Genomic DNA, 60,948 nt, shown 5'->3' with positions numbered 1-60,948 from the left:
TTTGGGTTCAAAATGACTTGTTTGCTATCATCAAAATCAGTTGGAAGTATTCGATTATTTTTCAACCATTTAAAACTGACTGCTGATCTACAGCATGCAGCAGTCCAATGAGCTTTCTATGATGATGGAAATGTTCTACATCTACACTGTCCAATATGGTAACCACTAGCCACATGTGGCTATTGAGCACTTGAAATGTGGTTACTGGCACTGAGTTGAATTTTAAATTTTATTTCATTGTAATTAATTTATATCAAGATGGCCACTCTAGAGTTTCCACGAATTAAAAAAACAGGTATAAGAGGAGGAGTTGAACAAGCAAACGGGAAGAATAAGAGAGACTGTGATGGGAGAGTAGGGTATATGAATCAGTGATTTAGGAAACAGAAAAACTTTGATGAAAAGGATTTTGGGTGTGAGTGAAATGGAATGCATAAAGATATGGAGATGCAGTTGAGAAAAATTGAGGTCAGGACTGGAAGGGTCACCCAGTAAAATCAGAATTTGTTGATCACGGACCTGGATATTCCACAATGAAAAGTTTGAAAGAAAGAAGGGTTAGGTTGAGAATGTGGACGGGAAGCTGAGAGTTTCATGGCACTGATTACAGAGAATACTGAGGAAAACAAAATAGAAATGTCCAAGGATGAGGACAGTGGCAACTAGAAAGTCAGACACCCAGAGAGACAAAAAAACATAAGCACAATCATATACAAAACTTTATTGGTCTTTAAAAATTTGAAGAAATAAAGTGAACTGAACTAATTCCCTTTTTTGGTTCATCAGAAACTTCATACAAAGGTAATACAAAAAGCCCTTTTAACATTTGAGGTTTTTTACTAAATAAGGGGCTATCCTGAAAGTACACGACATAGTATGTGATTTTGCTGAGGCATCACTCTGAATGCACCCTTAAGAGCTGGGGGTTCCAAGCTAGCCACGTACATAATTCCTGAGCCTAATCATAAATTCTCTAATCATAATCTCACACACATTTTCTCTGACAAATTAAATGCAACAGTGGCATAAGGGATCAAAAAACAACTTAGGGTATACCCTGCTGTCAATGTGAAGAATTTACTTTATTCAAATATTATAATAAGGACTTTCAAAAGATCCTCAACCTGTCTTAAAAAATCATTCACTCTAGCATCTCCTACTTAAGGGAAAAATAAGGATGCCGAAGCTTTTAATTTAAACACCTTAATTTAAATAACCCAGAATCATCATTAATTCTCAAGTAGGACACATTTTGGCTACAAATTAAAGGTTTTAGGCAGTGTAAGAAATCTAAACCATTATAGTGCTAAAGTCCAGTTATTTATATTTAAAAGAAAAAAAAAAAACCTAAATTTATTAAATTTTAAGTATAGTTTTGAAGAAATTTTCATGATCTAGAGTCCTGTCAAGAGAATATTCTATGGCAACAGTTCAATCCACTGGTGTACTACCTTATGTATTATCTCATAAGCAACAGAAGGGAGTGTAGGATAAATTTCAACGCCATCTAACAAAAATTTCATTTTATTTGCTTAATGCTTTTTTTTTTTTAGAACTGCATCTGGAGTCCCTTTTTTGCTTGAAAACAGGAGAATTCAAGAAACACAAATCTGTGAAACGGTCCCCTCTTCTTAGTTTCCTGTTAGGGTAAAAGCAGACCTTAAGTATCATAAGCATCCCGACATTAACTTACTCTTCAACATAAAGTTATTGTAAAATATGCCCATTTTAATATTTCCACTTTGATTTTTTATTCAACTTTTGTCTTTCAAATCAGACTCATTCCTGAACAGAGCTCTATAATCTTATTCTCCCCAAATGTATCATTAAAAATGAATTTCCACAAATCAAATACTTACGAAGATAGCGTGGGTTCCTTATAGTTCACGCTGACAGTGCACCTACGCTTAGGCAGAGATGCTACTGGGCTTCCTTTTTGCTTTTCTGGAGAAAGAGAAAGTTTTCTGATCCTTATTACAGGAGTCATGGAAACATTGGTGATATCCTTCAGGCTACAACGCGGCGACTGGTGATTTTTAAGTGGTGCGCCTACAAAAATAACTTTTACTGAATATGGTTCCAAAACAGTTACATGAGTTAAAATTGTACTTAATTATATACCCTAAGTGTATATAAAGTCCAGTAGTTAATCACACAAGGAGCCCTGGTGGCGCAATGGTTAAGCGTTACACTGCTAACCAAAAAGCTGGTGGTTCGCACTCACCCAGCAGCTCAGTGGGAGAAGGAACTGGCAATCTGCTCCTGTAAAGATTACAGCCAAAAAAAATCCTATGGGACAGTTCTACGGCCGCATGGGGTCACTATGAGTCAAAATTGACTCGATGGCTCCTAACAACAATTTTATAATACAGATTTTAAAAAATCTTTCAATTATTTTTTTCTTTTACTTTCATCCCTTATGATGTTGAAATACTGATTGCTGTATATGTGAAGAGCTGATACAACAGAACACTTTACTAGAACTTAAAAAACAAACAAACAAACCCTTTTATGATGCTTGGCATAATGAATTAGTTTAAACTAATTGTGGAATTTCATTTTAGTCATATCTTGCTATTTACAATCATCAAGGCCCTTCTCTCTTTCAATACCAAATTTAGCAATCCAAGAGCTTCTCAAAGTCTTATAAAGCCACTTGAACTCCTTCTATTAAATGAGCATTCTAAATCTTAGCCTCTTGGTAAGCTAAGAGGAGAGGAGTTCTCTTTAGTAAAGCTCGTATGTTAAGACGTTATCCAGTGTTTTCCTCCCATAAGGATTTGAGTTACCCTACAGCTTTGTAACTATGTCTACACTGGGAGGTAGGTACACAGCACATAGTAAGGATACTACAGAAAACGAGGTTTCCCATCTTAAAAATGATCTTTGCATGCTGCTGCTGTTAGTTGTAGTGAAGTCGATTTGGACTCATGGAAAGCCATTTAACTTTTTTAGGCTTTGTTGTCATTGTTAAGTGCTGTTTTCTTATCAACAAAACAGCCATGATGATACATATACTTCATATAGTTGTTCTGAGGATCAAATGAAATAACAATACCTTGAAAACGGTAGAATCTGCCTGTATATGTCAGTTTTACCATATCAAATAAAATTCCCAGATGAGAATCTTTGTAGGAGGTGCAGGCTGGAGCACCAACATTTGAACCACGCATATTTTCATCTAACCGTGGCAAGATTTTCTGAGCCACAGTTTTTAGATTAGAAATGCCTTACAAAAGAATACTAAGCTCACCAATTAAGGAAAAAGTTTCTTGGTCTCATTAGGCCACCTTCATTAACTAGAAAATTACATTAAATCATAAAAAAAAAAACCCAGTGCCGTAGAGTTGCTTCCGACTCATAGCGACCCTATAGGACAGAGTAGAACTGCCCCAAAGAGTTTCCAAGCAGCGCGTGGCGGATTTGAACTGCCAACCCTTTGGTTAGCAGCTGTAGCACTTAACCACTGCGCTACCAGGGTTTCCATGTTAACTCATGGTTCCTGTCAAATATAATGCAACGTCATTACAATGTCAGGTCACTGGATTCAAATTTGATTTCATTTTCATGGGGATGGTTTGGAAGAGTACATAAAAGATATTTTAATCCCACTTACCTCTTACAAAAAAAAAAAAAAATGAGGCCTTTGGGGGCCTCATTTACTAGAAATAAAAATGCTTTCCACTATAATATTTATTGTTAAGAGGACTTAAATTAGCTTGAAGTAGGTCAGAACAACACAACTGTGATTTCCACCCCCAGTCCCCCACTGTTTTATTAGTCTGTAACTTCCCCCTCAAAACAGACAGATGGTAAGTCACTAGCCTCCCCTAGGGAGACAGATGGCAAGTATGGTATACAGTATATAAGCACCACGCGCAATCAGTTATTATAAACATTAAAAATATAGACAAACAAGTTGGATCACTTACTGGTAGGAGTTTCAGTTGGCTTGGGATCCTCCATCTCTTTTTCACCCGTACATTTTGGTCCTGTTTTAGATCGACGCCTGGTAATTGGGCTCCTGTCTGATTTGATGTCAAGATTTTGAATGTTCTTGCAAACGTTTTTAGGAGGCAAATAGAAGTCATCGGAATCATCTCCTGAATCACTTGACTCACAGATGCTCACGTCAGACTCACTGTTGATTTCTTTTCTTGTAGAATCACTGCTTACTATATTTTGTCGGAAAGGAGTGAGGTGAACGCCCTCTTCCAAATTAAAATTATAAGCATCACTGGAACTGACAGACTTATCCAAATTTTTTTGGCAAACAGTTTTTTTATTTTCACTTTTGTCCCCTTTACATCTTTTTATAGACTTTGATTTCCTCCTTCTGTTAGCTTTTCTGTTCTCTTCTCTTTTTCTTCTTTGTGCATTTCTATTCTTAGTTTTAGTTTGTTCAGATTTAGACTCTAAAATGACTTCTTTTGTTATAGTAAGGCTTTCTGGGTGAGTCAGCTTTGGGGATAAGTTAATTTTGTCCTTGTTCCATTGACAAACATCTTTTTCTGCATTTTCAGGTATGTTTATACTTATTAGCGGGTCTGCAAATCTAATTCTTTCCCATTCAAAAGATTCTCCTGGCAAATGACTGGTTTCAAAGTCAGCAAAGGTATCGAACTGACATAGATTATTAAAATGTCTCTTTAAACCTCGACGGACAGATACAGTTCTAGGTAAGGCGTTATCAGGAGACTTATCTTCACCTGAATCAAAATCGAATCTCAGTCTTTCATGAGGAACAGCAGGTATCTGCTCTGAAAATTTAAAAAATAAATGAGAACAATGGTGTTACTTTATGGAGATTTTAATTTCAAGAATCTTAGAATTCAGTGTTAAAAATGGAGTGACTGAAAAGTCATCTGTAGTTTTCCTACATATACTGTAAGTAAATAAAAATTTGAGGAACTTAATATTACCATCTAGTTACTTGGCAATGATCAACTGATGAGTTCCATCTGACCTGTGAAAGAATCTTATATAACCTTTTAAAAATATTTTAACTTGGGGTTTTATATGCCTCTGGAAAAGAAATCAAACTATTCAACTGAAACCCCTAACAAATTTATCAATAAGATATCTACCACCTATTTTATTTAGGTATGCCATTACTAGGTTCTGTGAGTAATAAAAAAAGAGGACACTTAGAATCTCATTGGAGTTATAAACATTATCTACATGAAGAAAACCAAGTAACTTCCAAATGAGTAGTCTGTATATATCTGTGATTATAGGATTCAGAAAAAGAGAACTTTATATCCTAAAGTAGGACAGATAAAGTGGGAGCTAAGTTGTTCTTTGAAAAATGAGCAAGATGTGAAGAGTTGGAAGGCCTTTCAGGTGAGAAATATAATCCATATCTTTAGGAAAAGTGAGGATATTCATTTGGTTATGCTTATTCAAACACTATCCCTTCTTCAAAGCTTAGTTCAAGTCAGGGCTTCGAACCAGTTTATTCTGTTTCGAACCCTTAGCCAAGGATTTGGATTTCTATCAAGTTATCTGCTGAGAATTTGCATTTTTAACAAGTTCCCAGGAAGTTATACATAAGAATCAGCTGGGGGATCTTATTAAACTATGGATTCTGATTCAGTATATCTGGGGTGGAAATACAGATTCTCAGCAGGGAACTTGTTAGAAATGAAATCAGCAGTGGGTAAATTGGAATGAAGAGGTTCTAAGCCCTGGTTCAAGGGGAGGGGAGTGATGTATAAACTGATACATCAATATACAAGGAATAAGAAGAGCACGGCATTGGAGTTCATCTTTGGGTTTAAATCCTAGCTCTTATCAGTCGGGCTACTTCTTGTGAGATGCTTTACTTCTTTGAGTTTATACAAAATGGGACTGCCTGTACCTGTATTCCAAGTTGGCTGTATGTAAAATGCATAATGCAGAACCTGGCACATAAAAAACCTGGCACATAGCCAAACCAAAAAAAAAAAAAAAAAAAAAACCCAAACAACCAAACCCACTGCTGAGTCAATTCTGACTTATAGCAACCCCATAGGAGAGAGTAGAACTGCCCCATAGAGTTTCCAAGGCGAGCCTGGTGGATTCGAACTGCTGGCCTTTTGGTTAGCAGCTGTAGCCCTTAACCACTAGCAGGGCTGTGTAAACTGTAGCCAGAGTTATAGCCAAGGATTCTGAGGACAGTTTTGGTACAGCAGATGAATGTGTTTTAAAATTCTATCATTCTGTGTGAAATAAACTGACTTGTTTTGAGTGAATACCAGATTAAACCCACTGCTGTCGAGACTAGCAGATAAAAAACTTAAAAAAAAAAAAGAATAGAGTCATTTAAATTGTGTTACTTATTTGAAAAGATCTGTTGTCCTTAATATTTTTGATTCTCACTTGAATTACCTTCTACTTGGAATGATTCTCCCTGTCCTGGAAGGTCAGCTTCCTGCAGAGGAATTTGCCTTAGAAAATACCAATGAAAAAAAAAGTTTATTTGACAATCGTGTAATAAAAACAAATTTAATTATTTTCCTATTAAATTACATTAAAAAAAATTTTTTAAGTACTACTTCATAATTCCATTCCAAACCAGTACATCTGTTCTGTATCAAAGGAAACCAAAACATCAAATTGCACAGATGCTTGTTTGTTTTGATTGACATTCAACTTCCATGGTAATTTTAGGGACTAACATACTCAAGTTGGACAGTCCTCCTGAACACATGCCAGAACTTGGAAGTTCATTGAACTGCAGAAACGGCCAATCAGAAGTGACTTACCAAATATTTTAAGAAAAGCAGTTTGATTACTCAAGTCTTTAGGAGCCTGCTTAAATCATTAGCTGAGCTGTGATTTGTTGGCAGTGTGTGCTTTTACGGTGCTGCAGTATTGGCTCCTCTGAAGTTGTTAACATAGTGCATTTTCTTTAAAGCCCCCTCTGGTTTATCAAACAAGACATTTTCTTTATGCTCTATTACTATTACTGGTAGCTTCTTTCTAATTGTAAGTTCATTCTTTGTTCTCTGTAGAGACTGTCCCCTGCAGATATCAAAAATTAAGTACAGCTGTAGGTAACAGACAGTGCTGTGGTAGCCACCTAATAACTATTTTAAAAATGCTACAGTTTAACAGTTTAATAAAGCTATTCAGGATTAAAATTAATCTCTGAGGACAGAAATCATATTAGTGGTTACTTCTGCAAGGAGAGGTAATAGACTGGAAAGGGAGATGAGGGAAGTCTCTATGATAGTGGTTCTCACTGGGGCAATTAGGCTCCCCAGGAGATACCCGGCAATGTCTGGAGACATTTTTGGTTGTGACAACTTAGGGGGTGTCACTGGCATCCAGTGGGTAGAGGCCAGGGATGCTGCTAGACATCCCGTGACACACAGGACAGCCTCCACAACAAAGAATCATCTGGTCAAAAATGTCAACAGTGCCGAGACTGAGAAACCCTGGGCTAGAGAGATGTTAAAGCTATCTTAATTGAGATTTTGGTTTCAAAGGCGTATATGTCAGTCAGACTCGTCAAACTGTGCAGTTGAGATTTGTGCATTTTACCACATGTAATTATATCTCAATAAAACATAAACGAACCAATAAATACACTCCATTCAAGAGGAGATGCGGATGAGGGTATATGGGATCTGACCGTGTTTAAAAATAAACTGGTCCAGCAAAATAGTGTGACAGCTATGTTAAATAAGGTGTTTTATTATATTTATTTTATAACCAGACTATTTTAATACTGGCAAAACAGCACCATTTGAATAACCAAATCCTTCTTAGAATAAAAACATTCTGTATCACGAAAAATACTATGAAGGGACCAGTTTAAAAAGTTTAGAAAAGTTTTTTTTTTCCCCCTAGCCATTAAGAAAGTAACTAAATATAAGAGGGGGAAAAAAAAAAAAAAAAGGTTTGGTTTGGCTATTTGTAACAGAATTTTTAACATATCAAATTTTCTTAAATGTATTCCTAATAGAGCATTAGACTTCAAATGTAATTCAATATGATGCAAACTTTCTTTAATAAATATAGCACAGATTATGATTATTAATAAAGAACTTTGATACTAACAGTAAATTCTTCAAAGATAATTCCCCAGAGCTGTCATTGCCATTGGAGTCGATTCCAGAGGGACTTATTTCCTGGTTCTGTTAAAGTATTAAAACACAAGAAAACACTGTTACAACTGAAGTATTCATAACAGAGCATTTGTTTATTCAACAGTAAACACTTATTGACAGTTCACTATGGAGCCAGGCACTTTCTAGAAACTGGGACTATAGCTGCTAAAAAGCAGATCAGGTCCTGCCCTCTAATGCAATGAGAGAGAAAATAAAAAAAAGAGATATATAAATAATTTCGGGTAGTGTAAGTGCTATGAAGAAAATGCCTAGGGTGAAGTGACAGAGTTAATTGATGTTGGAGGGTTCCTTTAGATTAGGTGACTTTGATCTGAAATATGAAGAACATGAAGGAGTCGACCATTGAAAGATCAGGGGGAAGACCAGCAGTGGAAATAGCAAATAGAAAAGTCACAATGTAGGAAAAACCTCGCTGTGTTCAGGAATAAAAGGCTGTTGTGGCTGGACCATAAGAATGGTAGATGTCCATGGAGAGGTCAAATAATATAATACCTTGAGACTCATGAGTCTGGATTTTGGGTAATGGTAAGTCAATATAATAGTAGGGAAGCAAAACGATGTAAGCTCTAAAGAGATCAATTTGCCAACTGTGTGAAACATGGATTAAAAGGGGTCAAGGACAGAGGATTTAGGAGGCCATCACAGCAAATTAAGCAAGATAGGACATTAGCTAGGACTAGAATCTTTTGGAAAGGAGCCCTGGTAGTGCAGTAGTTAAGTGCCTGGCTGCTAACCAAAAGGCTTGAGGTTTGAAGCCACCAGCTGCTCCGTGGGGGAAAGATGTGGCAGTCTGCTTCCATAAAGATTATAGCCTTGGAAACCCTATAGGGGCAGTTCTACTCTGCCTTATATGGTAGTTATGAGCCGGAATCGACTTGACAGCACCTAACAACAGTCTTAAGGAGTTGAAGCTCAGAGGTGGCTTTGAGATAATAAAGCTTCCTCAAAGACTGAAGGAGGGTGGGGAGAGGGGGCAGGTAGGGACAAGGGAGAGGGATACCTCTTAGGGTTTTGGCCTGAGCAAATGGCTAGGTTACTCTATTGAAATGAGGAAGACTTATGGAGGGAGGTAGAAATATAGGTTATCTTTGGGAGGGAGAAAGTAGAGTTGTGCTTTGGACAAAGTAGGCTTGAGATACTTTATAAACATTTAAGTGAAGATATTAAGTAGTAACCATGTGTGTATATGTGTGTATGTGTAAACATGTATATTTGTGCTCATGTCTTGGGTTATATATTTGGAAGGCACCAGTAGATATGCAGTATTTAAAGCTATCAGAGAGGTAAGATAAGGCAGACAATTGGCATTTAAAAGTAAAGAAGCAGCCAGCAAAGGAGACTAACATGGAAAAGAAAGGCAGAAAGAAAACTAGGGGAGTATGTTAAAAAAAAGCCAAGAGCTTAAAGTATTTCAAGCAAAAAGTAATCTCTGTGTTGAATATTACTACAAGGCAAAAGCTGAGAAAAGTGAAGACAGCGAGTGCACTGTCTTCTTTGGAAAAGTTCTTGCTGTGAAGGGAAGCAGAGAAAAGAGTAGATAGAAGAGAGAGACCAGGAGAGGCTTCTTTTCCTCTTAAGGTGAGAGATACTAACCCACATTTGTATGATGGCTGGAATGATCCAGTAGAGAGGGAGACATGTGTTGCAGGAGTGGAACAAACTTTCAAGTGCAAAGTCCTAGAGGAGGTGAGAGGAAGGGAAGGAAATCTGGTGCATAAGTGCAGGGTCTGGGCTTTGATAGAAGGAGGGACACTTATGCCACTGAAGATTACAGCCTTGGAAACCCTATGGGGCAGCTCTACCCTGCCCAGTAGGGTAGCTATGAGTTGGAATCAACTTGATGGCACACAACAACGGGAGGAGAGAAGATGGACAATGCAAGCATAGACACAAAGATTTGGCGATTCATACTGAGATTTCTTAAAAGTCATCCTAATTTAGCTTTTTAAAAATTTTATGCACACAGAATATGCTATTCTTACGCTGAATGAGTTAAAATTGCTTATCAGATATAAAATAACCAAACAGTTAATGCTGTTAAGTTTTAAATTTTAATATCAATATAGCTAATGTTCTGAAACTAGTCATACTATTGAGGGCTATCAAAGAGAAAAGGATATTTTAACTCTACAGTGATATAATTCAAACCTAAATTATTAAAAAGATGCATTATAAAATTTAAGGTTGAGAAAAAGCTATCAGAAATTACTTTCTGATTAATCCTTATAAGCTAACTACTGGTAGGCAAGAAAAACATTCTCATTATTAAAGTACTTTAAGCTCCATTACTATTAAATCGACTTCATCAACACGGACGTGCGAGGTCAGAATCATGGTTGAGAATGAATAACACGCCAAACAAACATATGGAGCAAAACGAACTCTGAGGTTTTAGGTAGTAGGAGTATATTCATGCATCAGCTAACACTGACAAATGTGAAACGGCCTGCAATTATAGAATTTCCCCCCAATGTTTTTGTGATTATCTCACTGGATACTCAGTTTACACTATTTCTTCTGGGTGACTTCAGCAAAAGCTTTAGAAAGGGAGGAGGGAGATTGGAACGACTTTTTTTCTCACTAGTTACTAAACAAGGGGGAAAAAAGAAACTAGGAAAGATTACACTTTGAAGAGGAAAAATTTTAATATTTTAGCCTTTATATTAAAGTAAAGAAATCCTGTCTAATCTTTGTACAGGCAATCTCAAACTATACTGTATATGTGAGCTCTGGTGGCGTAGTGGTTAAGCGCTTGGCTGCTAACTGAAAGGTCAGCAGCTTGAACCCACAAGTTGCTCCTTGGGACAAAGATGTGGCAGTCTGCTTTCATAAAGATTACAGCCTCAGAAACCCTATGGGGCAGTTCTACTCTGCCCTACAGAGTTGCTATGAGTTGGAATCGACTCAAAGGCAATGGGTACATATAATACACATATTATACTGAATGAGCTAAACAACCAGAAATTTAATCATGCTAAAAGTTTTTTTTAAAAGTTTTATTTATTGATACTAAATTTCAGTATCAATTTAGCTAATGTTCTGGTATAGTACTATTAGTGAAGGTAAATAATATATATCCGTATGTGTATATCATATATGTGTATGTTATCTATACACATATACAAACACACTCTATACATCATACATTAAAAAAGATGGAATCACCTTTGTTGGAAGGAAGAAAGAACTCTTTTACCAACTTTAGGGTTGCTATGAGTCCGAATCGACTCAACGCAGTGGGTTTGATTCTTTTTTTTTTTGCTGTCAGTGGAGAAGCAGTTCTAACTACTTTCTCGTCTCCTCCTATACCCTGACCTTAATCACCAACTGTCTTCACGGGAACAGCAAATGAATGGCAGGAAGAAAGTAGATTTTGTTTTGTGAACACCTGACACTCACCACTGCTTTTCTCTTTCTCTGCTCCATGCAGTTTCCCTGGCAGTGGTTTCTGGGAAAAGGGAAGGAGTAACTAGCTCATTGTCACTCCTCTCAGGACTAGCGTGCAATGAGACACAAAGGATATTCTAAACTACACTTTCTCCATGTGTGCTACATTTTGGCTGGCAGGACCATACTTGAGCCCCTTCTATACAACCTTGGATATAAACAGAATCAGATTAAAAACTGTTTTTAATAAAAATGTTCAGGATATTTCTTGTTTGGGAGTTGATGTACAGTCTTCCATATTTAGCCAACTAGTAGGTAAATATGATTCCCCCAAAAGCACTTAAATACTCCCCACCCCCCAAATAAAGACAGTTCTTATAGAAATCCATTGGATAGCAAAGCTACATAGAAAACCAAGAGCTATGGCATTAATCAAACCTATTGGACTAATCCAATTGAACTACCACTTTTAGACTTTTAGCTTAGTGGCCTTACCTTTGACTCACTTAGTTCACCATTCAAAGGGATGCAATAGTAGCAAAGGGGCAAAGTGGGCAAAACCAAAACCAAACCCACTACCATCGGGTCGATTCCGACTCAGAGCAACCCTATAGGACAGGGTAGAATTGCCCCAGAGTTTTCAAGGAGCGCCTGGCAGATTCGAACTGCCGACCTCTTGGTTAGCAACCACAGTACTTAACCACTATGCCACCAGGGTTTCCAAAGAGGGCAAACTCCACTTTTATCATTGACTGCATGGCAAGGATCAGCATGAATCTAATTGCCAGCTGGAAATGGATTCAAGCCTCACCTTCCCACAACTCCATACCTAGTCGACAGCCACTTACTTCCATGGCAATTCTTCTCTCTGACCCTAACCACCCAGAATCTGATCTAGACCTCATCCCCGGCTACCTGGAGCTGGGTCAAAACATCCCTGGTCACCCAAGGCCAGGTCACAGGGGACGAGACCTAGGCTCAGGAGTCTGCACAACTCCCTGAACTTCAGATCAGCTGACTTCTCTCTCTCTCTCTAGTCTGGGACTAAGTCACAAGTTCAAAGGACTCTCCTTCAGCGACTGCCCATGCAGCCTTTCTTTGTCCACCAGCCACCCAAAGCCAGTTACTCATGAGTTAGGACTGTGCTTCAGACTGACTGTGTAGCCCTCCTCTGAATTAGCTATACCAAGCTAAGTCAGAGCCTCACTGCCCCTTGTGGGTTTGTTAATTCTCTATAATGGCTGACAAAGTTCACAGAGACTATTACCTATAGTTATTATAACCAGAAAGGATACAAGTGAAGAGACGCATCAGGCAAGGTCTGGAAGAGTTCCTGGCACGGGGACCCTCTCCTGTGCATGCATGTTCTCACCAATCCAGGAGGCCCCAGAGAGAGAGCTCCAAGATCCAGGGGCCCTTAGTCATTGAATACGCATGACTGGGGCTTTAATGAACAGTTATGATCCCACCAATCAATAAATATGCAAGATACGTCTTGCCCTATCCCTTCCTGAAGCTACCTCAGCAGGTGTGGGGCCTGTGTCACCCCTACTTGCCTGGCTATTTTGGAAAACAAAAGCATCTTAATTGTTCAGGCTGTTTTCAAAAACCAGACACAAAATGCCAAATCCAGTTCTGTCTCACAGGGACCAATGGTGGAAAAGTTTAAGCTATTTCCTCTGCACTTTGTCTTGCTACCTGCTTTCAGAACTAAGTTAGACGATCACAGGCCTCGATCACCTTTATGCGTGAGGCTTGTTTAATTGACCAGACACAACAGTTTGGCTGGAGCTCTATACAAGGATATGTTTGAATCAATTCACTAAAAACAGACTATCAATTGGTTTAAATAATATACTCGATCCAAACTTTTTTTCTAAGAAACCAGCCTTTGTAATGAATATACCTGAGCAGGTTCTTCCGTTTGATGTGAAGTAAATTTTTCTTTTAAGGCATATAGCTGACATGCGAGGTAGTAACATTCTTTTCTTAGCTGTAGGATGATATCTTGGGCTTCTCTCACTTTGGATTTTTCACTTTCCAAAGCCAAAACTAACATTCTATTGTTGTCCTGATAATTTTTCAGCAGTGTAGAAGTGTTGCCTAAAAGAGGATGAAAAAATTGTATTAGTCACTAAATCTAAATTTTAAAAGTGATGCAAAAGGACAAGATGAAAATCTCTTACTGGTTATCTGGCATGGCGCAGCTACAAAAGACTTGCGTTTGCCAATCTGTGACAAGTTTTTATTCCTTTTCTCTTTCATTCGTTTCTTTATGTCTTCAAGACTATCCTGAAAGGACTTTTTAAGACACCGTTCCTTGGCCATCTTCCGGCTAGGAATTAAAAAAAAAAAAAGAAAAAAATTTTTAAAATCTTTCCAAGAGGCAACGTTGTTATAAAATATAAGATTGAAAACACAGGTTGTCCATAAAGAAGTGACCACAGATAGCTAACCTCGTAACATCCGAGATTTTGATGCTTTTGAAAGTCTTCCCTATTACATTTAATCAAGTTAAAATCACAAAAGAAACATGTCTCATCGGAAGTTTTATTCCCAGCCTAGGCGGATGTTTTTAACAGGGGGTGTGGTAGAGAGCAAATGAAAACAGACAGGTGGGATGTCGGTCTCCATCTGCGTAGCGTTCTCATAAGGGGTCTTGATTAAAAAGAACGTGGGATGTTTGATCTCCGTCTGTAATTTTCTCATCAGCTTTGCCGCGGAGACAGCCAGGTAGGACTCTGGTCAGCGCCGGTATCTCCAGGGCAGCCGACGAAGCCAAAGGCCTGAAACACGGTGACGCGCTTCACATAGTTGCTGATTTGTGTGCCCTTACGGTGAAGAGGCCGGCTTTGAACTAACGTTAAGTGCTTCACTTACATAACTTAACCCATACAGCACCGCAAGGTAGGAGGTTCGGGTCTCCTCTAATTTAACAAAAGGAGCATCGGAAGATGCAGGTCGGGTGGCTCAGCAGATAGGCACCCCGTCCTCCCGACTCCACAGACCGAACTTTCGGCCACTTAGATCGACAAAAACCCCTGAGGGAGGCGGAATAGGGGTCACGACGCCCCCGTTTCCACACCTGCAACCCTGCGGCCTCCTTTTCCCCGGAGGGGCTCCTGGAAAGGTGGGGGGTGGGGAGGGAAGGAGTGCTGGAAGCGGGCACGGCGATCGGCCTCCCGCGGGCGCGTCCAGAACAGTACCTCGGCTGCCACCTCTGCCGCCGCCGTCGCCCTCTTCACATCCCAAGACTCCGCGAGACTGTCCCGCCGCGCGTGAGTCTCCGACCCGGGTTTCCCCGGGCTCTGGCACCGTCTCCTTTCTCCCGCGACTTCCGCGGCCACATTCGAAATTTTCCGCTGGGCTCGCCCATTGGCTGGCTGAGAGGAGACCACGTGATACGACAGCGCCTCCGTCAGTCACCAGCGCAGGGCGAGTCCCGCCCCGCCGTGAGGCGCCACGTGACAGACTTAGTCCCGCCCCCGAGCTTCCGGGCATCCAGCCCCAAGCCCGGAGGCGGAGCCGTTAGTCCAGCCGCTGGACCGAGGGGGAGTTTTCACCTCAGCGTCTCTGGGATTTTAGCCTCCGAGACCTTGAAAACTAAAACCCAAACCCGTTGCGGTCAAAGCCAATTCTGACTTATAGCGACCCTATAGGACAGAGTGGAACTTCCCCAGCGGGTTTCCAAGGCTGAAATCTTCTCCGAAGCCGACTGCCACATCTTCCTCCCGCGGAGCAGCTGGTGGGTTTCAGCCGCCGGCCTTTCGGTTAGCAGCAGAGCGCTTTAGCCACTGTGCCACCAGAGCTCCTCCGAGACCTTTAAGGAGGAGTAATTTAGGTCGTTGAAAAACTTCCTGGTTCTTTGCTGTTACAGCTTCTCATCTCCGCGGTGGTGCTCAAGGGCTCCCTCTTCTGAAGAGAATCTCCTTGGTTGGAGAGTAGTCAGTCCGCTACACAGAGGTAGCTTTTAGGGGAATTAAAACCAAAACAGGGAGCAAATTTGGGATTAACGGGATATTATTAGGGAAAATGAAGATACCGGAACTATTCAGGTCTTGTACCAGGTTCTTTCTTTTTGTTTTTCTCTCTGGCTCTTTATCCCTCAGGATATCGCACCAGTATCCATCCGGTTACCTACCCAGAAACCTAGGGAATCATCCCTGTTTATTCTTTATTTTCCCTCAGTCCTTCCCCGTCCGGCCGCCCAGTTCTGTCCATTTGACTTTCTAAGTATTTCTCACGCCCACCCACTTTATACCATCCCCCCAATGCAGCCCCTACCACCTCTGTCCTTGAACTGCGCCAGGCCCAGTGGCGCCTGGTCCGAATCCGCTCCCGTGGGTTCTTCCTAACCAGAGAGGTGTTTTCAGGAAGCAGATCTGATCAGGTCACTCCCCTGCTTGAAACCCTTCAATGGCTCCTCGTTGCATTTGAGATGAAGTTGGAACTCCTTAAGGTGTTTGGTCTTTAAGGAACCTCATTATCTTTGGTTCTGCCTCTTCTGAATTTCTTTTTTTCATTTCTTTGAAATTTCTCTTGCTCTCTGTCCCCATATTGCTCTGTCAAGAAAGTCTTTCCTCCGCTTTGGCCTGATGTATTTTTTTTTATTCATCTACAGGTCTCACTGTAAAGGTGAATTCTTCAGAAAGCCTTGGCTGTCCCCAAAGCTCTCTTAGTACCCTGCTTTGTATTCTCTGAGCGCCCTACACTTTCACCTTGGTACTCTTGGTGGCATTGACTTGTCATTGCCTGTTTTTTTTTAAGTTGCATAAGGGTAGGAACTATATCTGTTCTTGGTCATAGTTAAATCTTCAACATCTTGTTAGCAATTTGAAGCCAATAAATATTTACTGGGACAATAAAGGAATGGATAAATGAAACCTAAACAATTGCTTTGAATCTAGGCATTCATTCTGAAAAAATTTTTTAATGGTAACATCTATTTTTTTATATAGTGCTACATCTCCTCACCTTAGTCTAGAGGCTCTCTTAGCTTGAGTGGAAAAATTAGAACAGGCTTCCCTAGCCAACAACTCCCTTGTTCTAGTGTCATCCACCATATCACCTCTATTAGTCCTTAGTTTACTAACATTGGGCAGTGTGGCTCATTTGTTGCAGAATCATCAGGAAGAGCAGAGAGGCTTTTTGTTTACTGAGGCCAGAGGGTATGAAGTGGGAAGTGAGAGTGGGGCTGGTTTCATGGGCACGAGAGTCACAGAACTGCCAAGAAGCCGACTGATTCATGGGGACCTTATGTACAGTAGAATCTTAATGTGACCTGATACTATGTCATCCTCATGATCTCTGGCATGTTTGAGTCTATCATTTTGGCTATTTTGCCAATCCATCTGACTGTCTCCCTCATTCTTGAAGGTCCTCTACTTCACCACATGTCATCCTCCAGCCATTGATTCCTCCTAATGACTTGTCCAAACCAAGCAAACTGGAGAATGTTATGTTGTGATCTGTAAGGTTTTCATTGGCTGGTTTTTAGAAGTAGATCACCAGGCCTTTCTTCCTGCTCTCCTTAGTCTGGAAGCTGCACTGAAACCTGCTAACCATGGGTGACCCTGCTGATATGTGAAATACCAGTGGCATAGCTTCCAGTATCAGAGTAACACACAAACCACCACAGTATGACAAATCGACAGATGGGTAGTGGTCATGGGCACGAGATCTGTGCAATTGTGTAGGATGGCACACTTAGTTTACTGCTTTGCTGTTGAAAATTCTTAACAATTTTTATTTTTGAACATGGCATCCTCACTTTGAGTCTCTCTTGGTGCCCACACATTGTTGTTCCACTGGAATTACGTGTTCATGTTGTGTGTTAACACACCTACAACAAGAATATACAGGGGTGCTAACAGCCCTAAGAGGCCATGTTTTCCTTTTGAACCAGGACTTGCTTTGAATGCAGAAAGAAGGCAGTGGTCTATGAAACACAAATGGCTGAGATAATCTATCATATATTTAAACTTCTGTTGTTGTTAGGTGCCGTTGAGTCAACTCCAACTCATAATGACCTGAAGTATAACAGAAGAAAACATGCCCGGTCCTATGCCATCTGCATGATCATTGGTATATTTGAGTTCATTTTTTTGGGTGTTAAGTCTGTCTATCTCATTAAGCATTTCTCTTGTTGTCATAGACCCTCTATCATTTAGCAGTCAGAGCATTAAGAGCCTATAAAAGGAGAAATCTGTTAGTTAAAATTCCTTTTTTCATTTAATAGATATAATATTTATGGTATAATTCAAATTAATCTCTTAAAACTGTTTCCCTAGAATTATAGTGAATATTTGTAGCTGCATTACTTTCAAATTTTTTCAAAATGTGAATGCATATTGTCTTAGTTACCTAGTGCCACTGTAACACAAATACCACAAGTGAGTGGCTTTAAAAACAAGTTGATTTTCCCACAGTTTTGAAGGCTAAAAGTCTGAATCGGGGTCTTGGCTGTGTTGATTGCTTCCTTGTTGATAGCCCCAGGCATTCCTTGGTTCTTTGGCGTTCCTTGGCTTGTAGATGACCCTCTCATGATGTCCTTCCTTGTGTTTGTCTCTGTGTCTATTCTTTTTATAACTGAGAAGTGATTAGGATCCACGCTACACTGGTATGATCTCGTTAACGTAACAAAAGAAAACCCTGTTATCAAACACGATCAGATCCACAGGTACAAGGTCCAAGAATTAAATGAGTATTTTGGGGGGATACAATTCAGTCCATGGCACATATTATTTCTAATTTCATTAAATTCTTGATATATTTAAATACAATGAATGTTCACATTCTCCTCTACAAGTTTCTAAAAATCCCATCGAAACTGTTTATTATTATACATCTGCTTTGTTCCTAACATTTATCACCATGTACGTATTTTACTGACTTTGGTTTTTATTTACGGAGGTTGAAATTCCAGACAGACTTAATTTTTTCTTTTTCTGATTTCTCCTTAGTTTTTAAAGAGAGAAATTAAAAACTCCTCTCTTTTTTTTTTTTTGACAATTAAGAAATATATCTCTTCCCTGGATTTGATTTTTAAAAAATATTTCTTGTGAAAGATTCATATGGTAATTATATAGTATGATGTGGTTTAATTTAAAGAGCAGTACAAAAGTTAGCAGTTTGGTGACCAAAAGTTACAGGGTATTTATCAGGACTGAAATATAGCAAAGCATCAAAACCTTTGGTGACTATATTTTTTGGGGGGACCAAATTTTATTGGTTTAGTGCTTTCTTCTGCTCAATAGTAGCAGACTGTGGAGAACCGATTACATGTATAGAGTAGGTAGAAAGGCTAAAGGAATTGATAGCATTTAATGTTGTTCTTTGCGTATTTCAGAAATATGTGTTGTTTTCGTAAGATTATAATTTATAAGGCAGAATCCACGCCCTATAGCTTTTTTAGTGGTTCCCATTTCTTAGCACAGTACGGAGTCACATACAAGCTTTGACAGCCTGACTCCAGGGTCAGTGTCCTTAATCACAATGCTATATACTTAAATTTAAATGTATTAGTTGCTTTGCCATTTCGTCAATATGCTAAAGTGTCTGAAGGTGTACCACAAACCAAGCATTGATATTCTGTCCAATTATCTATATCTTTACTTGTTTCTAACTTTATTGTAAATATTAGATAACTTGTCCCTTCAAAATGGTTCATAGTAAGAGCGCAGTTGGAATAATTTGAGACATGTAATTATTAAATCATCACAATAGAAACAATCTGACTATTCTTCTCTTATGGATTGGATTATGTCCCCTAACAAGATGTGTCAGCTGGCCATGATTCCCAGTATTGTGTGGTTGTCCACCATTTTGTCATCTGATTTTCATATATGTTGTAAATCCTGCCTCTATGATGTTAATGAGGCAGGATTAGAAGCAGTCATGTTAATGGGGCAAGACTCAATCTACAAGATTAGGTTGTATGTTGAGTCAATCTCTTTGGAGATATAAAAGAGAGAGTCGAGCAGAGAGACAGGGCTGGGGGGGTGGTGTCTCATTACCACCAAGCAAGAAGAGTCAGGAGTGGACGTCCTTCAGACCTGGGGTCCCTGTGCTGAGAACCTCCTACACCAGGGGAGGATTGATGACAAAGACCTTTCTCTAGAGCCAACAGAGAGAGAAAGCCTTCCCCTGGAGCTGGCACCCTGAATTAGGACTTGTGGCCTTCTAGACTGTGAGAGAATAAGTTTCTATTTGTTAAAGCCATCCGCTCACTGTATTTCCGTTATAGCAGTACTAGGTAACTAAGACATCTCCTTATCTCTTTTCTGAAGTGTGTTATTCCTTCAAATATTTAGGATGGCTTTTTAAGTAAAATAAGCACCCTAGGTGGCATAGTTTGCACTTGGGTACTAACCAAAAGGCTGCATGTTTGAATCTACCCAACAGCATCACAGATCAAAAGCCTGGAGATCTACTTCTATAAGATTACAGTCATTGCAAACCCTTTGTGACTCCACACTTAGTGACCACTCTAAGCCTCAATTTCTTTATCTGTAAAAATAAGTTTAACAACAGTGCCAACTTCATAGGTATAACATGAGGGTAGAATGAGTTACTACATACAAATCACTAGCATAATCTGTCAATTTTAGGGCGTTTTCATCACTCCCAAAAGAAACTCATACCCATTAGGAGTCCCTCCTCACTTCTTCCCACCCAGCCCCCATCCACTACCCCCAAGCCCTAGCAACCACTAATCTACCTTCCGTCTTTGTAGATTTGCCTATTTTGGACATTTCATAGAAATGGAATCATAAAATAAGCAGTCTTTTGTGACTGACCTCTTTTTTTTAGCATAATGTTTTCAAGGTTCACTCATGGTGTAGCATATATCAGTAGTACTTCATTCCTTTTTATTGCTGAATTGCATTCCATTGTATGGGTATGCTACATTTTATTTATCTATTCTACTCTTGGCTATTATAAATAATGCTGTTAGGAACATTTGTGTACAAGTTTTTGTGTGGACATATACTTTCATTTCTCTTGGGTATATAATTAGGAGTAGAATTGCTGGTTTGTATTAGTAACTCTGTGTTTAACGTTTTGAAGAACTGCCAAACTGTTTTCCCAAGTGGCTGTGTCATTTTACATTCCCACCAGCAGTGTAATGAGGATTCCAATTTCTCTGCATTGTTGTCAAACTTGTTATCTGTCTTTTCAATTATAGTCATTTTTAGTGGGTGTGAAGTGGCATTTCATTGTGATTTTGATTTGCATTTCCTTGATGGCTAAGGATGTTGAGCATCTTTTCATGTGCTTATTGGCCATTTGTATATCTTCTTTGGAAAATGTCTACTCAGATTGTCCATTTCTAATTGGATTGTCTTTTTATTATTGTATATAGATACAAGTCCCTTATTAGCTGTAAGATTTCTAAAGTTTCTCTCCTATTCTGTGGGTTGCCTTTTCTTGTTCTTGATGGTGTTCTTTGAAATAAAAATTTTTTTAGTTTTGATGAAGCTCAACTTGTCTATTTTTTGTTGCTGTTGCTTGCACTTTTGGTGTCACATCTAAGAAGCCATTGGCTAATCCAAGGTCACGAAGATTTATGCCTGTGTTTTCTTCTAAGAGTTTTATAGTTTTAGCTCTTACACTTGTGGTTTGTCTTGACTGTGGTGGTAGATACATAAACCTACACAGGTGATAAAATAGAGCTTAACACACGTACACACCACATGACTACAAGTAAAACTGGAGTAACCTGAATACGATTGGTGGATTGTATCAGTGTTAATATTCTGGATGTGATATCATACTATGTTGTTGTTTTTGTGTGCTGCTGAGTCAATTCCAAATCATTGCAATGCTACACAGAGTAGAACTGCCCAGTAGGGCTTCCTGGGCTGTAATCTTTACAGGAGCAGATCACCAGGTCTTTTCTTTCACAGAGCTGGTGGTGGGTTTGAACTGCCAATCTTTGGGTTTGCAGCTGAGTACTTAACCATTGCACCATCAGTTTTGCAAAGTGTTACCATCAGGGGAAATTGGGCAAAGTGCGCAAGAGATTTCTCTATTGTTTCTTGTAACTCATTGTGAATTTATAATTATCTCAATAAAAATTTCAATTAAAAAATAACCTATGGAAGCTGCTACTTTTACTTTTCTTGCCTAATTCATGGTAAACCAGCCTGTTGCTGTCGAGTTGTCGAGTCGATTCTGACTCATAACAACCCTGTGAGACAGAGTAGAACTGCCCCATAGGGTTTCCAGGGCTATAAATCTTTATGGAAGGACTGCCATATCTTTCTCCCGTGGAGCAGGAGGTGGGTTCGAACTACTGACATTTTGGTTAGCAACTGGGCACTTAACCACTGTACCACCAGGGCTCACTTAACTCATGGTAAACCAAAACCAAACCCCTTGCTGGTGAGTAGATTCCAACTCATAGTGACCCATGAATGAATATATATTTGCATCAAAAAGAATAGGAAAATAATAGTAAAGAAACCAGGCAAGCTAAAAGCACTGTGCGGGGTGATAGGTAATTACGGTGTTTAAGAATAATCAAAAGGCACGTAAAACTTTTGGTTCTAGTTCTAAATACATCCATAACAGTGCTTCAACATTGTAATGGAGTCAATTGTGTCCCCCCAAAATATGTGTCAACTTGGTTAGGCCATGATTTCCAGTATTGTGTGGTTGTCCTCCATTTTGTGATTGTAATTTTATGCTAAAGAGGATTAGGGTGGGATTGTAACACTCTTACTAATGTCACATCCCTGATCCAATGTAAAGGGAGCTTCCCTGGGGTGTGACCTACACCGCCTCTACCTTACAAGAGATAAAAGGGAAGGGAAGCAGGCAGAGAGTGGGAAGCTCATACCACCAAGAATGCAGTGCTGGGAGCAGAACATGTCCTTTGGACCTGAGGTTCCTGCCCAGAGAAGGTCCTAGACCAAAGGAAGATTGATGACATGGATCTTCCTCCAGAGCCGACAGAGGAAGCCTTCCCCTGGAGCTGACGCTTTGGACTTGTAGACTATTCGAGTGTGAGAGAATAAATTTCTCTTTGTTACAGCCATCCACTTGTCGTATTTCTGTTATAGCAGCACTAGATGACTAACACAAAGATGTAGTACTGATACAGATATCCACTAAGTGCTTAATCGCAATGGCATATGTAAGTGAAAATTTAGTGGGTAGAAGTAATTTCAGGTGGGCCAATAACTTTTTAGACATATTTGCATGCTGGAATATGCTATACTTAATATATATATACTAAAATATACTTAATTTAGAATAGTAATAAGTAAATGAAATTACAGATTATCTAGTAACCTCTTGAAATTTTCCAATCAGATCTTGTCTGGATAGTGTATTTTTGCTAAGCTTTAATCTTGTTTTTTAAAAGGACAGTTGCTAATATGCAATTAGCTGTGTGCTTGAATATGATGAGAAAAACCGTCATGTACAATATTAATGCAAATTATTTTAAAAAGTGCAAGGCAAAAGGGCATAATAATCCTTTGTGGCTGTATTCTTCTTTGGAAGAGGTCGAGAGAATATTGGCTTGACTTCTGTCATCTTAGCAACTTTACTTGTGTTCTTAAAAACACTTCATAAAACTTCTTAGGTGATAAGCAGAGCATTAAATGGGATGCTAATGATAAATTATTTGTAAATGTCTACCCTAAGGTTTTTAAAAAAAAATTAGTTAAAATTTACAGTGGAATATAAGGTTTCTTTGTTTATCATGCATTTAAAGTAATATTCATGAGTTTCTTTAATATCCAGAAACTTATAGAAGATTGGCCATAGTTCTTCACGTGGATAACCTTTGTTATATTATTAAAAATAAAATAATTTATATATTATATCTATTAATATATAACAAATATGCATAGATGTGGCAGGAAAAATTGTGAAAGACTTTGAAATAGGTAAAAAGATTACTGAGCGTTTTGTCTGGCACACCTTTCCAGTTTAATAATATATCCTTTCATTGTTTGGGAGCTATTTTACAACTTTGTATATTGTAGAAAACTGATAAAAATGCAAATGATTCTTGCCCATAGAAGTGCAAATGGATTGTGTCCTGAGGAATGAGATTGATTATTGCCCTGAGGTTAGATCTGTTTTGTAGTCATTTGTAAATTCATTTCAGCATTCCTAATTGCCCAATATGTGTGTTTCTTTGAATTGTCTTTTGAACTGGTTATAACATGTTACTGGTCTCTTTACTAATGAGTTAAATCAAATGTTTGACATTTTCATTTTGTATTTGTATGAGAGTCATGATTTTGTCTATTTTTTTTTAAATATCCCTTGATAGATGGCTATACCATTCAGACAGTACCAAATGGGACAAAATGAAAAGTGAATATCTCATTCTATCCAGTCTCACCTTTGTGGAGCTTACAGTCTAACAGTGCAGACCAATAGTTATCAAATAATGTAAGATAACAATTCTAATATTGTTGTTTGGTGTTGTCCTTGAGTCAATTTCAACTCATAATGACCCCATGGGACAGAGTAGAACTGCCCCATAGGGTTTTCTAGGCTGAAATCTTTATGGGAGCAAATCACCGGGCCTTTCTTCTGCAGAGTTGCTGGGTGGATTTGAATGGCCAGCCTTTTGATAAGCAGCCCAGCCCTTAACCAACCGTTGCCCCACCAGGGATCCACAATTTTAACAAATGTGATAAAAAAAGATACAAACAGTATGGTGAGAGTAATAATAGGGTGAGTGTATCTAGCCAGGGCAATCTGGAAAAGCTTCTTTGAAGTAGTAACAAGTGGGCTAAGGTGGGAAAATGAGTTGGAGAAGAGAAAATCATTAATTATGAATATATATAAAATGGGACTCAATTATCCTTCCGTGTAACTTCCTTTAGTAGTGCTTGGATGGTTCATTGCAGACATAGACAAGGAGACTGTGTTGGTGCAGTATTACTAGAGAAAGGCAGGGGATGATTTTAGGATATTAGAGTATTATTGAAATGATGGTTTAATACTGAAGAAGTAAAAACAAGGGGGTGGTTAGGACTGGTGGCTTGGGAGAAAGTAGCAGCATTTATAAACTTGGTGTTCTGATGAAGATAATCATGCAAATTAAAAGGAGAGGTGGTTACGGTAAGCACCTGGGTTGTCTGAACTAGAGGTTTTTGAGGGAAAGCAGTTAAAGGAAACTGAAAAGTACATGGTGTCACCATGGAAGTGGGTGGCTATGGCAAAATGAAGAACATTGGAGATGAAGATTTTAGGGACCTTGGAGGTCAGTTATTGAAGGATTGCCTATGTGGACGGTGAGAGAGGGCTAAGCACTTATGGTAGGACTAGGGGTGAGTCACGTGCCAAGTCTTAGGTAAATAAGGAGTGATGACCTGAACCACTACCTGTCTGTCATACTGTAGTGGTTTGCATGTTGATGTGATGCTGGAAGCTATGTCATTAACATTTCAAATACCAGCAAAGTCATCCATGGTGGACATGTTTCAGTGGAGCTTCCAGACTAGGAAGAAAAACCTGGTGATCTACTTCCAGAAATTAGCCAGTGTAAACTCTGTAGACCACAACTTGCCTTGGACAAGGCATCAGGAGGAATCAACTGCTAGAAGAGGATATCAAGTTTGGTGAAGTGGAGGTGAGATGGATTGGCACAATAGCCACAGAGACGGACTGGAACATGCTGGCGATTGTGAGGCTGATGCAGCACTGGGCAACATTTTGTTCTGTTGTACCACTCGACATCTATCCATGGATCCATCTCTCCATCCGTCCGTCTGTCCATCCATCCATCCCTCTATCCACCCACCTACCCACCCACCTAATCTATCTAAATGCCCTGAGGGAGAACAAACAGAAAGGAGTCAGGGGAGGAGTAATGGGCTGGGAGAGTCTCTAAGGTTCTTGGAGTGTAAGACAATGACCTGTCACCACCTGAAAGGTCTACAGGGGAAGCAGTGCTGTTGGGGAAAGCCCAATCACAGTTGATTTGAGATGATGGAGGAGAGATTCTGGGTGAGAATGAAGTTATAAGGAGTTTGTTGTTTCTGGAGCAGGAGGTCTATGGTTACAGCAGAAGATTATGGGGAGTGGATGAAGGGCATGAGGCCTGGTCACAAGAAAATGCAGAGTTTCAAGGGATGGTACCCAATGAACTGTTGGGGTGGCGGTTTATATTTTGGATGTTGATATTTCAAAGTAAGGACTAGGCAAAGTAGATTTAACTCTCAATAATTTTTGGAGGAGCTACCAGAATCTTTTTTTTTTCTTTCTTTCTTTTTAGGAGGTAGCAGCTAATAGGATCAGAGTCTTGTGATCCAGATGCTTCAATGACTGGCTGATAAAAGACTCAGAACTATCAAACTCGTATGTTCCACTGGCGAACCTTTGTGAGTATATGCATAGGGTAAATTCCTAGCAAATGTATTGTTGGGTAAAATTTAGTATATTATGCCAAATTGCCTGCCAGAAAAGTTGCATCAGTTTAAATTTTCATAAAATCTATGAGAATACCTATATTTTCAAATCGATAGCTTTAAATATCATCAAAATTTACAGGTTATTCCCAGTATTGGATAAAAAATGGTATCTCCTTGCTGACTTAAATTGCATTTCTTTCGAGTGAGGTTGAGCATATTTTCACGTATTTGTAGGACATTAGTCTTTTTATTTTCCTGTAAATTGCTTGTCCATGTTTCTGCTAATTTTAAATTGGATCGTTTGTCTTTTTCTTATTGACTTGTACCAGCTCTTAGTAAATTAAGGAAATTAGCTCTTTGTCTGACATATGCACATTACAAATAATTTTTTGCATTAGTTTTTTGTCTTTGGATTTTGTTTATGGTGTTTTTACCATGCAGCAGTTTTTAATTTCTGTTCATTAGAGCAACCCACTTGTGGTATTTCTGTTAAAGCAGTGCTAAGAAACTAAGACAGAATTTGGTGCCAGCAGTGGGGTGCTGCTCTAATAAGTACCTAAAACGTGGAATTGGTTTTGCAATTGGGTAATGGGTAGAATCTGCAAAAAAATTTTTATGTGCTCCATAGTAAGGCCCTAGTTTGTCTTGAAGAAATTGTTGGTAGAATATGGTCATCAAGGGTGATTCTGATGGGGGCTCACAGAGAGTTGTGAGCTATAATGAGGGCCTCTAATGTCATGAATAGAATGATGCAAGAAATGTAGTTGTTAAATTGCTTCGGTGAGACTTTAAAAAGAAATTACAAACATGGGATTGGACATTGCAGGGAAGGTGATGCTTTTTATGCAATGACAAAGACCTTGTTTGAATTATGCTCAAGTGTTTGGTAGAAGGCAGAACTTGCAGGTAATGAACTTGTATATTTGGCTAAGGAGAGTTCTAGGCAAGATCTGAAAGGGGCAGCATGGTTCTCGGTGCCACTTTCAGTAGAATAGGGAAGGAAAGAGATGAACTTAAAAATGAACTGTGAAAAATAAAACCAGAACTTAAAGATTTGGAAAATTCTTTTGTACAAATTAAGAACACATGTCCTAGAATGCTTATCAAGGATGTGGCAGCTCAGTCTTTTGTTTAAGAGATTAAGCCTTTGATCTATTCAATCACTGCAGCAAAAATCCCATCAGCTTAGACTGAAAGAGACAGAGACAGTACAAAATGAAGGAAAGCCGCCTACCTCCTGGAATTCTACAGGCAGGAAATGGGCTAATGGATTGACTTGGTTGCAAACATCTGTTGTCCCCCAAGAAAAAGAAGGCACCATCCCAGGAATAGTTCAGAGATCAGCAGAACTGTTGGAGGGACCATGGTGGCAGGGCTGCCACCAGTCCAAAGGGTAAAAGCACTACCTTTGTTTCAAAGGGGAGAAAAACTGCCCCCTAGGTTTCAAAGAGTAAGATCTCTACCAACTTGCTTCTGGAGTTTGGGGCTACCATTTAGTTGGGCCAAGAGGATGAGGTTGCAGCCCACTGCTGAGGTGGCAGGGCTCACATGCCCAAAGGCCAAGAGAATGGGGTCTTTATCCAAAGTTGAAGGGGTGGGGCTGCTATGCCCAAGGGGCAGTAGAATGGAGCCTCCCGGGCCGAGGGAGTAGAGTTGCCACTCAGGTGGACTAGGAGAATGGGGCCACCCAAATTCGAGGAAGTAGAGTTGTTATCCTAGTGGGCCTGGACCTACATAGACCTAGAGTGCTGTTGAGCTGATTCCGACTCATAGCAACCCTATAGGACAGAGTAGAACTGCCCCATAGGGCTTCCAAGGAGTGCCTGGTGGATTTGAACTGCTGACATTTTGGTTAGCAGCCATAGCACTTAACTGCTATGCCACTAGGGTTTCCAGTGGGCCTGGAAGGCAAGGCTAATGCCCCTGGACTGAGGAACCTCCACCAAGAATCTGGAGAGTATGACCAACACTCAGAGTCTGGAGACTGGGTCCATTGCCCAGATGGTCCTGGAGAAAAGAGAATTATTTTCAAACCTTGATAACTAATGTAATTTGTTCTGCTAGAGTTTGGATTTGTTTGGTACCTATGACCTCTTCTTTCCATCCAATGTCTCCTTTTATTTTTTTCTATTTAATTTTCTTGTTGTTGTTGAGAATATACACAGCAAAACATACACCAATTCAACCCTTGCTACGTGCACAATTCAGTGACATTGATTACATTCTTCAAGTTGTGCAGCCATTCTCACCCTCCTTTTCTGTGTTGTTCCTCCCCCATTTACATAAACTCAGTGTCCTCTAAGTTTCCTATCTACTCTTTTGAGTTGCTGTTGCCACTCTGATCCCGTATGGATAGTTCTTAAAAGAGCATAATGCTCAAGGCAGACGTTTTTTACTAGCTAAGCTAAACTATTGTTTGGTTTTAAGAAGACTTCAGGGGATATTTTTGGTTTAAGGATTAAAGATTATCTCAGGGCAGTGGTTCAGGGGTTCATCCAGTGTCCATGGCTCTAGAAAGTCTGGAGTACATAAGAATTTAAAATTCCGTTCTGCATTTTCTCCTTTTTGATCAAGATTTTTTTTTTAATTTATTTACAGAGTATAAATAATAGTAAAAGTTGATGATACTCAGCCTATTAAGATTTAAAAAAAAAACATTTTATTGTGCTTTAGGTGAATGTTTACACACCAAATTCATTTCCCATTCAATAATCCATACACCAATTGTTCTGTGACATTGGTTGCTGTCCTCTCAAAGTGTCAGTCCTCTTCCCATTTCCACCCTGGGTTCCTTGTTTCTGAGTCTGGTTTCCCTGCCCTTGTTGCTTTTGGGCAAATGCTGCCCTTTTGGTATGCTACCCTTTTGGTTTCGTGTAGTTGGTTGTAATTCTAAGGAGCACATTCTTCACAGGTGTTATTGTTTATTTCGTAGGCCAGTCTATTATATGGCTAAAAGGTGGCCTCCAGAAGTGGCTTCAGCTCCATGTTAGTGGGTTGTCATATGGCAGTAGTCTTGGGGGTTCTTCCAGTCTCTGACAGACCAGTAGAATTGGTGTCAACTCCTCTCTGAAAGTTTGGTGAAATTCTCCAGTGAGGCTGTCTGGGCCTGGCTTTTTTTGGTTCGCAGTCTTTTTTTTTTTTTTTTTTTTTAAGACGTCTTCAGTTTCTTCTTTTATTGTGGGTCTGTTCAAGTTTTCTACCTCAGCTTGTGTTAGTTTATGTAGGTAGTGTGTTTCCGGAAATTTGTCCATTTCTTCTAGGTTTTCAAATTTGTTGGAGTACAGTTTTTCATCATGTTCTGTTAGGATCCTTTTTATCTCAGTTGATTCTGTTATAATGTCATCCATCTCATTTCTTATTTGGGTTATTCTCTTTCATTTCCTTTGTCAGTTTGGCCAGTGGTTTGTCGATTTTTATTGATTTAAAATTTTTTTTTTTTTTCAAGAATCAGCGTCTAGTTTTGTTGATTCAATTTTTTTTTCTGTTTCACTTCTTTCTACTCTAATCTTTATTATTTCCTTCTGTTGGTTGTGGGCTTCTTTTGCTGCTCTTTTTCTGTTTCTTAGAGTTGTTGGGTTATTGATTTTGGCCCATTCTTTTTTTTTTTTGATGTATGGATTTATCATGCCAGGCGAGAAATAACAGGGACTGTATTTGCTTCCCAGGGCTGCTGTAACAAAGCATCACTACCTGGTGGCTTAAAAAACAACAGAAATTTATTGTCTTGTAATTCTGGAGGCTAGAAGTCTGAAATCAAGGTATCAACAGGGTCATGCTTCCTCTGAAGGCTCTGGGGAAGAATCCTTCCTTGCAGGGGCAGATTAACCAGCAAGCAAGGTACACAAGGGCTTATGTTAAGCAAGGTATGCACAGGCTTACTTGTGTTTACCTACTAATCTATAGTGCACAATTTCACCACATCTTTGACGTGGAGAAAAACAGGTGAAATTGTGACTATGAATTAGTTAGTAAACACAGGTAAGCCTGTGTGTACCTTGCTTATTGGGTAACCCGTCCCTGCTTCCTTGCCTCTTCTAGCTTCTGATGGTTGCTGATAGTCCTTGCCATTCCTTGGTTTGTAGTTGCATCATTCCAATCTCTGCCTCCATGGTCACATGGTGCTGTTCCCTGTGTGCCTGTGCCTTTGTGTCCTAATTTCCGTCTTCTTATAAGGGCATTATAAAGACTTCCTTCTTATAAAGTCTTCCTGGGTGGCACAAACCATTTCCCCTTGACTGCTAATCTAAGAGTTGACAGTTCGGATGTACTCATTGTACCCCAGAAGAAAGGCCTGGTGACCTGCTTCTATAAAGATTACAGTCAGGAAAACCCTATGGAGCTGTTCTACTCTATAGCATATGGGGTCTTCATGAGATAGAAGTGATTTGATGGCAGTGGGTTTGGTTTTTATAAGGACAGCAGTCATAATGGATTCAGAGCTCATTGTAATCCCGTATGACCTCACCTTAAAGTGATTACATCTGCAAAGACTTGATTCCCAAATAAGGCCACGTTTATAGCTTATAAGTGGATAGAAATTTTTGAAGGGCATTATTTAACTCAATATTGGAGCTTAAACTAAGGTGGTGGCAGCAGAGATAGAAAAACACAAGAGAATTTGAGAGAAGTAAAAAAGCTCCCTTGGTAAAGGTTACTTTTTCTAGAGAAGAGAAGGTAAAGGATTTGAATGTTTTAAAGTACTGTTATGATCTTCACAGAGGAGGAAAGAAGAAATGCCTTCTATTTTAAAGAAGGGGGATTTTAGATTCCTATGGATTATAGTAATAGACCCCTCAATAGAAACTGCAGAATTTTTGTATGAGGAGCAGTGTCACTAGGGAAGTGCAGGGGGAGCCAGACCACATCCTGACACTGTGAGAGGGGGTGACAGCAAAATGACCCTAGGGTCTGCAGCGGTGGTGGCGGATGTACTAGCATTGCTGGTGGAGGGGCCACCAAGGCAGTGGCATCACTAGGGTTGGTATCACCTGTTAGCCAGTGCAGTAACTCATCATGACCCCCCACTGTCACCCATCAGTCACTAGAGTTGTTGTCAACCAGTGTGGTAACTCATCACCACCCTCCCTCGTTGCCTTCCAGTCCGGATGTGGGCGGTGGGGCCACAGCCCCTGCCGTTGGGCAGAGGAGGGTCTCTGCCTTGGCCACCCGGACAGGGGAGTAGCTGTGGGGAGCTGCTGGGGAGGGGTGTAAGGGGCCGTTGTGGTGTGGTGTTCTTCCTTGTGTGGGGGCAAGTAGGGGGGTCTGCTCTGTCCACTGGGGTGTGGCGGGTGTTCCCTTGCCAGCCCTGCTCACCCCCAGCTGGGCTGGGGAGGGGGGATGATACCGTGAGTTACTGCACCGGGTGACACCAGCCCTAAGACACCACTGATGAAGAACTTTTAAGACAAGGAGATGAGCCTAATGACCTGTTGAAATATTTTCAACTTGATATTTTATCATTCCTGAGGAAATTTGTCTGGTGCATCATTATCTCTTATAAACACTGGGGCATCATCTACCTAAAAGTCATCCCAATCTGGAACATGGAGTATTCCTGGAAGTTTACCTGAAGCACTGATACACCCTATCAGCGTGAGAAAGAGAAGAGTAGTCCCTGACAGATGGGAATTGGCCTGGCCCACACAGCTGGGCCGTGGTGTTCTTCTGGTGAATTCACACACCAACAGCAGACAAGGCCGTTCTGTGACTCTGATGGATCAAGACAAAAACAAGACCACTCCGTAATCATCTTTGAACATAGATAAAAACATGCACATTATCCAAACCACAAAATGACCAAACACCCCTGTATCCAGGCCCACGTGCTTGACTGCTGGTGCTGTAACAAAAACAGCTTTAACCTGCCGCCTTCGTTTTCACCTTCTAGGTAAAAATTATTAAGACACCCGATCATAGAATTACTTCGCTTTCTGATAACATCCAATGCGAAAGAAAGCCATGCCTCCTGTACGCTCCCCAGTGTCACCTAACACAAACCCAAACCCTAGAATAAGTCCTTTTTATACCCCTTACTGAGACGTCCCACAGTTCTCCATGAGATATGTGCTCCCTTTTTTGCACCAAGTCAATAAACCTAACTTTCTTCAGCTGCGGGTATGTTCCTAGCAGTCTTTGGTTGGAGGGTATTGACAAATGTAAGGAACAGCCTGGGGGTTTTGTCCCCTCCCCCCGCCCCGCCCCATTCCAGTTTTGCTATTGGAATAAAAATGTAAATTTTCAATGTCCTGCTGTCTTAGTTTCTAATGCTGCTTTAACAGAAATACCACAAGGGAGTGGCTTTAAAGAAGAGAGAGATTTTCTCACAGTTAGGGCGTGGCTCTAGGAGGTCCTTCTTTTCCTGTTTCAGCTGCTAGTAGGTGGCATACTTGGAGTACCTGGGCTTGTAGATTCATCTGTCCCCTTTGTCATCAGATAGCATCTGTGTCTGCAAGCTTGCATATATCTGTGTCTGTGCTGCTCTTTATATAACTCAGAAGTGATTCGGTTTAGTATCCATCCTATGCAGGTATGACCTTAGTTGATTAATTATATTAGATTAGATTGCATTATGGGAAATGATTAAATTGCATAAAACTAGATTATATCGTCAGGTATAGAGGTTAGGATTCCAACACATATTTTAAGGGGATGCAGGTCAATCCATAACACCAGCTATATCTTAAGGCTGGTATCACCTACTTTCCTATGTGGTCCCTTGATATCTGCAAGGTCACAACGTTCTGGCCATGTTCTTTGTTAAAACATTGTAACTCAAGTCTTTGTCTTCTTGTATCAGGGAAAATGTAATTATCAACGAAAGTCTTTGGCTATTTTTTTTTTTACTATTTTGCATATGGAAAAACCATCATGCAAGTTGATGATACAAAAAGTGTAACAATCTTAACGCAGCCAAATCATACTGCTTGCTTGTGATTACGAAGTTTTTCTATTTGCAGCCAAAGTGTTTTTTTTGTGTGTTCAAGATTCGTAGCCTGTCCACATCTGTGAGAGAATTCCCAAAGGAACCCTGGTCTTGAACATCCGTGGATGAGTGTTCATGGGTGATGCTTACGGTTCATTACTTGTACATGGGTTCTCTTTTCAGCTGATTCTGCCTGCAGAACGCAGCACCCACAGCATCGTGTACGCAATAGATTTGTGACAGACTCCCGAATGACTCTTTGTGGGTACCGGTATGAAATGGCTCTCAGTGTTGCAGGGATGTTGTTGTGGGGAGACATACTGTAGTGTCATTCAGGAGCTCGATGTCAGAATTATACAAGCCCTGGCTGCATTATGGAAACTCGCACTACGTACTGGTGAAATGTAATGCTCAAATTAAAAACAGAATTTTTGTTTACTTGCATTTTTCTGTGCTTGTATAATTAAAGCAATCGTGTATTTATCACTCTCCTGCCTTTCTAAGTCAGTGTACAATCCCTTCCCAGTCTTCCTGATGGAAGACTCTCCCCTTTGCGAGGCAGCAGCAGCCAGGAAAGGTCAGAAGAGCTGAAAGAAGGAGGCAGCAGGGGATTTTGGCTTATCATTATGTGACACTGGGCTGCTACTGTGTCATTTCCCATTCTTCTGGGACAGAATGAGGGTGAGGCAGGGGAAGAGGTCTGAGGATGAACAATTTTTGCAGCTAAAACTACACATTATTTTAAATAATACATCTCTTCTTCCTCCATAGTATTTCAAATCGTGCAAATTCTGAGGATGTCACTCCATTTTCGACAGTAAGGGAGAAGAGAGACAACTGGGAATGTGAAAAAAGGTTAGAACATGGTCATGATTTTGAATTTCTTATAGGAAATCGTTTCTGTTTCATGAGAAAATTATAAATGTTGTTTTAATAAATAAAACAATTTAAATATTTTGAACATATGAATAGATACTCAATGTATTTATTAAATTGCTTATGACTCATTACTTCTCAAATATTTACATGTTAACCACTAAATAGTTACTTTTATATTATTAAATATGACATTTTAAGAGAAAGACTGGTTTTACAATCTGGAAGCTTTACTTTTTCTTTAATAAAATGATCACTGGAGGTTTTCCCCTTGACAAGTTTCATAAGAAGAGGACAGGGCAAATATCTGTTATTTTCAATATTCTCATACTAAGAATGCTACTAATATTTTAGTAAAAGCAAAACATTATTTTGTACTATTAATAAATATAGTGTTTTAAAGCCAGGTTCTTTCTCTAATCTTTTTAAAGGGTATTTTTGTTTAGATAAAAATTTTAACCTTTCTTATTTTGAAAATAATTTCACACCTACAGAAAAGTCGCAAAAAGACTACAAAGAACTACATACCTTTGTATATCCTTAATAGATTTTCCAGTTGTTGGCATTGTCCACAGGGCCCACATTGTACCCCCTCCACGTTCTCTGTCTCTCACACACACCCTATTGTGTTTTTTTTTCCCCTGAATCACTTGAAAATAAATTGCAGACATGATGCCTTGATATACTAATATTAAAGGTGTGTTTACAGTGCACTCATCAAAATTAGGAAATTTACATTTATCTAACATTACCTTCTAACCCACAGATCCCTCTCCAAGGTTACCTATCTTTTCTAGACATTTCCTGTCCCAGATCCAATCCAGGATCACATGATGCATTAAGATGTCACTCCAAGAAACCGTTGCTAAGTCTTTTTTTGTCTTTCATGACCTTGACGTCTCTGAAAAGTAAACAGAACTTACATTGCAGGATCTCCATTGTTTTGGAGTTGCCTGGTGTTTGCTCATGATTTATACGTTTTGGGCAAGAATCGTTTTATCGTCTTTGATTTTTACTTTTGTGTAAGTTACATAATGTAGATAATTTATCAGAATAGTAGCACATGTATATAATTTGTAACAAACAGGGAGTACATGTTCAAAATTTTTTTCACTGATGGTAATACATGAAGTTAAAGGGTTAGAGACTACTGTGCTAAGTCATCAGTAAGGGTAGCCAGCCACAATCGAGTAGTAGGGTCTGAGGAAGAAGTGAATAGGCACTTGAACTTTGGTATTACTGTGGGAGTCAAATAGTGTTGAGCCACTGAATCTTGTGTCTGGGTAAGTATGTAATTTTAAGCCTTGTATCGTTGTGTGATAGTGTTGCTATGAGTCGGAATTGACTCGACGGCACTGGGTTTGGGTATCATTGTGTGAGCACATGCTTCACTGCAATTAAAAAAAACTCAGCTTAACATTTTGTGATAAAGCAATTTCAGAGTCTAGGGTTTCCATTTATTTGCTTTTGATGACTGTCGTAGTTGAAAAATCTCCAAAGGTACATAAACCCAAATGGAAAAAGTGTATGATTGTGCTTTCTAAATTGAGATAACTGGGTTCTGGGTTTCTTTCAAACTCAACCCAAAACTATGTAAATATTTTTGTTGAACAAATAGGGAATTTTCAGGTATTGAAGACTTGTAATTTTTATAATTTTAACATTCTCATTGCATTCTATGAATTTCCTTATTCCCTCCTTGATGTCTTCTATAACCCAGTCTTTTTTCAGGAGGGTATTGTTCAGTTTCCAAGTATTTGATTTCTCTTCCCTAGTTTTTCTGTTACTGATTTCTAGTTTTATTGCCTTGTGGTCTGAGAAGATGCTTCGTAATATTTCGATGTTTTGGATTCTGCAAAGGTTTGTTTTATGACCTAATATGTGGTCTATTCTAGAGAATGTTCCCTGTGCGCTAGAAAAAAAAGTATACTTTGCAGCAGTTGGGTGGAGAGTTCTGTATAAGTCAATGAGGTCAAGTTGGTTGATTGTTGTAATTAGGTCTTCCGTGTCTCTATTGAGCTTCTTACTGGATGTCCTGTCCTTCTGCGAAAGTGGTGTGTTGAAGTCTCCTACTATAATTGTGAAGGTGTCTATCTCACTTTTCAGTTCTGTTAAAGTTTGTTTTATGTATCTTGCAGCCCTGTCATTGGGTGCATAAATATTTAATATGGTTATGTCTTCCTGATCAATTGTCCCTTTTATCATTATGTAGTGTCCTTCTTTATCCTTTGTGGCGGATTTAAGTCTGAAGTCTATTTTGTCAGAAATTAATATTGCTACTCCTCTTCTTTTTTGCTTATTGTTTGCTTGATATATTTTTTTCCATCCTTTGAGTTTTAGTTTGTTTGTGTCTCTAAGTCTAAGGTGTGTCTCTTGTAGGCAGCATATAGATGGATCGTGTTTCTTTATCCAGTCCGAGACTCTCTGTCTCTTTATTGGTGCATTTAGTCCATTTACATTCAGTGTAATTATAGATAAATAAGTGTTTAGTGTTGTCATTTTGATGCCTTTTTATGTGTGTTGTTCACAATTTCATTTTTCCACATACTTTTTTGTGCTGAGACATTTTTCTTAGTAAATTGTGAGATCCTCATTTTCGTAGTGTTTGACTTTATGTTTTTTGAGTCGTTACGCTTTTCTTGGCTTTTATCTTGAGTTATGGAGTTGTTATACCTCTTTGTGGTTACCTTATTATTTACCCCTATTTTTCTAAGTAAAAACCTAACTTGTATTGTTCTATATCGCCTTGTATCACTCTCCATATGGCAGTTCTATGCCTCCCGTATTTAGTCCCTCTTTTTGATTATTGTGATCTTTTACATATTGACTTCCGTGATTCCCTGTTATGAGCATTTTTTTTTTTTAATTAATCTTAATTTGTTTTTGTGATTTCCCTATTTGAGTTGATATCAGGATGTTCTGTTTTGTGACCTCGTGTTGTGCTGGTATCTGATATTATTGGTTTTCTGACCAAACAATATCCTTTAGTATTTCTTGTAGCTTTGGTTTGGTTTTTGCAAATTCTCTAATCTTGTGTTTATCTGTAAATATCTTAATTTCGCCTTCATATTTCAGAGAGAGTTTTGCTGGATATATGATCCCTGGCTGGCAGTTTTTCTCCTTCAGTGCTCTGTATATGTTATCCCATTGCCTTCTTCCCTGCATGGTTTCTGCTGAGTAGTCTGAACTTATTCTTATTGATTCTCCCTTGAAGGAGACCTTTGTTTTCTCCCTGGCTGCTTTTAAAATTTTCTCTTTATCTTTGGTTTTGGCGAGTTTGATGATAATATGTCTTGGTGTTTTTCTTTTTGGATCAGTCTTAAATGGGATTTGATGAGCATCTTGGATAGATATCCTTTCGTCTTTCATGATGTCAGGGAAGTTTTCTGTCAGGAGATCTTCAACTATTTTCTCTGTGTTTTCTGTCCTCCCTCCCTGTTCTGGAACTCCAATCACATGCAAGTTATCCTTCTTGATAGAGTCCCACATGATTCTTAGGGTTTCTTCATTTTTTTTAATTCTTTTATCGGATTTTTTTTTCAGCTATGTTGGTGTTAATTCCCTGGTCCTCCAGATGTCCCAGTCTGCATTCTAATTGCTTGAGTCTGCTCCTCTGACTTCCTATTGCATTGTCTAATTCTGTAATTTTATTGTTAATCTTTTGGATTTCTACATGCTGTCTCTCCATGGATTCTTGCAACTTACTAATTTTTCCACTATGTTCTTGAATAATCTTTTTGAGTTCTTCTACTGTTTTATCAGTGTGTTCTTCGGCTTTTTCTGCAGTTTGCCTTATTTCGTTTCTGATGTCTTGAAGCATTCTGTAAATTAGTTTTTTATATTCTGTATCTGATAATTCCAGAATTGTATCTTCGTTTGGGAAAGATTTTGATTCTTTTGTTTGGGGGGTTGGAGAAGCTGTCATGGTCTGCTTCTTTATGTGGTTTGATATGGACTGCTGTCTCCGAGCCATCACTGGGAAACTAGTTTTTCCAGAAAATCCGCTGACTGGGACGCTGGCTCCAGGCTCCGAAAACAATCGCTGCTTCCCCATATTTGTTCGTTTTCCGTCTCTAAATCTGTGTTTGTTGTTCAGGGTTCGTAGATTGTTATGTATGTGATCGATTCACTTGTTTTTCCGAGTCTTTGTTGCAAGAGGGATCCGAGGTAGCGTGTACCTAGTCCGCCATCTTGGCCCCCTAAGCTTGCCAACCTTTTTAGGGATTTTGTCACAATATAACCTAGTCCTCTGTGTATTTTAATGGATGCTGTGTACTATATTGATGGCTGACAACTCCCACTGGAAGGAAGATGCCTCACCCAAGGTCACACTCCCTCCCAGGGCCAGCTTTTGTCCAGTGACTAGTTAGTGCTGGATATAAAGGCCTGGTCAGCTTGCTGCAAGGTGAGGCAGCCTTGAAGAGCCACCCAGCTCCGTAGCTCCCCAGAGGAGGATACTTCGAGGATATTGTAGAAACTACATCCCAGTTCAGTTTCTTCCTCTCCCAGTCCTACTTTCTCTACTTCCCCGTAGTTGTTGATCCCGAGGGCACTCCCCAATAAAAATTTCTGTATTCAATCTGCTTCCCAGGGATCAAAGCCAGTTAGTCTCCATATAGGAGTGTAAGGAGCCCACAAAATTCTTAGATGTCTCATTTTTAAAAAAAAGAACACTAATCATATCTATGACTCCTTGTAGCACTTTGCTGTTACATGGCTTCACCACCTTTGCTGAAATAGCTTACCTGTGAATAGTAGAGAGAATGCATTTCATGTGGGGTATTATATCTGTGCTACTATTTTGGAATTAAAAAAATTCCAATCAAAATAGTTCCTCCACAGTGTTCTGTATATCATAATTTTTCTAAGAGAAATTATTATTGAGGAAATTTTTTTTTTGGTCTTTTTCTTTAAAGGCTCACCCATAATAGTTCTTTATGTATTTTATTATGGGAAACAGATTTCAGAAAATACCATAAGCTGGAATATGTTAGAAACATCAGTGCTTTCATCCAAATATATAGCAAACCTTCAACACTACGTAATTTGTTCCAACATTTGTTTCCTAACTCTTCTGTAATGCTTTCTGTATATCATCCAACTATATTTGCTGACAAAGAAATACATTTTAGGTTTCACCATATGCTTTTCTTTATAGTATTTCAGCCAATTTTACTGTGACAGAAAGCACAAGCATTTCCCCAATGGAGGTGACTTTTTACCTTTGCTTTAAAATGTGAAACCTCAAAAGATGCTTCTAAATATTTATTACTATATTTCGTGACACCTTGTAAAATTCTATATCTAGTGTTGCATGACTTTACGTATCCCTGAAAAATTGTAATGGTTTTTCTTAGGTTTGGGATCTTAGTTTTAACACATCCTACTAATCTTTATGGCTTCATGCTATCATCTGTTTCTTCTATTTCTGGCAATATGAAAAACTAGATTACCCAGAAATCTTCTTGCTATAAAACACTTACAAATACTGAATAAAATGTAGCAAACATCTTTTTAAATGCATAATGGAGCCAGAAAGCATGTAAGAAATCCCCAAGGGCTAAAAATGAAGTCCGAACTGAAAACCAGGGCCATAAGCATGTTGGATGGTACTTTGACAGGCTAGAGGGTGGGAGTAGGATAAAGAGTGAATTCCTTGTGTCAGTCACATAGAGGCTTAGATTTTAGTGCATACATAAAAACAGGAGATGACGCCTTGGGATTAAAAATCAAAAAAACCAAACCCAGTACCATCGAGTTGATTCTGACTCGTAGCGACCCTATAGGACAGAGTAGGACTGCCCCATAGGGTTTCCAAGGAGCACCTTGTGGATTTGAACTGCTGACCCTTTGGTTAACAGCCGTAGCACTTAACCACTACGCCACCAGGGTTTCTACCTTGGGATTACGTGAGTTTAAAGATTAGATTTAGTACTCCATAGCAAGCTGAGACCTTTGAAGATTTACACTAAAAAAAAAAAAATCTACCCACTATACAAAATATTGTCGCAAGGAAACTTGTATGTCTTGGTTTAAATTTGGATAGAAAAATTTTTCTCCTGAAATTTCATAACTATATCCTTAATCCTTATCCTTACCCAGAGTTTGGATTAAAATATTTCTGAGTGGTTCTGGAAACTCCAAGCCAATAAATTAACAAAAGAGATGTCTGAACCTGTGAAAACTGTGGCCCCCTGGCAAAAGTAACTGTAAAATCTTTTTGGAGGAATACCTTCAATCCAGATAGCGCAGGATTCCCACCAATGTAGTCCTGCTGCTTATCTGTTCACAATATAAAATTATAAAATGCATAAGAAAACAATGTACCACAAATGAGAGTCAGCAGACACAATAAACAGAAAGAATATACCATCAAGAACAAGAACTTTAGATAAGTAGGAGAACCATTGAAGAGTAAAGATAAAATAAGTATGCTGAAAATGGTTAACGATTTAGGTAGGGAATTAAAAGTCTGAGAAAAAGACCAGAAACTATTAACAATTCTAAGAAGATTTGAAAAAAGAAACAAATAGAACCAAATAAAACTTTTAGAAATAGAATCACTGAAATCAAAGACTCAGTGGATAGATTGAATAGTAGATTTGACCCAGCTGAAAATGGAATTATTAAACTGGAAGATAGACCTAATTGGAGATTGTGACAAGTTACTTTCATTATGCCTTTGGACATGGTATCTTGCCCATCTGTCTCCTTGTCTGAAGTGAGCCCCCTTATTCTTCTTGAGTGTGCAAATCTTATGCATTTCTGACTCCTTCCTCCTCTAGTCTGTGTTGCTATTAGTGGACCATTCTGCCAGAAATATTCCTACATGTGGTACACATAAAAAACCCGAAAACCTGTTACCATCGAGTTGATTCCAACCCATAGCGACCCTATAGGACAGAGTAGAACTGCCCCACATAGTTTCCAAGGAGCGCCTGGTGGATTCAAACTGCTGACTTCTTGGTTAGCATCTGTAGCTCTTAACCACTATGCCACCAGGGTTTCCTGTGTGTGTGGCGGGGGGGCGGTATACATAGATACTCTAAATGAATCTGCTTCCTTACTTGAGTAAGGATAAATATATTTTCATAATGCTGAAAGAAGCTGCAGTTCAGATCACTGACCCAGTACTAATCATCCTGGAGAAAAATGTGAAAATTAAATGGGCAGATAGTTCTGGTTTAAAGAAAAAAATGGATAAAGTAGATTTTATAAAGTAGAAAATCAAAGTTTGCTCACTATTCTGAATAGGTTCTAAATAAGTAAAATAAACAATTATATACAGAAGTGGTAGCTTTTAGGCTTTTTTTGTTTCAAAAGAGCATGTAACCTGAACTATCTTTTAAAAATTATATTGTTCATTTACTCAGATCAGAGGAATGTTATAGATAGCATATATTTAGATTCTTCTGGGAAAGTTTTATAAATGTTTATTATATCAGTCAAAGCTCTGTGCAGGAAATTGAAACTATTCTAGCTATTTCAAATAGAAAAGAATTTACCATATTTCATCCAAACTTCATCAGTTGTCAGATGTGCCATTATTTCTAAGAAATAAAAAAAGCTACTCATTACTGTATTTTTATGCAAATCTTGTGCACCTTCTACGTTTGTTTGCCAACCACGCCCTCCCTTGCAAGGTATTCTTTTAAGTGCACTATGCAAATTTTTTTCACAGTAGTGTTCTAAAAAAAAAAAACTGGCATAACAGAGCTCACAAAGATACCTCCTGTGGGGAGGGCACGGTTGGAAAACAAACAGAAGGTGCATGTTATTTGAGTAGAACTATAGCAAACTATGCCAAGACAACTTAATGATAATCTTGCCTGAATTGGTCACATCAGTCTCTCACATCAGGTCAGTTAAGAGAGCGTCCACTGTATTTTAAATTATTTAATTTAATCATCACAAATATACTATGAAGGAGGTTTTATTTTCCTCATGTTATCTTGAGTCTCTGTTAAACTTGGGCGAGTGTTCACATTCTGTATATGTATACAGAGAGAGACCTACACACGCAGCCAACTAGAATACATATATCATTGCTGGGCTTTACCGTCACAGTTTCAGATAGGGACGTGTTGGGTAAGTGGAGCCTGATAATTTGTATTTCTAACATGTACCCCAGTGATACTGAAGCTGCTGGTCCAAGGACCACACTTTGTGTAGCACTGGTCTAAAGTCCAAACTTCTTAGGGTAGAATGTTGGGCGTCTTTGTGATTTACACTTGCTGACCTTTCTTACTTCATTTTCACAGTTCCCCACAGGCACGGGGCCCTCTTACAGTTCTTCAAATGCTAGTGGTTCCTAAACTTTGCTGGAAAAAAATTAAAAAATTCTAATGCCGAGGTTATACCCCATACTTATTATGTCAGAATATATGAGGGTGGGACAGAGGCATCAGTACTTTTTAAAGGTCGCCAGGTGATTCCAGTGTGCTGCAAAGCTTGGAAATCCACTGTATGAGTCCTTGGCTACTTAAAGTGTGGTCCTCCGTCCGGAATGTGTCGTCTTTCAACCAGCAGCGCTGGCATCAGCTGAAAGCTTGTAAGAAATTCAGCCTCTTAAGCCCCACGCAGGGCCTTCTGAATCAGAATCTGCATTTTAACAAGATCCCCCAGTGAACTGCTGCACATTAATGTCTCGAAGCACCATGTCTGTCTCTTACTCTTGCGCCCTTGCAGAAGCTGTCTGCTCTGCCAAGTTGCCTGCCCGTCCATCCTCCTGAAACCTTCTATTTATCATTTAAGACTGACCTCAGACATCTCTCTTCTGGAATCTTTCACCTCTCTCTCCAGTATCGGCCCAGGTTATTCTTCTGAGGATACCATGTGTTTACCATTATCATATCCTTTATTACAGTTTACTGTAACTGTTGGTTTATCTGACAGTCTCCTAGATTTTGAATCTACAGTGGCAGAGATTGTATTGCTGGTAATAGGGGCTCAGCCAGTGCTTGTTCAACTGAGCAACTAAGGCAAAAATTGGTTCAGGTGGGACTCACAGGTCTAGATGGGCAAGGCCATGGGTCTGTCAGATCAAACCACTGGCGACATTGGCTGTAGCAAGTAGCAGGCACTGATGTGTGTGAGCGCTGATCTGGCTGTATGTGGCTGTTGATTCTCTTTTTATTTCCTGCTGTAGGGCCGGAGGTTTGGCTTGCAAGGTGTATGTTCACAGCCAGAGGGAATGTCTGAACTCTTCAGGTATACCTCCTGCATGACTGGCCCAGAACGATGGGTTAGGATATCTTGAATTTCTTCTAAGATTTTATTAAAATTGTTTCTTAAGGTAACTTTTTTTTTCCTAATTGTGAAACTAGTACACAGAAAAGAACAAAGAAAATAGAAATTATTTGCAATTCTGTTACTTGCAAACAAATTTGTATTTTGGCTTGTACCTTTCCAGTATTTATATGGCAAAAATAAAACTACACAATGTCTTATAATGACTCACATCATCTAGGTCCCTCAGCACCTTTCTGACTTCCCTTTCCACCTTACTCCTTCTATTTTAACTCCACTTCTTTTTTGTTGGTTGTGCAAGTCAGGCACACCCTACCTTTGACCCTTTGTTCTGTCTTTCTTTTCTGTGTGGAGAACTCTTCCTCTAAATAACCCTCACCTCCTTCTAGTCTTTGCTGAAATCTCACATTCTCAAAATAGCCTATTCTGGCCACCCTATTTAAAACTGCAACCAAGCCCCACATTTTTTTAACCCCACCATCTCTAATCACTCTTCAAAACCGACTGCTATTGAGTCCATTCTGACTCTAGTGACTCCATAGGGTTTCCAAGGCTGTAAATCTGTACGGAACCAGACTGCCATATCGTTGTCCTGAGGAGCTGCTGGTGGTTTTGAACCACCGACCTTTTGGTTGGCAGTTGATCGCTTTAACCACTATGCCACCAGGACACCTTAATCACCCTTAGCCTGCTCTATTTTGCTTTTTTCAGCAGAACTTCTGATTTTCTACCATACTGTGGAATGTACTTATTTTATTACACCTATTGTTGTTGTTTTTTTTTTTATTGTTTATTGTCAGGTCTGCTCCCCCAACCCCACCTTGTAGAATGTAAGCTCTTCAAGAGCAAGGATCTTTTTGCCTCTAACAGTGATTGTTATGTGGTAGATGCCCAGTAAGTATTTGTCGAATGATGAATAAATGAATATATAATTATAACTAAAATAGTAACACAGTGTAATACACTGTTCTGTGGACTTAGCAATATACTGTTTTTTTCTTTTTTTAACTTGGCAAAAATACTGTGTTCATCTCTTTACATAAATATTTTCTGACATGGATATATCCCTATAAAAACCTGTAAAAAATTTTTAGAACTCAAAACAGTTACTGTGTGCATTATTAAACTTAAGCATCAATACAGATTTGAGGCAAGACTTGGGAAGAGTTGACCACACCTCATACATTCATTCAACAATTATCTATAAAGTGCCTATTATATGAAAAAAAAAATGGTGGTTGAGAAGCTGAGGGAATAAACATCTCATTATATATGGAAATAAGACCCTGGCAAATAGAACTCACGTGAGTTAATTTTTTCTCCCCAGTCATTGGCATTTAGTAGAACCTCTTGCCAGCTCTGTTTGGGATTATTCTGTTCTCACTGCAGTGGTCCTACCAACTTGCCCTGGATGTATCTGGGACAGCAGCTACCCCTCTCCCAACAGAAGGGCAAAACTTTCATAGTCTCTCATTTGGGGCAGCTGTGAAGAGCTGGCAGCCCCTGTTTCCCTGGATGACTGGCTCTTGGTTGATGGGAGAATGACTCCAGCCTCAAATGCACTTTTTATTTTTAGATATCATTTTCAGACTTGGGGAGAAATTGTGTGCACAGGAAAGAAAAAAGCCCAGATTCTAGTGCTTAATGGAAAGAAAGAAGTCCATTTTGCCTCCAGTCCCTTTCTTTGTCCCCTGCTCTGGCTTATTCTCCCTTCTCCATTGTTCTGCGGCTGACTGTTATGATTGTGCAACCACGGATGGCTTTTTCATCTACTCACCAGCTTGTTTCACACATTCCAAATGACACGTAAACATTAGGAACCGTAGCTCAATCAGGAAAAATGCTCAGTTTTTTTTATTGTGCTTTAAGTGAAAGTTTACAAAACAAGTCAGTCTCTCGCACAAAAACTTATATACACCTTGCTATATATTCATAGTTGCTCTCCCTCTAATGAGACAGCACACTCCTTCCCTCCACTCTCTATTTTCCTGTCCATTCAGCCAGCTTTTGACCCCCTCTGCCCTCTCATCTCTTCTCCAGACAGAAGCGCTCACATAGTCTTATGTGTCTACTTGATCCAAGAAGCTCACTCTTCACCAGTATCATTTTCTATCTCATAGTCCAGTCTAACCCCTGTCTGAAGAGTTACCTTTGGGAATGGTTCCTCTCTTGGGCTAACAGAAGGTCTGGGGACCATGGCCTCCGGGGTCCTTCTAGTCTCAGTCAGACCATTAAGTCGGATCTTTTTACGAGAATTTGAGGTCTACATCTCACTGCTCTCCTGCTCCCTCAAGGGCTCTCTGTTCTGTTCCCTGTCACGGTAGTCATTGGTCATACCTGGGCACCATCTAGTTCTTCTGGTCTCAGGCTGGTGTAGTCTCTGGTTTATGTGGCCCTTTCCGTCTCATGGGCTCATAATTACCTTGTCTTTGGTATTCTTCATTCTCCTTTCATCCAGGTGGGTTGAGACCATTTGATGCATCTTAGATGGCTGCTTGCTAGTGTTTAAGACCACAGATGCCCTTCTCCAAAGTGGGATGCAGAATTTTTTTTAATAGATTTTATTATGCCAATTAAAAGGTCCCCAAACCCCTTCCCCTGCTGCGCTGGCCTTCGAAGCGTTCAGTTTATTCAGGAAACTTCTTTGCGTTTGGTTTAGTCCAGTCGTTCTGACCTCTTCTCTATTGTGTGTTGCTTTTCCCTTCACCTAAAATAGTTCTTGTCTACTATCTAATTAGTGAATACCCCCTCCCTCCGTCCCTCCCCACTCTTATGACCATCAAAGCATATTTTCTTCTGTGTTTAAACTATTTCTTGAGTTCTTATAATAGTGGTCATACAATATTTGTCCTTTTGCAACTGACTAATTTCATTTAGCATAATGCCTTCCAGATTCCTCCATGTTATGAAATGTTTCATGGATTCATCATTGTTTTTTATCCATTGTGTGGATTGTTATTATTGTTGTTAGGTGCCGTCGAGTTGGTTCCGACTCATAGCGACCCTATGCACAACAGAACGAAACACTGCCCGGTCCTGCGCCATCCTTACAATAGTTGTTATGCTTGAGCCCATTGTTGCAGCCACTGTGTCAATCCATGTCGTTGAGGGTCGTCCTCTTTTCCACTTTCCCTGTACTTTGCCAAGCATGATGTCCTTCTCCAGGGACTGTCCAAAGTATGTAAGATGAAGACTTGCCATCCTTTCTTCTAAGGAGCATTCTGCTTGTACGTCTTCCAAGACAGATTTGTTCATTCTTCTGGCAGTCCATGGCATATTCAATATTCTTTGCCAACACCACAATTCAAAGGCATCAGTTCTTCTTTAGCCTTCCTTATTCATTATCCAGCTTTCATGTGCATATGATGCAATTGAAAATACCATGGCTGGGGTCAGGTGTGCCTTAGTCTTCAGAGTGACATCTTTGCCCTTCAACACTTTGGAGAGGTCCTTTGCAGAAGATTTACCCAATGTGGTGTGTCTTTTGATTTCTTGACTGCTGCTTCCATGGCTGTTGATTGTGGATCCAAATAAAATGAAATCCTTGACAACTTCAATCTTTTCTCTGCTAATCATGATGTTGCTCACTGGTCCAGTTGTGAGCATTTTTGTGTTCTTTATGTTGAGATGCAATCCATACTGAAGGTTGTGGTCTTTGATCTTCATTAGTAAGTGCTTCAAGTCCTCTTCACTTTCAGCAAGCAAGGTTGTGTCATCTGCATAACGCAGGCTGTTAATGAGTCTTCCTCCAATCCTAATGCCCCATTCTTCTTCATATAGTCCAGCTTATCAGATTATTTGCTCAGCATACAGATTGAATAGGTATGGTAAAAGAATATAACCCTGACGCACACCTTTCCTGACTTTAAACCATGCAGTATCCCCTTGTTCTATCCAAACAACTGCCTCTTGATCTATGTAAAGGTTCCTCATGAGCACAATTAAGTGTTCTGGAATTCCCATTCTTTGCAATGTTAGCCATAATTTGTTATGATCCACACAGTCGAATGCGTTTGCATAGTCAATAAAGCACAGGTAAACATACTTCTGGTGTTCTCTGCTTTCAGCCAGAATCCATCTGACATCAGCAATTATATCCATGGTTCCACGTCCTCTTCTGAAACTGGCCTGAATTTCTGGCAGTTCCCTGTCGATATACTGCTGCAGCCATTTTTGAATGATTTTCAGCAAAATTTTGCTTATATGTGATATTAATGATCTTGTTCTATAATTTCCACATTCGGTTGGATCACCTTTCTTGGGAATAGGCATAAATATGGATCTCTTCCAGTCAGTTGGCCAGGAAGCTGTCTTCCATATTTCTTGGCATAGACAAGAGAGCACCTCCAGTGCTGCATCTGTTTGTTGAAACATCTCAGTTGATATTCCATCAATTCCTGGAGCCTTGTTTTTCGCCAATGCGTTCAGAGCAGCTTGGACTTCTTCCTTCGGTACCATCGGTTCCTGATCATATGTCACTTCTTGAATGGCTGAACATTGACTAATTCTTTTGGTATAATGACTCTGTGTATTCCTTCCATCTTCTTTTGATGCTTCCTGTGTCATTTAATATTTTCCCCATAGAATCCTTCACTATTGCAACTGGAGGCTTGAATTTTTTCTTCAGTTCTTTCAGCTTGAGAAATGCCGAGCGTGTTCTTCCCTTTTGGTTTTCCATTTCCAGCTGTTTGAACATGTCATTATAATACTTTACTTCGTGTTCTTGAGCCACCCTTTGAAATCTTCTGGTCAGTTCTTTTACTTCATCAATTCTTCCTTTTGCTTCAGCTGCTCGAAGTTCGAGAGCAAGTTTCAGAGTCTACTCCAACATCTATCTTGGTCTTTTCTTTCTTTCCTGTCTTTTCAATGACCTCTTGCTTTCTTCATGTATGATGTCCTTGATGTCATTCCACAACTCGTCCAGTCTTCGGTCCCCAGTGTTCAGTGTGTCAAATCTATTCTTGAGATGGTCTCTAAATTCAGGTGGGATAGACTCAAGGTCATATTTTGGCTCTCGTGGACTTCCTCTGATTTTCTTCAGTTTCAGCTTGAACTTGCATAAGAGCAATTGATGGTCTGTTGCACAGTCAGCCCCTGGCCTTGTTCTGACTGATGATGTTGAGCTTTTCCATCATCTTTTTCCACAGATGTGGTCAATTTGATTTCTGTGTGTTCCATCTGGTGAGGTCCATGTGTTTTTGTTTTTTTTTTTAGTCGCTGTTTATGTTGGTAAAAGAAGGTATTTGTAATGAAGAAGTTGTTGGTCTTGCAAAATTTTATCATTTGATCTCTCTCTCGCTGTATAGTATGTATTATATATATAGTATTCCATTGTGTGAATATATATATGTATATATATATTTCATTGTGTGAATATAGTATAATTTATTTATCCATTCATCCGTTGATGGGCACCTTGGTTGCTTCCATCTTTTTGCTATTGTAAACAGTGCTGCAGTGAACAGGGGTGTGCATGTATCTGTTTATTGAAGGGCTCTTATTTCTCTAGGATGTATTCCAAGGCATGGGGTTGCTGGGTCATATGGTAGTTCTATTTCTAGCTTTTTAAGGAAGCGCCAAATCAATTTCCAAAGTGGTTGTACCATTTTACATTCCCACCAGAAGTGTATAAGTGTTCCAGTCTCTCCGCAACCACTCCAACATTTATTATTTTTTGTTTTTTGGATTAATGCCAGCCTTGCTGGAGTGAGATGGAATCTCAGTGTAGTTTTGATTTGCATTTCTCTAACGATCGTGAACATTTCCTCATGTATGTTAACTACCTGAATGTCTTCTTTAGTGAAGTGTCTGTTCATGTCTTTTGGCCATTTTTTATTTGGGTTATTTGTCTTTTTGTAGTTGAGTTTTTACAGTATCATGTAGATTTTAGAGATCAGGCGCTGGTCAGAAATGTCATAGCTAAAAGCTTTTTCCCAGTCTGTAGGTAATGTTTTTACTCTTCTGGTGAAGTCTTTGGATGAGCATAGGTGTTTGATTTTTAGGAGCTCCCAGTTATCTAGTCTCTATTCTGGATTCTTAGTTATATTTTGTATACTGTTTATGCTATGTATTAGGGCTCCTAGTGTTGTCCCTTTTTTTTGTTCTATGATCTTTATCATTTTAGATTTTATAGCTCATTATTTTTATTCTACTTTTGTCCTTTGTGTTGTTTTTTAATAACTTATCTAGCTCATTATCACTGGAGATATATAGTAGTTAAGGTCTTAACAATCGACTACAAAAAAGGCTGGGAAAGGCTGGAATTTTTTATTTTTAGGAATGAATTCTTCTAAAATGAACGCTTCTGAAGTGCACATTAGTATTTTCATTAGAACCAGGCAAAGTTCTGAGAAGCCTGACATACTTCTCTGTACGCCAGGTGGAAGTTCACCAGAATTCCTTGTGGCTTAAATAACTGAAAGGTAGGAGGCATCTCTTATTACTATCCTGTCCATTTTTTCTCTTTATCTTTTCCATATTGTGTATTTATCTTCTTTTTAAAAACTGTTTTTCAAACTCCATTACTGCTTTCAGCCCAAAGAGATTTCTGAGAAGTTCTATTTATGATGAAGAGATGGGTTTACATAATAAAAAAATAATTCATAAAGATAATTTCAGCACAAAGTAGACCATAAAGTAGATCTTTTCAAGAGTTTGAAGATGAATTTGGTAAGTCTGACGTGTATGTATAAAAATCATTTAACACATTTATGTGAACTGAGAGTAGGTGTCAGTAGTCTTACTGAGTAGTCAAGATAATTAGGAAAGAAGTAGAGAAAAAAAAGCAAAACCACTGGAAATAAGAAGATTCGATTTTGTGTGTAATCAGAAGAAATATGCCAAGTAATTCATCACTAATCAAATAGTTAAAAAAAAAAAAAATCTAGGAAGCATAAGTAGCCATGCAGAAGGTTGAAACATTTGCAAAATATCACAGTTATAAATTGCCATTTTTTCCCTTGAGGTCTGAGCAGTGCCTCATCAACACACCTGAAAGGACTTTTCAGCAAAACTCTACAGGAAATATCTGATGCAGGACTTTTCTCCTAAAAAGAGAAGTGACTGACTTTGGAAGGTTATTTTTCCCAAAAGCTTTCTGGAAGTCTGCCACTTATACTCTCTGGGTTTCATTTCCATGAAAAATGGGAGGAACTGTGCCTGTAACCCATTCATCTCCCAAGAATGTCATAGAGCATCTACAGGAAGTTCATTTACCCACAATCCTGTGCTGCGAATGACAGGCCAGTGGGCCTCCCTGGCCCAATAATGTGTTCTTGGTCTCTTCAGCCTTAGGGAAGGGAGTGTCTTATTATCCTCTGACCTCCTATTTATAATATTTATTTGCCATGGTTCAGACAGCCCTTGATTGAATACTGAACTTAAAAACTTAGACGGTAACATTGACCAGAAAACTTATTTATGGATCTGGCTGCCATAAGTCCTGTTCACAAAGCATGCTGGGAATGGATCAAAAGTTCTGATCATTGTGGCTTCTGAAAATGCTCCGGACTCTTGATCAGTGTCATGGATGATGTCTGAGACTACCTAGCTGAAGATTTGGTGGGGTGGAAGTTGGGAGAGGGCTGAGACTGTGGGATGCTTTTTATTTCCTAAATTTCCTTCTTGTTGCTTATTGAGCCACTAGAATCTCTCCTCTGTGGCTTTGGATAGCAGGTGGGGAAAAATTGCCTTCCCCATTCGTAGAGCTAGGTTAAGGGGAAATGTCATTTCGGGGCAGAAATTGGCGTCAGTTTTCCCTCAGAAAGAGTACTATTGAGGATGGTTAGGTTCTGTGGGCCCTATTGGTAATAATTTAATTTATCTATGTTATGGGTTAAATGGACATCTGTGGGCTATTTTACACTGTCTCTAACATTGTTTTTATGAGAATAATGAGTTCTGAGTTCCAAAAAATGGACTTAAACAGCTTTGAAATATAAACCATTTCTCACTGGGGAACTGCAGGGACTTAAGTGGGGCAGCCATAACAGAGTGTTCAGGAAATGTGGTCCCAGGCTGGATCCACTAGTACCTGCAGATTTTAGTCAGCTAGTTTTAAGTTTCTTTCTTTCTTTCTTTTTAATTTTTATTCTGCTTTAAGTTAAAGTTTACAAATCAAGTCCATCTCTCATACAAAAATTTATATATACCTTGCTGTATCCTCCTAGTTGCTCTCTCTCAAATGAGACAGCACACTCCTCTCCACCCTGAATTTCCATGCCTTTTTTTTTATTCAGCCAGCTTCTGTCCCCCTCTGCCTTCTCATCTTCCCTCCAGATAGGAGCTGCCCACATAGTCTCATGTGTCTACTTGATCCAAGAAGCTCATACCTCACCAGTATCATTTTCTATCGTATAGTCCAGTCCAATCCCTGTCTGAAGAGCTGGCTTTGGGATGGTTCCTATCTTGGACTAACAGAAGGTCTGGGGTAGTTTGAAGTTTCTTGATAGCTCCTTTTTCCCTACTTGGTTTAAGAGGTTGAATGTAGGCAATTTTCTAGTTAGCTGAAAAGGTTCCTTCTCTATCTAACCCATCTGTGCTAGCCTTAAAATGGCACTGGATTTATAGATAGATAGATAGATAGATAGATAGATAGATAGATAGATAGATAGATAGATAGATAGATAGATAGATAGATAGATAGATAGATAGATAGATAGATAGATAGATAGATAGATAGATAGATAGATAGATAGATAGATAGATAGATAGATAGATAGATAGATAGATAGATAGATAGATAGATAGATAGATAGATAGATAGATGCAGCAACATTTTATTTTTGTAGTTTGGTAAAAGATTTTTTTCTTTTTAAAATTTAAATTATATTTTCATTTTTAATATTTTTTGAAAGGTTTCTCTTTTATTCTTGAAAAATATTTTTCTAGCTTTATTCTTTTGTTACTTTCCTAGCATCTTAAGTTAGAAACATAAGTAATTTTTAGCTTTTCTTCTTTTCTAACAAACTAAATAATATAGTATTTATATATACTGTTTTCTCTATAAGTCAATTCAAAATATTTTCTGAATTTAATTTTGATTTTTCTCTTTTAGTCTGAATTATTTAGAAAATTTCTCATTTTACAAATGAATTTTTTAAAATTGTCTTTGTAATGTCACTTTTAAGTTGTATTATGGTCCATTAAAAAAAAAAAACAAAAATACACACACACACACAAGCCCGTTGCCATGGAGTTGATTCTGAATCCTAATAACCCTATAGGACACAGCAGAACTGCCCCATAGAGTTGCCAAGGAGTGGCTGGTGGATTCAAACTGCGAACCTTTTGGTTAGTAGCCGAGCTCTTAAACACTGTGCCACCAGGTCCATATAAGAGCAATGATTTGAAAATTGTTGAATCTTACTTTAGGGTAGCACATGGTCAAGTTTTGTACATGTCTTCATATTTTTGAAGCGGTGGGTATTTTTTCATTGATGGGATCTGGATTCTTTATATGTTCTTTTAAACAAGTGTTTTAATTATGTTGTTAAAATTTCTATATACTTACCATTTTTTTTTTGTGAGGCTTAGGCTGGGTTCTCTAGAGAAGCAAAACCAGTGAAACATATATATATACACATATGCACACATATGCAGGCACACACATATTGTTGTGGTTAGGTGCCGTCAAGTTGGTTCCGACTTACAGCAACCCAATGCACAACAGAAGGAAACACTGCCCGGTCCCACACCACCCTCATAATCATTGTTATGCTTGAGTTCATTGTAGCAGCCACCCTGTCAGTCCACCTCGTTGAGGGTCTTCCTCTTTTCCGCTGACTCTGTACTTTGCCAAGCATGATGTCCCTCTCTGTGTGTCTGTATATATATGTGTGTGTGTGTATATTTATGTAGTCATAGATTAAATTGGGCCCCCAAAAATGCATGCCAACTTGGCTAGTCCATGATTCCCAGTATTGTGTGATTGCTTACCGTTTTGTCATCTGATATATGTGATTTTCCTATGTGTTGTAAATCCTAACTCTATGATGTGAACGAGGTAGAATTAAACACAGTTATGTTAATGAGGCAGGACTCAATCTATAAGATTAGGTTGTGTCTTAAGTCAATCTCTTTTCAGGTATAAGAGAGGGAGGCAAGCAGAGAGACATGGGAACCTCATACTACCAAGAAAGCAATACCAGGAGCAGAGCATGTCCTTTGGACCTGGGGTTCCTGCGTGGAGAAGCTCCTAGACCAAGGGAAGATTGATGACAAGGACCTTCCCCCAGAACCAACAGAGAGAGAAAGCCTTCCCCTGGAGCTGGCACCCTGAATTTGAACTCCTAGCTTCCTAAACTGTGAGAAAATAAATTTCTCTTTGTTAAAGCCATCCACTTATGCTATTTCTGTTATAGTAGCACTAGATAACTAAGATATATATATATGTATGTATGTACGTATGTAGAGCGAGAGAAAGACTTAAGGAAATGACTTATGTGGTTGTAGAGGCTGGCAAGTCCCAAGTCCACGAGTCAGGCTGAAGGCTGAAGGTGTCTCCTGACTCAAGTAGCTTGCAGGGGCTGATGAACTCCAGATTGTCAGGTAATATGGCAGGCTGCTGGCTAAAGTCCCAAGAGCTGGAGGTCAAATGACAAACTAGTTGCAGGATCCAGAGCAAGAGCGAGCTTTGCCAGAGCGTCCATATATATTGGGTGCAGGCCACACCCCTGAGGAAATTTCCCTACAACTGATTGGCTAATCATATCAGATCACATAATTGAGTTGATTACATAGTATTCCTTATTAAAAAAAAAAAACAAACCCACTGCCATCAAATCAATTCCGACTCATAGTAACCCTGTAGAACAAGTAGAACTGCCTCATAGGGTTTGCAAGGAGCCCCTGGTGGATTTGAACTGCCAACCTTTTGATTAGCAGCCAAACTCTTAACCACTTTATGGGAAATAAAAATGGAGGATAATTGCATCATTACATAACTGCCAAACTACATCCTACCAGCCAAACCACTCAGAATCATGGCCCAGCCAACTTGACACACAACCTTAATCATCACAGACCCACCGCTTGTCCACTTGGCACCTGTCACACATTTCTTTAAACCATATAATCTCTATGTACAATATAAAGTCATACTTGTGCCTAACATGAGACAACTAACATACATACAACCGAAAACACACTAGCCTTGTTTGCATCTTATATTTTATAAGTGATAAAGGAATCGAACAAAAATAATTGCTGTACACACACACATACACATAATAAAATAGGGAAGAAATACTCATAACAATTATAATCCTCATTTCTGCAACTGGTCACATAGTCATAATTGGTATTTAGAACCACCTTCCACCTCGCATTCCATGTTCCTTTTACCCTCAGCAAGCACCTCAGCTGGTCGTGGTATTTTTCAGTTGCCTCATATGCACACGAAAGCTGGACAATGACTAAGAAAGACAGAAGAAGAATTACTGTCTTTAAATTATGGTGTTGGTGAAGAATATTGAATATACCATGGACTGCCACAAGAACAAGCAGATCTGTCTTGGAAGAAGTACAGCCAGAATGCTCCTTAGAAATGAGGATGGCAAGACTTTGTCTGATGTACTTTGGACATGTTATCAGGAGGGACCAGTCCCTGAAGAAGGACATCATGCTTGACAACATAGAGGGTCATTGAAAAAGAGGAAGACCCTAAGTAGATGAATTGACCCAGTGGCTGCAATAATGGGTTCAAATAAAGCAACAATTGTGAGGATGGCGCAAGACTGGGCAGTGTTTCGTTCTGTTGTACATAGGGTCTCTATGAGTCGGAATTGACTGGACAACACCTAACAGCAACAACATAGAATCTAATATGGTAATAATCACAAGTATGTAAACATTCCCTGTGTAATTGTAAACTTGTCAACATCTTTTGATTCTGTCATTTTTTGCCTTTATACTTAAAGCTATGCTTTTACATGTATGCAAATTTAAAATCTTTTTATCATTCTGGTAAAATAGCCTTTTAAATCATGAAATAGTAATTCTTTTTTCCAAATAATGCTTTTTGCTTTAAAGATGATTTTATTTGATATTAATACCATATAAAATTTTTGTATTTAGAGTTGTTTGATATAAAGAAAAATTGGCAGCAACAAAAAGTCAACAACAGGGTATTGGATATACAAAGGATAATATGTTTATATTTTGAAACACTATGCATCTATATAAAATAATGTTATGCATTATATCCTTGTCTAAGGAAAAAAAGTGTATTATAAAATAGCTTGTATTATACAGTACTATTTTTGTACTCCCAAATTTGTGCATAGCAAATTTCCTGACATTATCCACCAGAATGTAACAGTGGTAACAACCAGACGCAATTAAAAAGAGTGCTGACCCATTTTAAAAAACGTAGCTAATGTCACTGAACAATTTGTACAGAAAATGTCAAATGGGAACCTTGTTTGCTGTGTAAACTTTCACCAAAAACACAATAAAATATTATGAAAAAAAAAAGAATGGAATGGTGGTTACTTTTTTTTTGGGTGGCGGAATTAACGTGTTTTTTTTTTTCCCCCTAAAATATGTTTCTGTGTCATGTGTTAATTATTTTTAGTAATGAGTACATGCTAATTTTATTAACAAAAATATAATATCCCTTTTTATTTGATAAAAAATACCCTTCTCTATTCTTCTGCAGTTTAAAACCAGGAATTTTGAGCCAAAGAAAATTTTGCCTTTCAAAAATTAGATTTTAAAAATGTCCATGATGTTTTTTACTTGCTGTGTAGATTTGTTGAAGAATAAGACAACTACTCTGACTTATATATACTTTAATGACTAAAACATGAATATCTAAGTAGAATAAGTAAATTTTATGTGATGTGTCCTGCACAAAAGTAATCACAAACTCAGAATTGACTCTGAAATGATATATTGCAAAAAATTCAAATATATGATTTTATATTCCAGACACATATATTTTAGGAAGGCAGGGTGGAGGATAGAATTTGAGAAGTCCAATTGCAGTTACTCTTTGAACCACAAATGAGTAAAGTCTCTTCGGGTTTAACCAGCTGGATGAGTATGCCGAATATAAAATGTATTATTTTGTTAGTATATATCCCTTAGAGGTTAGCATATGGGTAGTAGCAACACAGCAACAATACATAACTGTCACTTGGTGGAGCTAGAGTACTGTGCAATTCCAATATGCTCTCTCATAGGATTCCATGGAAAAAATAGCTAAATGGCAGAATTTAAGGAAAATACCCCCAGTTGCCAAATATTGGGGTTCATAGCCTTTGGAGAAATCTGTTTTTATGTTTTCTTTTATTATTGTGCAGAGTATAGGTAAAAACAAAATTCATTGGGCATAAAGGTCTTTTGCTAGGTATAGTCAATAAATTATACTGAATTCAACAGTATAAACCTTTCCCATCCCCCAGGAGTCAGTTCAGTGGGCACAGCATCTACTGATTCAGTGACATTTTAGATATTTCGTGTGACACTTAATAGCCCAGGATCATTCACTAGCCAGTCAATTACTGTAAAATCAAGATGGGCTTTTAGGTAGCTTCTCATGCTCAGAATAAAATGGCCACTAGATATTATAAAAGTGTTGTTGATGGATACCAGCTTTTGGGATTCTCTGAGCCAGTTACTAATTTTAGGGTTACTCCAAATATTGACCAAGCCCTTTGAAATGATAATTCAGGGTGATAATTAAGTGAAGGCTAGTGTATACGTGGGAAATTCTTCCCTGGAATGAATTGAACTCTTCTGAAAAATTCTGGATCAGAGCTTTTCTTACTTTCATCTTCGTGAAATTGAAAAATCTAATGTAGACTTTTATATTTATATTTATGCCTGGATAGGTATAGCTATGTGCATGTATCGAGGTTAAAGTTTTCCAGCTTTTCCTCTCAGGTAGTGAGTATATTCCAAAAGAATTGATTCTAAAATAAGATTAATACCTTTCATACAGGTCTTAGGAAAGACAAAGTTATTGCATACCTTGACTATATGAATGGAATGATGAATATAGATATGGACCATTATACTGACCTGCTAAAAAGAATAATTGAATTTTTAATGTTTTCTGAATTTGACTTGGTTCTGATATTATTATACCTGCCTTTTTCTTTTTCATAAAAGGCGTATTTTTTTCAGTGAGAAAGATTTTGTTTGACCTGATGGGTAACTATATCTGGAAGAAGTACAGAATAATCAGGCCTCTGTTACACAGTGTTAGGGTAGAGCCAGATTTATGGGACTTGACCTTGAAACCCATTCAGTTTTGGGCTCTTTTATGTAAAAGAAAATTAAAAATGGAAAATTAGGTATAAAGGTCCACATTTATTTAAAATTAGAAAAAAATAAATTGCAAATTTAGAAAAGCTGGGGGGCGGGGGGAAACAACCCAAACATCACAAATCCAGAGAAGTAATATTTTTATTCAATAACTGCGGACATATCTCTAAAATAATTTTACACAGACTAGCTTCTGGCTTCATACATTAACAGTCTCATTTCTCCTCCATTACTCGCGTAATTCCAGTGCTGGGTACCATAGATCTGTTCACATGATGATATGACTTCTGGCTTTCACCTTCGAGAAACAATGCTGGGTAGTTCGCCACAGGAGCATTCTTGGAAGCCATTTGCATCCATGAGAGCCAGCAGTATCTTAACTGTACAGGGAAGTGAGAGCAAATCCCATAAGTAACTCCCACAAAACTCAAACTGGGCATCCCTGGACGGTACAAACGGTGAATGCACTCAGCTGCTAACCAGAGGCTGGAAGTTGGAGCCCACCCAGAGGACCTTAGAAGAAAGGCCTGGCAATCTACTTCTGAAAAATCTGCCTTTGAAAACCCGGTAGAGCACGATTCTACTCTGACGCACATGGGATCACCATGGGTCAGGTTTTAAAACTCAAATGTATTTCCAACTCACATGTCCAGGACTCTGGAAGGGCCCCATGCAAATGAGGGACCTTGAAGCTTAAACTTTATTGACTCCACAGTAATTCTACCCTTTTATCATTTTCTCATAAGGCACTTTACTTAGTTAAGATAGTTGTCTGTCTTTTGAGTGACTGAAAATTGGGAAATCACTAACACTGAAGACACTCCGTAAGGAGTAATAGTGGTTCAGTGGTAGAATTCTCACTTTCTATCTGGGAGACCTGGTTTCCAATTCTGGCCAGTGCACCCCTAGTGTAGCTGCCACTTGTCAGTGGAGGCTTGCAAGTTGCTACGATGCAGAGCAGATTTTAGCAGAGCTTCCAGACTAAGGCAGACTAGGAAGAAAGGCCTGGTAATCTATGTCTGAAATCAGCTAATGAAAACCCTATGGATCACAGTGGTTTGAGCCCCAGCTGGTCATGGGAGTAGCGCAGCACTGGGCAGTGTTCTGTTGTGCATGGGGCTCGCGTGAGTTGGGGGCCAATGTGATGGCAGCTAACAGTAACAGACATTCACAAGTGATGAGATGGTAAGTTTGGGTAAAAATATTCTTACAGGGAGGACATAAACATAGGGATGTTATTTCAAGACATTGTTTTCTTTCTAAGTATCCTTAGAGGCCCTGGTGGAGCAGCGGTTAAGCACTTGGCTGCTAACTGAAAGGTTGGAGGTTGGAACCCACCAGTTGCTCTGTGGGAGAAAGATGTGGCAGTCTGCTTCCATAAAGATTTACAGCCTTGGGAACCCTATGGGGCAGTTCTTCTCTGTCCTACAAGGTCACTAGGAGTCAGAAACGACTTGATGGCAGTGAGTTTGGGTTGTTTTAATCCTTTGTTGATGTTTAGTAAAGAATATTGAAGGAATTAAAGACCTTATGACTTTAACTCTTATTAATCTTTCTGATTTACCGTCACTCTGTATGCCATTAGAAAACATATTTTAATTTAGTTTTGTGTTCTTAATCTACCAGAAAGACCTGAGACTTTAGAATTAGGGTCATTGGCTATTTCACGGAGCAGATCCACATTATTGAGAACCCCCACTACACTTTCAGTATTTGCTTAAAAAACCAAAACCCAGAGCAACACAGCCTTGTATCAAACATAAAATTATGTATCTGTTTGATGATGCAGGACATTTTCTTTAACAGAGTACTCTGTGCATGGGCTCCCTGTATTGGGCATTAAAGTCATAGTAATAAAAATAGCCAACATTTAATAAGTGTTTGCCAAAAGCCAGGCATTTGGCTAAGTGCTTTACATACGTTCCTTGTTTAATCCTCAAAACAGTTTTATGAGCAGGTAACATTTTACAATACAACCATGAAGAAGGCACAAGACCAGGCAATGTTTCAATCTGTTGTACGTAAGGTCACCACGAATTGGAGCTGACTTGACTGCAAGTAACAACAACAGCAACCATTTTACAGATGAAGAAACTGAGGCTTAGTAAATTTAAATGACTGGCCTAGATCCGTGAAGTTTGTAAAAGGTAGGCATGGTGTTTGAACATAGTTTTTTTTTTTTTTTTCCACTACCTTGCGTTACTGTTACAGAGGCAGTCATCAGTGAAAGATGGCAGGAGGGTCTGGAGAATTCTTAAATCGCACTTGAATGACCACAGCTTTGAAAAGGGAGAAGAGAGTAACACACAGCAGAAGATAGCAGAAGCCCAGCTGTTAGAGTTAAACTGTGTGGCTTGTGTCCTGGATCCATCATTCACTAGCTGGTTGACTTTCGGCAAGTTACTTAACCTTTCCATGCCTCAATTTCCTCTTCTGTTAAACGAGGATAATAATAAGCCTTTAAAAAATCATAAGCCATTAATATTTAACTTTATCTTTGCTTTGAAATAGAGTATGTGGCCTGGGTAATGCTAAGTGGTCAGTATGAAACAATTTATCTTGTCTCATTTTTCTAATATATTCGGTTCAGAGCCCTCTAGGCATACTGGAGAATATGTCCATAGAAATACTATAATATCAATATAAAAGTACATTGTAGTTTAAGAAAAATGGAAACACTTCCCAGGAAAATAAAATCTAAAAATTTTGTACTGTATTTATATTTTACTTTGATTTAAAGGCAGTTGCCACCATGAGGAAGAATTTCCTATGCAGGTATGTTCCTGTAGATGTTATGACTTTGCAAAACTTCATCTACTATTTGTTATAAAATTATTAATATCATGTAGCTCAGCAGAAACAGTAATGTAACATAATGAGAAAAGCTGCATCTTGGCTCCCGATGCTCCTAATAAACACATTATTCATTTTTTATTCAAACTAACTGCAAATAGCTATATTGAAAACATTGCCACAGGTCATGTTTCTATTTTAGGGTGACAGGAAAATAACTCCTGAAGAGCCTCAGAAGTGAGAAACAAAATAGAAATGATTTAGTAGATAGAAAAACATAAAAGATTCTGATGTCTATGAATGTGTATTTCCCAAAGGAATAAACATTAATGACTTTAATTAGATCATAATTGTTCATGAGAGTAAGCTCTTGCATGAGATAAAAGTACTTGACCATGCATTATGACTGAGCTTTTCTGTCAGCAACATAGGACAGATTAATGTAAATGCTACTTAAGGCGGGGCCTTCCCTAAATGTAAACTAAGCCCTTAATCAGTGCCAACATGATGGAAAGCTACACTTAAAATTAGGCTGAATTCTATTTGGTCTTGAGAGTTTGGTCTTTCATGTTGAAGTTTAGAACAGGACGGTATCTATGAACCACTCTGAAAGGTTATTTCTTACTAATATTTCTTATTTCACAAATGGTATAAAAATAAACAGATGAGAATACGTTTCTTTTTTGGAAATTCCTTTTTATATGCTTATCTCATTTGCTGGGGAGTCTCTGGCTGGTGCAAGCGTTTTAACACGCTTGGCTGCTAACCGAAAGATTGGAGCTTGGAGTTTGCACTCAGAGGCACCCCCAAAGAAAGCCCTGGCAATCTACTTGCAAAAAAACCAGCCATTTAAAATCCAATGCAGTGCAGTTCTATTCTGACATACCTGGGGCTGCCATGAATTGGATTCAACTCAAGAGCAACAGGTTCTTGTTTGCTGGAGGTGTTC

At 38.9% G+C, this 60,948-nt stretch overlaps 1 protein-coding gene and 1 long non-coding RNA gene across 5 annotated transcripts; one reads left to right on the top strand and one right to left on the bottom strand.

The window, feature by feature from the left end:
* Positions 1 to 1,378: 1,378 nt before the first annotated feature.
* On the bottom strand, positions 1,379 to 14,835 carry SGO1 (shugoshin 1). The gene is made up of 8 exons (XM_049871109.1): positions 14,711 to 14,835; positions 13,691 to 13,839; positions 13,411 to 13,607; positions 8,047 to 8,123; positions 6,370 to 6,428; positions 3,933 to 4,760; positions 1,860 to 2,049; positions 1,379 to 1,639 (listed from the first exon to the last, which is right to left on the bottom strand). Exons 2-8 carry the CDS (start codon positions 13,830 to 13,832, stop codon positions 1,525 to 1,527), a joined length of 1,608 nt encoding a protein of 535 aa, XP_049727066.1. The 5' UTR covers positions 13,833 to 13,839; positions 14,711 to 14,835; the 3' UTR covers positions 1,379 to 1,524.
* Positions 14,836 to 15,012: 177 nt separating this feature from the next.
* LOC126068499 (uncharacterized) lies at positions 15,013 to 54,935 on the top strand. 4 transcript variants are annotated; one of them, XR_007515718.1, is made up of 6 exons: positions 15,013 to 15,249; positions 25,753 to 25,858; positions 33,582 to 33,665; positions 42,835 to 42,896; positions 53,020 to 53,239; positions 54,285 to 54,935. It is a non-coding gene; the product is annotated as an uncharacterized LOC126068499 (long non-coding RNA). The 4 variants fall into 4 exon arrangements; XR_007515717.1 differs by lacking the exon at positions 42,835 to 42,896 and adding an exon at positions 49,315 to 49,357 and having other exon boundaries at positions 53,020 to 54,935; XR_007515715.1 differs by having other exon boundaries at positions 53,020 to 54,935.
* The last annotated feature ends 6,013 nt before the right edge of the window (positions 54,936 to 60,948 follow it).

The sequence above is a fragment of the Elephas maximus genome, chromosome 27 (genome assembly GCF_024166365.1).
Source record: "Elephas maximus indicus isolate mEleMax1 chromosome 27, mEleMax1 primary haplotype, whole genome shotgun sequence".
Classification (NCBI taxonomy): Eukaryota; Metazoa; Chordata; class Mammalia; order Proboscidea; family Elephantidae; genus Elephas; species Elephas maximus.
Note: the sequence above shows the minus strand (reverse complement) of the source record. Positions and strands in the feature narration are given on the sequence as shown.

Coding starts and splice junctions, on each gene's coding strand:
- SGO1 (XM_049871109.1), bottom strand. CDS start 13,832: ATGGCCAAGGAACGGTGTCTTAAAAAGTCCTTTCAGGATAGTCTTGAA. Junction 4,761..6,369: donor AGAATCATTCCAAGTAGAAG/GTAATTCAAGTG, acceptor TTAAATTTTCAG/AGCAGATACCTGCTGTTCCT. Junction 2,050..3,932: donor GCCAACTGAAACTCCTACCA/GTAAGTGATCCA, acceptor TTATTTTTGTAG/GCGCACCACTTAAAAATCAC.